The 71,222-nt window shown below is 37.0% G+C and overlaps 5 protein-coding genes across 5 annotated transcripts; all 5 read right to left on the bottom strand.

Moving 5' to 3' along the window:
* Positions 1-12,638: 12,638 nt before the first annotated feature.
* Positions 12,639-19,593, bottom strand: LOC110861143 (probable polyketide synthase 39). The gene is made up of 10 exons (XM_022110251.1): positions 19,451-19,593; positions 18,426-18,747; positions 17,264-18,361; positions 17,011-17,218; positions 16,747-16,938; positions 15,343-16,676; positions 14,872-15,266; positions 14,379-14,812; positions 13,145-14,302; positions 12,639-13,075 (listed from the first exon to the last, which is right to left on the bottom strand). Exons 1-10 carry the CDS (start codon positions 19,591-19,593, stop codon positions 12,639-12,641), a joined length of 5,721 nt encoding a protein of 1,906 aa, XP_021965943.1.
* A 7,541-nt stretch (positions 19,594-27,134) lies between these two features.
* LOC110861142 (mycocerosic acid synthase) lies at positions 27,135-31,171 on the bottom strand. The gene is made up of 6 exons (XM_022110250.1): positions 30,845-31,171; positions 29,446-30,618; positions 29,160-29,403; positions 27,742-29,087; positions 27,273-27,667; positions 27,135-27,216 (listed from the first exon to the last, which is right to left on the bottom strand). Exons 1-6 carry the CDS (start codon positions 31,169-31,171, stop codon positions 27,135-27,137), a joined length of 3,567 nt encoding a protein of 1,188 aa, XP_021965942.1.
* Positions 31,172-31,204: 33 nt separating this feature from the next.
* LOC110861141 (putative inactive phenolphthiocerol synthesis polyketide synthase type I Pks15) lies at positions 31,205-31,648 on the bottom strand. Its single transcript, XM_022110249.1, has one exon. It carries the CDS (start codon positions 31,646-31,648, stop codon positions 31,205-31,207), a length of 444 nt encoding a protein of 147 aa, XP_021965941.1.
* Positions 31,649-42,713: 11,065 nt separating this feature from the next.
* Positions 42,714-58,704, bottom strand: LOC110861139 (phenolphthiocerol synthesis polyketide synthase type I Pks15/1). The gene is made up of 14 exons (XM_035860938.1): positions 58,451-58,704; positions 58,226-58,373; positions 57,919-58,039; positions 54,680-54,788; positions 54,504-54,573; positions 52,746-54,434; positions 50,548-52,153; positions 49,547-50,485; positions 49,193-49,461; positions 47,874-49,118; positions 47,402-47,796; positions 46,898-47,328; positions 45,499-46,668; positions 42,714-45,404 (listed from the first exon to the last, which is right to left on the bottom strand). The coding sequence occupies exons 1-14, from the start codon at positions 58,594-58,596 to the stop codon at positions 44,158-44,160; spliced, it is 9,585 nt and encodes a 3,194-aa protein (XP_035716831.1). The 5' UTR covers positions 58,597-58,704; the 3' UTR covers positions 42,714-44,157.
* A 7,383-nt stretch (positions 58,705-66,087) lies between these two features.
* Positions 66,088-69,160, bottom strand: LOC118439534 (highly reducing polyketide synthase aurA-like). Its single transcript, XM_035860927.1, has 3 exons — positions 68,452-69,160; positions 68,104-68,372; positions 66,088-68,035 (listed from the first exon to the last, which is right to left on the bottom strand). Exons 1-3 carry the CDS (start codon positions 68,738-68,740, stop codon positions 67,703-67,705), a joined length of 891 nt encoding a protein of 296 aa, XP_035716820.1. The 5' UTR covers positions 68,741-69,160; the 3' UTR covers positions 66,088-67,702.
* Between the last annotated feature and the right edge of the window lie 2,062 nt (positions 69,161-71,222).

Here is a 71,222-nt window from a genome sequence, read left to right as displayed (position 1 = left end):
ATAAAACATCCTTGGAAGGTCTAAATCGTGGATGTTTGTCCCATCGAAAAATAAATATAAAAGCTAATCATGGCGTTCTTATAAGTTTTTTTTTGTAAACATACTTAAATCGTGATCACTATGTATTTATCTACCAGTACTTAATTATGGCAAATTAATTACACGTATTAGGGAGTAAAATGGTCCAAGTGTGTCACAGGGTTTCACGGAAATACTTGGGATTAAACTACACTCTTGGAAAACTGGCATTATGTAAATCATTACTAGTTGGAGTACATAAATACAAAATCAACTCTCATTGTAATGTAGCATTGCGGTTTAGCAACATGGTAGAATTGAAATACTTAACACCGACAAGACAAACTACTACTATTAAAAAATCACATAGTCATTTAATAATCCGATAGGAAGTTAAATACTACAAAATCAATACTCGCATAAAGTATGTATATATTGGCTCTGCCGGAGTTTGCAAAAATATTGACATTTTAATGTTACTGGGGTTAAATTAGTTTGATAAAACGTTTTTATTATAAACTACGAGTTCCCACAATTAGTATTCATCATGGTGGTCACACCATTAATGTGGCGGTCTTTAGATCGCTTTACATCTTTGTTCGGCTTCATGGTTACCAATCCGATCGAGTATGACACAAAAAAGAGGAGATTTCAGTTTAATCGCGTCTCCATGAAAATGTGGCCGTATATTTGTTCAGTTGCTATTGTATTTCTATCCATATTCATGCCTTGTCTGGTTCTCGGAATTTTTAAATTATTCGGCCTGCTGCAAATTCCTCTTGCTAACGTCATGGTGGTTCTTACACTTACACTGATTAGCGGGGTTTGCTTCGTGACAGAACTCATCTCTTCGAAAATTGGATACAAATTACTCGGATTAATAAACTCTACAATCGAGTGGGACAAAAATCTGGAAAACTCAGGTAAGCTGGATATACTCTAAATCCATGCAAAATTGAACTTTTAAAGAAATTGAGAATTCTGATAAACTACGCCACTGCCGTTGCAGTCTTCTGTCCGAATAACTTGAGGCAATTTGAGATTATGGGAGTGGCATAGTTTCTCATTCTCCATTTCTGTAAAAATTCAATTATGAGTGAATGGAGAGTACGTGCGTATATTTACGTCAAATTTTCATCAAACCAGCAGGGCCTCGAAACTATTGTTTTGATTTACCCTAGTGGTGAAAAAACTGGTGAAAAAAATTCTGATTGTAAAGTGGTGTATTAACTCTGATTGTAAAGTGAAAAAATTCTGATTCTATCACCACCAAACCTGTTAAGATTCATTGATGTAGAGTGAATAAATTATTTATTCATTAATTAAATTTAATAAAGTCATGAATAATTAGGGTTTAATTTTTTCAAACATTTCATGAGGAATGCATGCATAATTTTTTCATTTTTCACTCTGTCATTAATGCATGGGGTGTATTACCGAATACGACGATTTGGGATCAAATGAATACAAAATTAAGAATGAATAAATATTTTTTCCCAATTGTAAATTGAATGAATTTTGAATAAAAAACCTACTCCAAGCAACTTTGCGGGGCATTTTAAGATGGCATTAATACCATCTTGGTAGTTAATGGCAACACATTTGGGTGGAAAAGACCCCCACCGGCCAACTAGTTGGCCGATCATGCCCATCTCCGAACTCATCCTTACTTTTGACCCGAAGATGAAGTGTGCAAAATTTCAAGTCGATAGCTTGTGTTTAAAGAGAGTTATCGTGCGCACAGACGGACGCACAGACGGACGGACAGACAGACATCTTGGTAAATCTATAAGGCCATCTTAAAAGGCCTAAAAAAACGATTTCTTAATGCAAAATAACTTTTTCCATTAAAATGTCCGTAGCTCCGAAAGGCACTGACATTATGGGCCACGCGCTACTCACTGCAGCCACAACGCTCGGCTTCTACCCGTATATTATCACCGGTTTTCTCCTGCATGCCGAACTCGACCCGCTCTTCCAATTTCAACAATTACTTGCACAATACTGGACACCGATGGCTGATTTTCCCATCTCAAAATTTATCGTGATGTCCCTCCTTCGTCCGTTCTTAACGTTAATTGCATTCTTTCAAATTTGCCGCGTATTCACAATATTGCTATGCGGTGGGGCAGTAGGATGTGTCTCACTCCTGGATAACATCAAACACATGGAGCGTATTTCGTACAGATTTTGGATACGCAGCTATGCCCGGGAGATTTTGCGGTATCACGCCATGATTCAAATCTTGCTGCAATGGTCGTCCGACATGATGCACTCGCTTGTCGCCATTTTTCAGATGTCGGGATTTATATCGGTCCCCTTTAATTATATGACGCTTAAGGTGTACAATATAATGCCGTTTCGGACATACTTCGCTTTGCCCGTTGTGTGCATTGTTCTTCCGATGAGTCATCAGATGTTGTTACCAATATTGATTAGTGTGTGAAGGGGGACTAAATTTGCAGAGGAAGTGGAGGCGGTCGCTATGTTTTTGTGGGGATACGAGATATTTAGCGAGAAGGGTTAAGGCTACCAGAATTTTAAGGGTGTATTGTGGTGTGTTAGACTATAACTTTTATTTTATAAAAAAATCGACAAAGTTGAGATATCAGTATACCATTTTGAATTATACGATATCCGCTTTGTTATCTGGGAAGGATTAAGGCATGCATTTAAAGCCTCTCCAATTAAATGGGAAGTACCCTCCAAATATTTCAGAAGTACCCTTCATGGATATCTGCCTCCTAAAGTTATTTTTGAATTAGGGTTTTGGTGGCAAACTACCTCTTAAAATAATGTACATATCTACAACCCAAAATTTTAGGATTTTAAATAAAAAACGTATCATTTATATGCAATTAAAGTTGAGGCTTCCATAAAAGCATGCATTTTTTAAAACCACATGGTAATCAAAGCTGTTGTGGACTTAACAGGTCCTCCACGCTTCCGCTTGGTACAGGTTTTGTGTTCACATCGAAAAATTATTTTATAATTTAGACGAAGTTCATCTTTACAAACATACAGTACCCGTTCGTAAAAAAACGGATACACGTGCATGTAGATTTTTTCACATCAGCACAGCAAAATCGAACTAACTATAGGGTTGAGATTTCCAGAAAATGTCTTAAAAAGGTAAAATTCGGCCCAGTGAAATTGGCGATTAACACTTGCTTCACATGAAAGAATATGAAGTTACAAGTGAGCAAAGTGCAATCAGTGACCCTATACGGTGACCTATACCGTTTTTAAAAGTTATTATTTTCATCTTAAATTTAGTATAGATTGCAAAAACCACTAATGGATAGCACATACAGCTTTGGAATTTAGCTAAAATTCTGCATCTTTTGAAACACTCAAATAGGTTTTTTTTTACATATTTTAGCGCTTTTTCCAAAAAATATATTTTTTTAGTAAAATCGCAGAAATTCACAATACATAAATAATTTCGATCATTAATGTAATATGAAACCAAAGCATGTGGAAAGCTTGTTATTTGTCAGTGTGAAATATTAAAACAATTTTTGACATTTTTGCAGTCAAATAAATTAATTTTTAAGCAATTTAAAACGAATTAAAAAATGTTTTTCATAAATACATCTTTTGGGTATCTGATTTTACATAAACATTTTACATAAATATTTAGGATATTTAAGAACATAATCAACCGTACTCTGCACTCAAAATAAGGTAGTAATGAATCATTACCATGCGGAATGACTATGTGGCTCTACCACGTCGGTTACGATTTGTCGTAGAAGAAATGGTAATAATAATTTCAGGGAAATTCAAACTCATTACCAAATATTAAGGAAGTTAATACCATTATGTATTAAACTTGAATTTCCCTGAACTTATTATTACCATTTCTACTACAAATCGTAACCTACGTGGTAGAGCCACATAGTCGTTCCGCATGGTAATGATTCATTACTACCTTATTTTGAGTATGGTAGGTAGGCCCATCACTAATAAGAAATTTACACAGATTTGTGATATGCAAAATGAGAGGCTACTTCCATTTAACGGGAGGGAAAATTTAGAGCATTAAGAGGTTGTTTTCCATTTAGGTTACTTCTTAAATATTCGGAGGGTAATTTCCATTGTTTTGTAGAGACATTAAATTACTTCCTTGGCATGCATTTAAAGCCTCTCCAATTAAATGGGAAGTACCCTCCAAATATTTCAGAAGTACCCTTCATGGATATCTGCCTCCTAAAGTTATTTTTGAATTAGGGTTTTGGTGGCAAACTACCTCTTAAAATAATGTACATATCTACAACCCAAAATTTTAGGATTTTAAATAAAAAACGTATCATTTATATGCAATTAAAGTTGAGGCTTCCATAAAAGCATGCATTTTTTAAAACCACATGGTAATCAAAGCTAATTAATTACTTGGTGTTCGTTTAGTTCACACACGGCACTTCCGAAATTGGACAAATAGAAATAGAACATCAATAAGCTGAACACTTCAGCTGCTGTACTAGATACAGCAACAAACATAAAACGGATAAAAATATCTCTCGTTTTAGATACTGGTCATACATACATGGAATAGCCAAGACCAATTATGGAAAAGAGATTCTTACATATTTACTAAGATCAAGACAGACTTGTTGCACAAGTAAGTACACGTAAATAATTCGTACTTATAAAAGTGTGTATTTATGCATACATAAGATAACCTTCAACTGATGTAGGCACCCAAATACTGGACCACTATACATTTAATTAAGTAGCGTTGTTGCATCAAATTTGTCATTTTTCGTTACACAATGTTATTTACACACACATTTTGTAAACTAGCCAATCCATTAATTCCAAAATTTACACCGCTCTACTCCATAATTTTATTATGAAATGATGTAAAAGGAAATTTTTAAATCTTATTGAATATGGCAAATGTGTATGCATACAAATATGTAACGCTGCATCACTATAAAATTGTCTATTGTACATATATTTTACGTCATTATGTATATTTATGTGTACAATAAAAGAGAATTATGTTCCTTCTTAAATAAAATACAGTATTTGATCGAGATCTAAGACAATTAATTCCACGTGTCGAATAATACCAGCGCAATCCTAACAATTGAACTTTAAATAAATCAATGTTTATCTCATATGCCCTAGAGTGATTGCATGTCTCAAGAATTAAAGGCATTACCTCGAAAGGCATAACTTCGAAACATGCAACCTTTGAATTATCAAAAATTTATATGAAATCCTGTCCAGTCAAAACCAGTTAGAAGCGACGCTAGGTTTTATTGAATCGTGTTTCCATTTTTCTTCCATTCGGCATTCTTGCGAATCAGATGGATAAATCGAAGTATTTAAATTTAGGATGTAAAACTATTTTGAAATTCTTCAAACCACAGACTTCAAACCTGTTTATGTCGGCTACAATTCCCACCGGGATAGCGAATTTGATGCCATGGACAAATGTACAAATTTTTAATACATTTAAAATAATATTTTAATGAATCGCCACCTTACGGAGTCACTATGAGACTCAAACGAGTTCATAGTGGTCGGTTATACTTCAAATCGATAACAATAAATTCCGGGAAAGTTGAATTTACTGCTATGAGGTAGTGCCAATTTACTTACGAATGGTAATAAATCCAATTTTCCCGGAATTTGTCATTACCATTTTTGCATTAGATTATCAACAACTCGATACAGCCTCATCGTGACTCCGCACGGTATCGATTCATTGTAATATTATTTTGAGTGTACTTAACATCAAAATAATTAATGTATATGAAATTCTTGGTGCTGAATTTGCCAACAAGCACACATACCTGCACGCAGTCACGTAGGTATGTCCACCACGCGCCACATATAATATTTCGTCCTTGAATGGCAAGCTAGAATTTCTAGACACGCAATAGTATTTATGTATGTACATAGGTACATATGCATCTTTGTTACTGCGTCTTTCCCAATTCAATACATTGATCGTACAAGTAGAACAACACTGGTCTACCATTGGCGTCACACTGGTCATCTACCATATAACTATTCTATATTATTATTACTTTGCTAGGTTAGTAGTATAAAAACTGATTATTTCTCTTCTGGAGGATGATATTCATAACCTCTTTAAAGGCTGTAAAGATCAACTGGGATACATTGAGTGATCTTGGCAAATTATTCCATGGTATTTTTGTTCTAGTCAATTGATTTCTTCTATATTTCAGCTTTTACACTCTGGCTGATCATTACAGGTTTACCATTTGTTATTGTTCTTTCAGATATAGGTAACTCATTATTTTCGTAGTTTTTATAAGCACCCTTTATCGTTACAAAGTCTCGTCTATCAGATACAGTGGGGAATTTACATAAAAAAAATTACTTTACTTTTTAACCCATTATCATCATCTAGCTTAAAAATGGACAAAACTATTTCAATATATTTCACTTTTCTACCCTTAATTTCTGGATTCCTTCCAGTTGACAAGAGATCTTTACCCGTAGCTTGCATTTTATTCCAAAACGACACAACCCTCTTTGATCCAGCCACATTTGCAATTGCACGATACACTACCACAATAAATAATCAAGTAGCAATATTTTCCGACATAATTCGGAAAAACAACAGTATAACAAACTTATCCATTAAATGTTCTACCGTTGCCATTTTATATCAAATCTATAATTCGGAACTTCTCCAAATTCCATATTTAGAATTAATCCTCATTACCTTCAAGGGTCACTGGAACCTACACATATATCCGGTAGGGACCCCTCGAAATATTATGAAAAACTTCGATCTTCCCTTGCCAAAAGCTTTTGCCAGAAGGGTAACCTCCGAAATTACAATTATCCTCGACGATCACGAAACCCATAAAATCGACACTTTATCCACACAAGGTACCACTGTCATCGGCATATTTGTCGCACCAGCCGACACCCTGTTTAAATATGAACTACAACCCTCTAAACTCCCCTTATGCCTGTCTCCCATGTGGTCCCTTAGCCCCGACAGGTATTGCACTTATCTCATCTCAAATATAGAAATCCTCTCGAAGAAAGTCAACTTTACGGCAAAATACACTTTCGACGCTGAACATGTTCCTAGCGGATTTATCCTGCACCACCGATTTGTAACGAATCCATACGAATTCGACGCCAATATCCTCCTCCTTATTAAAGCTTCAGGATATCAAGTAATATTTTGCGAGAAGCGACACGGCTTTTCTCCACAGATGGATGGATTTCTGTACAAATTAAGAAGTTGGGTGGTCCCGATGCAAGCAAGGGTGTGGGCTTTGTATATAATTTCGTGTATTTCGGTTGGTTTTCTGCAATATTTCCTATTCGCGAAAAATCTGTGGGAAACACTTTTCTCAAGTTTTGGCATAACTTTGCGACAAGAAACGTCAACCAGGGGAAAACTATTGGTTACCATGAGCCTGGCAAGTTTTTTTATTTTGTTAGGATACGAAGCGGAATTTACGAGTACGATTCTAGTTCCAGCGCCACGTTATGTGGCCAAGTCTTTACGTAAGGGTTTTGAAATTATAATTTTCGTATTTTACAAATTTGTGTAATTTACAAATTATGCATACTTTAAAAATGTTCCATAATTTGAAATTCTTAAAAGTTTGTGCACAATTTTAAACCCTGCAAAATTTTTAATTTACATAATTTTTTAAATTTTACAAACATTTTAGTTTCGCAAATTTGTAGATTATTAAAATGTTTGAATCATGCACAATTTTGCATAGTTAAAACGTTTTGCCTGATTTACAAAATTTTCATAATCTAAAATTTTGCAGACTTTGACATAATTTAAAAATTTGGTATAATCGCATTATATTTTTAGCCGAACTAATGGACCTCGGCTATACCGTGGCCGTACCAAAGGATGCAAATCCTGTGCAGCATCGTTTACCAGAACTCAAAACACTTTTTCCGCACACCGAAATAACTAAATTAACCACTTTTTTCCGCGTCGTCTCAAACTTGGACGAAGCGGAAGACGCATTTCTTCACGACCCTGAAAACGTAGGTTTTACCGGAGTTTTCCTAAAAGGACTGGGAACAAGTAAGAAGGGGGCGGTGAAGGCGTATATTCAAAGATTACAGAAAATTACATCGAAAAATTGTTACGAATTTGAAGAAACGTTTTCCCAAACAATGATTTTCTGGGTGGTTCAGAATCCCCTAAGGGCCCCCATTATTAGGGGAATTAATGCTTTGGAAGCTGCCGGAATTTCAACCTTGTTGGAGAAATATTACGCCTATTGGGGTGAGATGAGGGTGAGGGAGGAAACCGGGAAACGGTTGGAGGTTAATGCTAGTGGCAGTTTGTATGTCAGGTTGACACACTTGGTCCCAATTTTTTGGACGTGTGGCTGTATGTATGTTTTAATAGGGTTGGGAATATTGCTCCTGGAAAGGAAGGTTAAGTGTAAAATTTTTGCTGTAAAAATGCAAAATATCTTAAAAATTGTAAGAAAATCTGCCCAACAATTACGAACTACACTGGGAAACCCATGTCTTTGCAGAATGAAATATGACGGACCTGGGGGATGCAAAAAATGCTTATCATGGAACGAGAAAAGTTTGTGTTTCACCCGGAAAAATGTGTACAAGAGAACAAAAGTTAATCAAACTTTGGAGTCTATAAATACATGATATTTACATATCGATTTTCAATGTAAAAGTGAATAATAAATATGTTTTTTCAAGAACATGGTTCTATCGTACCATTCCCCTGCATGGGACATAAGTGGAGGGAAGTTTTTGTGGAGAGAAAGCCGGAATTAGTGTTTTTGCATACTTCCTTCAATTTCCACGTTTCTACGGTTGTCTTCGACATAACTGGAGGCTCGTTCCATTGTACGTTTTAATCCACTGGAAAATTGTGAAACAGTCCGGCACTACAGCTTTGCAAGAGTTTTACAAAAAAGGTTGTCGATTTTATGTATGATTTTATCTGCAAATTTTTATCTTTTTTATGAGTACATTTGTGTATTTATTTGTATTGTAGAGTTTTTATAAAATATATTCTGGACGTAGTAACCATACAATCTTCGTATATCTATCAAATTTACTTGAAACATATTTAGCTCGCGAAACTTTGCGAACTTTCAAAAAAAAGTTTTCCGGCAGAGTGTCTCTAAATAATATAGAGGCACAGTTCTAAATTTGTAGGTAATGGTTACGGAGACATTTTTCACCAACGGATAGTATAAGTCCAAAATTCATATAACGAACAGGAGTAAACCCTTTATTAAAAAATTTGTACTTTATAAATCTTAAAAAAATCTGACTGCAGATTTTAATTCTTATTTTAAATCTATTCGTTAATGTCCATTTTTAAGGATACGTCAAACTAGGTAGCACAAATGTTCTTAATGCTTTAGGAAATTTTCAAAATCATATTCCGCCAACCTTCTCAGGGTACAAGTTTTTAGAGCTTGACAAATTTGCTAAATTACTAAGATACTGTCGTTGGTACGTCTAATCTTATTGAATTTTCGAAAGCATTCCCAATTATAGCTCGATCGTTTCTAGTGTATAATAATGAATCCTCCATATCCAGGGAGAGTAATGCGTAACGATCTTTAAGTTTCGCCACCGATAAGCTAAAACATTTCCACATTGAACAGATTAAAGCTTAAGGAAGATACACGGGAAGAATTATTAGCCATAATAACAGGCCTAAAATAAGATCGAAATCCAAACTAATGATTCGATCGATATTATCGATCGAATCATCTCAGCGAATAAATTAAACAAAATACTGTAGTATTTTTTAATTTATAAAGTTTTTTAAAATGTTTCAAGGCGATCTTAATTATCACCTCTGGAAAAATCGAGTACTTATGGACAGCGAAGTACTTTATTATGAGCAAAAGAAGTGTGTCTGTAAAAAGCACTTATTATATTCTCGATCATAATACATACGTACTTTCATTGCTCATAAGTACTCGATTTTTTCCAGAATTTTATAATACACGTTAAGATCGCATTGAAATATTAAATTTTAAAAACTTTTAAACAACTTGGATTTCATTATGATGAGAGGAAGTATTCGAGAAAAAGGTAATATATATTCTCATAAAGTATTAAACTATGATCAGTTAAACAGGACTATTTCGAAACGGATACAAATTCTAACATGGACAAGTAGGATTTGCATATTAATTGAAATTGGATTGCAATAGTAGTGAAAATTGTTGTTCAATGTATTACTTATGTAAAACCTAATAAAACCCAATAAAACCCACAAAACCCATTAAAACCCAAAAAACCCATTAAAACCCATTAAAACCCCTGGGTCGTTACTTTTTGATTAAAACCCTGGGTTTTTCCGAACCCTGATCGATATCGATAAATATGTATTTAAACGCAAATAACGATGGTGCATATATGTAATTTGTCCATAATTAATAGACGATCGGTAAAATGTGATGGCATGCAAATATTTAAAACTCAAGATAACAAATTTTCCAAATACAAAAAATCATTACTTACTAAGCAGTTTATAAACAATAATAAATGACAAAGTTTGGTGAATAAGTAAGTATATATGTACAAATTATGTTGTATTACTACGTATATATATACATATTTACCTGGTTCGAACTACAAATCTGTTACGCCCAGGCCCAAGGCCTATTTACGTATTCATGAAAGTGTTTTCAAATCTCTGCTTACTCAGTTCCTGAATGAGTACTACTTTGAGTTGGCCAGTGCATGTACATATGTATTTATGGTGGACACTTTTCGTTTGTCTCATCTTTAAACTACAACCCCATAAGACTGCAATTTTCGGGCGAATTAACATACATATATCCCGGAATCATTATTTATTATTGAAACACCTTCCTCAAATTTTGTGCCTAGTCTTAAAATAATTAACTCGCCTCGTGTACATACATAATTATGTGTGCAGCAGGGTTTCCTAAAACTGGAAATTTTACATATGGTCTTGCTTAGAAGCACGTGGTCTGTATGAAATGTAATGTATTTATGAAAGCATCATATAATTAAAATTATACGATGCTTTTATGAATACATTCCTATAGAAACGAAGGAATTGATGGTGTTCCAGTTTCATGCGCTACTCATCTTCGTCTGGGTGGCTGAAAACTAGCAATTATCCTATTTATATGTATGTAATTAACTACATAGATACCTAAATGTGTGCATAGGTGTACAAGGAAAAGTTTTTATGCAAAATACGTAACCATTGTAACAGGAATTTTCGGTTTAATGCTTTTGCTTTATTTAGTTGAAATCCCATTGTAATTAAATTGGGCAGGCTTAAGAAAATCTTAGTTTAAGCATTTAGGAATTACTTTGCAGAGGTTACTCATTAGCTTTTACACTAGCTATACAACAATTGGGACAGGATTTTTGCACGGGCAAGTTAACAAGTCAAATAGTTTCTACCCAAAACGTATACCAGGATAATTATTACATTAATAATACGAGAGGAAAACCATACAGAATGCGGACACCTGGTCTAATTAAGTTGTATTTTGCTTCACTTTAAATTTAATTTTTGAATTTAAAGATATTTACATGTTAATGAAATCCAAAAAGTAAGGCAATTAGAATTACTGTATCTATGCATACGCATGTATGTATGTATTGCTGCCTAATTCGTAATGTATATTCTGCAATAAATTCTTTAAAAGGAATTGATTACATAATTCTAATTCACTGATACAAGGATTCCACAGTTTAGTTGATTGAGTAATAAAACAAAGGGTGAACATGTTAATGTGTCACATGATAGTAGAAGTTAATAATTTGATGTTACACATTCAACAATTTTTGTTCCCAATTCTTACCTATTGAGGAAATAATTCTCTAGCATTTTTTAGAACATAGTTTAAGTCGTTTCGAATATATTTCAACGGATTGCTTAGTCTTTCTTTTAAGTGTGGAATATACTTCACAATTTTACCCTCCTGTAGAGCTCCAATCCCAAATTTTTCCGTAACATTTTTATAATTTTGTGCCAATTGCTCGTAAGTGCCCCCTTCCGCATAAAAGTCAGCGAAAGGTCGTAAGACAGACATCTCACTTGTTTTTAACAACTCTATGATATCATGTAGTGATCCAATTTTGCCCTCACATTCAAGTTCCAGAAGATAATCGGCGATGCGTTCGTTGTCAAATATTTTACTCGGATCAGAAACAAATTCATGCATTATTTCTTCGAAATTTTCCAAGTTTATTCCATGTTGCTTGCAAACATTTATCCAGCAGGAAACAATAGTGTCCTTCCCGTTTCTCTTAGCTTGTTTAAGAGCAACTCCGTACAATTGTATAATAACCAACTTTGCTCGAAACTCAGGAACCAATTCGGACAATCCAATCTCCAAAGTGTGATGTGGGTTAATTACATTATAAATACCTGTTGGCGCTTCTGTGTTAAAGAATATTGAAATGCAAATTTCTGCACACACATCAGGTGGTAGTTGGATTAATAATGCGTCCGTTTCCGGTATGAGTCCTGTACTTAGTAAATGAATAACCCACTTCAACGCATGTGTGGTTCCACCGTTCAAATCTTGTTTTCCTGTTTCACTTGCACCACTAACTGTTGGAAATCTGAACGCTTTACATGGAATTCCCCTCTCCACTCCTTATGAGAGTAATCGGTCTCCAATAAATTTTGAAATCCCATAGCCAAACTGGCATGAGTAGTTGCCTTTTGCGGGCCACTCCTCCAAACCCTGGAGTTTGTCAGTCACGCCGAAATTTGGCGAATAGGCTGCAATGGACGAAGCCGCATTGATCCACTTAATTTTGTATGTTGCCGCGAATTCTATAATTCGTTGAGTCCCTTCTACATTAATGCTTTTAATTAAAGACGAGCTTTCATAAGACCAGAGATGATCCCCATATATTGCAAAGTGAACTACAGCATCGATTTCATGGGCGAGTGCGACATACGCCGATTCAACCAATCCGAACATGATCAAAGCGACATCCCCTTCTACAACGTGAATTTTGTTAACACATGTCCTATCCAACAGGTTGAAGAACGCTAATCTGGAGTTAATCCGAAACATTGACGACTCTATGCAAAAACCAATTTTTAGATATAATATTCCAAATGTTTGGTAATTAAATTTAAAATGCAACACACCGTCTTTATTGATTCTAGGTCGTACCAGACAAACAATTTTCTCAACTTGATGTAATAAGGATATCTGTTGAAGCATGTAAGGTCCAAGTGTTCCGGTAGCGCCAGTAAGAAAAATGGTTTTCACCTGACCAAGCCGCACGAGTTGTACACATTTTGGCGAAATCTGAATGTGATCCCATAATTTGGAGTCTTGATTAATTAGTTTAGAAATATCTTCGCTTTGTTTTAGTGAGTCATTAGTGTTTATCAGGTTGGATATATGTTTCACAAGATTTTCGAGGTCCTCGCTATCGGCAAAGTCGTTAATACTCAACTGCACCTTTCCACCAAGCAAGTTGGATGTTTTATTCTTAATCTCAATCATCATTAATGAATCCAACCCTAGTTCAGAGAATTTACGATTGATCCCACTATTTTGCTCCAGCTGAAGAACTGAAGATACAAGTCTCCCCATATGGTATAGAATGACTGAATTTCTATCGGTTTCGTTTTCACAGGCATCAAATTCCGCATAAAACTTTTCAGAGCTGAGGAAATCAAGTTTGTTGGTCCCAGCAAATTTTCTGTGGTGGCCCCTCTCAGATTTTAAGATATTTACTAAAAAGCTGTCAGTCCAAGGAATCCGTTGAACTAATTTGGTAACATTCATGGAACTTGTGCATAGTTGAGCATGCTTGGAGTTTAAAGCAAGTTCTAATGCAGCAAGAGCTTGTTTTGTGGACATGGGATGCAGGCCGGAAATACGTTGTCCCGCTGCTAGTCCAACTTCACCCCACTGGCCAAAGTTCAAAGAAATAGCTGGAAGACCTAGAGCATGTCGATAATGCGCGAGGGCATCAAAGAACGCATTTGCGGCCGCATAATTTCCCTGCCCTGGGTTCCCAATTAATGAACTAATCGAGGAGAAGAGCACAAGATGCTGCAGGGTAAATGTTTTAGAAAGTTCGTGAAGATTCCATCCACCTTGGAATTTTGGGCATAGAACTTTGTCTAATGTTTCACTGGTTTGGTTAAGGAAGACGGCGTCAGATAGAACTCCGGCACAATGAAATATCCCCCGGAGCGGTGATTGAGGGAATTGCTCTCTTATCCAGCAAAATATAGATTCACAGTCAAACAACTTACTTACGTCGCCACATTTCCAGATTACGTGGAATCCTATTTAATTATTTTTGACAACACTGTTAAAAATTTGTTATTACTTCACAGGCTCATGACCATGACTAGAACTTACCACGATTATTAAGGTCACTAATTTCTTTCTGGCGGTCAGAGCTTGGTATTTGTCTACCCATCAGGAAAATCAGCTTGGCACCATTCTTCAACATCCATTTGATTAATTCCCATTCAATGCCTCCACATCCACCAGTGATGAGATAGCTATTTTTGCAACTGAATAGCTTATTTTGCTTATCAGGCATGCTGACAACTACTTTCCCAATATGTTTCGCCTTTTCTAGGAATGACAAAGCATCTCGTATTTCTTGGGCTTGGAAGTGAACATAAGGCAAAGGCTGCCAAAACCCCGTTGCTATGTTTTCAAGCTGAGATAAAGGTGCTGAACTGTCCTCTGATAAGCTTAAATCTTCAATAGAATATGTCACATCAGGCCGAAGCGCCATGCAGTCCTCTTTGGTCCAAACGTTGATTTTACTCATTTCGATAAATCTTCAAAACACCATGCAAATGTTAAGTTGGGCATGAATCACAGCTAAAAATATGTATACCTGCCCCCCTTCCTTAGACAATTGAGAGAAGCTTCCTTGAATCCACGACCTGTTAAAGAGTTAAGAACTATGTCGACCCCAGCTCCATCAGTGGCAGCACTTATGTCAGTCTCGAAAGACAAGTTCCTCGAGTCAAAGACGTGCTTTATTCCCATTATATTCCTTAGGTACGCCCGTTTTCTCGAACTTCCCGCCGTGGCTATGACATTTGCCCCAACTGTATTTGCCAATTGCACGGCGGCTAATCCGACACCTCCCGAAGCTGCATGAATCAGTATTGTATCGCCTTTCTTCAATTTAGCAACAGTGCACAGGCATTGATAAGCAGTCAATGCTACAGTTGGAAGGGTCGACGCTTCTTCATGGGTTAAAAAATTTGGAAGCTTGCAAACCCTCTAATTTTAATTAAGCCGACAAGAAATTAATTACCTAAAGATTAAAAAGACTCGTATTTCTAACTCAACTGCTTACATTCTCAGAAGTACTAATATGTGAAGATAGTGCCACATTTTGGTGATGACAGCCAAACACCGTGTCCCCAACTTGAAACTTATATACCGAACTTCCAATTCGGCTAATAACTCCTGAGAAATCGCTTCCAATAATATTGATTTTAGCAAACGCTTCAGTTTGTTTAAGTACGGCGAAGATGTCACGAAAGTTTAACGAATAAGCATTGACTTTGATTTCTAGTCCTTTCTCTTCCAACTCAGTAACCGAGGACATATCCATCAATTTTAAATCTGAAATGATATTTGATGCTGGAAGCCGTAGACAAAATCTGGATGCTTTTGGCAATTGAAGAAAGGCGGGACGTTTTAGCTTCACCAGTTTTTGAGTCAGTCGATCACCTTCTTGATAGAAAATGCCACCCCCAGTTTCGACGCTTGGATTTTGAAAAAGTTCTTGCATAATATTTACGGCATTCCTGTGGCTTAGGGAATCCAGATCAATTAATTTACAATTTAGCGCAGAATTTTCGGCCTTAAATGAACGCAACATTCCTATAAGTAAAGCAGCGACTGGTTTTTGCGCAAACTTTTCTGCATTGATAGACATGCAATGTACCCCTTGCGTTAGAAGAAGTAATTTAGACAACCTCTCTGAGTAAACGACGATTGCCTGGAGTAGGTGAAGCCACCTTTCAATTATCGCATCATCCAATGCAGACGTCAATCCCCGTCCAAAGATTATTCCCTCGATTTCAGAAAAGTGAGATAATATTTGCATGAACTCCTTTTGGCTGCGACCCATCGTTTCAATATAATTGGTTGACATTTTGTTCTGCTGTCCAAATGTAATTAGCGAAACTGATTTTTCCAACGTGTTTAGTTGTCCCATTAAATCGTTTGTGAAGGTGTCATGCAATCCGAAAATCAACCAGTTTCTGTCCTTTTCACAAACTGACGAGGTTGGGACCTGCTTAGAGACTTGTTGTATTGAATCTTTACTCCACTCGAATTCAAATATTGGACACTGCTTTGCCTGATTTAGGATGAAATGCATATGGTCGTCGAAACTTAACAAGTCTATTGGAAGAAAGTCAATTCCATCCATGGATATTAATTTTTTGCCGAGACAATTGTATAAGCTTATTGTTCTTGTGTTATGGCATTTCTTGACGTAGAACTTTGTAGTTGAATCAGTCTGCTCTTGAGTTTGACTCATGTTGTAAACCTTTAGACACCGGATCGCCACAGGAAGTTTTATGGTATTTTCGATGGGTGCTTCCAAGTCTTCCACACACATTATAACAAGCTGTAGCATACTGTCTATTAAGATTGGATGGAGTATGAGTTTATCATCTGGAATATCAATAGGTGACTTAGTAAACGGGCTAATCAAGAAATATAAATTTATTTGTCATTTCTTTACCAACATCGCAGAGATCAAGTTTGACTTCAGCATACTTGTTTAACATATGGTCCTCCCATAGGGACTTGATGCATCGAAAGGATGGTCCAAAATAATATCCTTTGACGGTTAATCGTACATACATAGCTTCGGCGGAGACTTTTGCTGCTGAGTAATGGTCTTGAATTGGTGGAAATACATCTAGACTGCAGTCTAATTATTTCAACAAGGATTCATTAAATGCTCCTTCTGAATGTAGAATCCATTCATCTGTATCAAAACTACGACTGTAAATCTTAACCAGGTTCCCCTCCAGCAGAGTATGATAAGATGATCCAGTTTGCGTAAGATGGCCAGGTGTTTGAACACTGAAATTGTCAATTGCCAAATGATTCACATTTCGATCTAGTGTCAGGTAACGTGACGCCAAACTCAACTCTGCGAACCCTGCGGCTGGCATCAATGGCCACTGCCCGATGCGATGATCACCTATCTAATGGTTCGATTTAAGAGTTATAATATTTTCAAATCTATTTGCCTTCACATCTCCAGATCCAGGTTGTTCTATCTGTTTCCCTAGAAGGGGATGGACCGTATCCTTCATTGAAGAAGTGGAATAGCCCTTGGGTTGAAAAGGGAACCAAAATGGATTTCTTTGGAAGGGGTAAAACGGGAGGGAAACCTTTTTCTTATTATGAACTGCATGGAACTTTTCAAAGTTTATTGAAACCCCTTGTACAAACAAATTGCCAACAGCTCCAAGAAACTCTTCCAGCTCATTACCACCTTTCCTCATTGATTTGATACATTGAGGCATAAATGTCAAGCTAGATTGAATTAACGCTGAAAGTACTGGGTGTGGCCCGACTTCTAGGAAGATATATGTTTCACCCGAATTATCCTCCTCAATATGCTTTCCGATAGTCTTGCTTGTTTTAATAAATTGTACAGGGTCTCGCAAATTAGAAACCCAATATTCTGAAGATAAAGACGATTTTTGAGTACCATCAACGCTTGATATGTATTTACAGGTTGCTGGTATGACTTCTTTTCGAAGGGAGCTTAAAACGTCTCTGTATTCATTTAATATTGGATCCAAACCTCTAGAGTGGAATGCATGTGAGGCATCTAGGATTGTAGCTCTTACGCCATTGTTTCGACAAAATTCTGCAAATTCATCTACTAGAGAAGGTGGGCCAGACACTGTAGTTTGTTGTTCGGAATTGATTGCAGCAATATCCAGCCAGTCTGCGTTTGTACCAGTACGTGACTTCAAAAATCTGTCAATTAGTCGCGCACTTGTGTTTTTGTTTGCGCTGGCCAACATTTTTCCTCCAGGAAGTGTGTCAATTAGCATGCATCGTGCTCCAATCATCGTAAGTGCATCTTCAAGTGTTATGAGTGAGGCGGCAGTGGCTGCAGCATACTCACCTAAACTATGACCTACGACCATATCTGGATGTACCCCAAGTGACGCCCAAAGTTTAAGCAGACAATACTCAATGACCAAAATTGAACACGATGAGTAAAACGATTGGTTTAGATAATTCTTAGATATCTTATCTCCCCAGAGAGAAGTTTTGATGTCAAGTCCATACATTTTGAAAATTAATTGCGAGCAGAGGTCAAAATGTTCCTACAAATATATATTTAAAATTAAAATCACCATGAAGGTAAAATCTCCAAACAAGTAAACTCACTTTGAAAACTGGGAAGGTGTCATAAAGTTGGCTGCCCATTCCACTACGTTGCGTTCCTGGAAAAAGGAAGCAGATCTTTGGTTCCCTTTGTGAAATTCCAGATAACCAATTTTTCGTATCCAGTTTTTGTGAGAATTCTTCATTGTGTCTAGCAGTGATTGCTATTCTATTTGCAAATTTTGCTCGTCCAACATTAGCAGTATATGCTATATCATCTAATCTCATGTCTTTGTTATATGACAAGAAGGTCTTGTAATTGTCAATCAGTTCCAATAAGGCTTCCTCAGATTTTGCCGAGAACGTTATTATATTAGCATTCATGCTTGAAGTATTATTATGCATATTAAATTTGGATATTGGGTATTCTTGTAAAATAATATGGGTGTTTGTCCCACTGAAGCCAAAGGAACTCACTCCCGCTACTTTTGGTGTCCCAAGTGGCGACCGCCAAGGCATATTGCCAATTTTATACATTATTCATTTTTTCTCCAATTCAAAATACATTGGGCATATTGACAAGTCTATCTATATGGTGCGATCAGCGTACGGCGAATTTGGAAGAAAATGACTAAATGATGAATTATGAAGTGATTTTTATTTCAAAATTTGAACAAATGAATAATGGAAAAATAATTTTCAATATATTTTAAATTGAATACAATTTGAATGAGGAGTTATTTTTTGAACCTGTACGGTCCACCTATTTACATATTTACCAGATGATATACTGACTACCACCTAAATGGATAAAAATTTAATATGCGACGGCAGATTATTATAAAACAAGCCATATGTACATCCATATATGTACAAATCATTTATTCTGTCTGAGTTTTACTTATTAGCCATCCATATATTATGCTATCAAAAATTCTCGATTTTAGAACGCACAAACGAATACGGTAAGAGGGAATTTTAACACGGAAAAGTTAAGAAAACCAAACCCACCCACCCAGTAAAATACGATGATACGGACGTTCCCTAAAGACAGCACTAAAATATTTAATTTATTTAATCGCACTTACCAAGAGCTGACTCCAATTCTAGAATCGTACAGTATCAAAACTTTTTTAAAAGTTTTCGCCTCCTTTATGGATTTCAGCAAAATTAAGGCGTCTTCTACTTCGGTATCGTTGCAGGCAAATGTTGCGTACGCATCTTTCCCCATTTTTATAGCAAGTTGATTATCTTTTTGTGAAAGAGATTTTTAACACAAAAAAGTTTTTTAGCAGGACTTGAAGTTACAAAGGAAACAAAATTATGCAAGACTGGCCTGGTGTATTGAGCTGCCCATCTATTTATCGACAATCCCAAGGTCCACCTGCTGCACAGGAACTTGCAAGGCGAAACTTAACAATGTAAGACTCAGATTTTCGCAAAAAATCGAACATCTGCTTCTTCAGAATGGCTCACTCAATTTATAAAAATCCGACTTATTTTATTTTGCAACTTTAAAAATTTGCAGAGATTAGTCTTTCTTTAAGATTTTGAAAGCTGGAGTAAAATTACGAAATTCGAATTTCGCCGTAATTGGGTTTCCATAATTCGGGGAAATCCATTTGATGAAAAATGTTCTCGAAGTTTTTAATGATTAGTTAATTTTTTTCTAAAAGCTTTAGGATTTTGAAAATCCGTCGTTTGGCTGAAAACCGGTTTAAATTTCGATGCTCGAAGTCTTTAAGGCATTACGAAAAATAAAAAAATATCTAAATACCTAAATTACCTACACTCTTAGGCAACTGGTATTGAATTATTACGAATCATTACCGGATGGACTACATATATGACTCTACCGGCATCGGTAATATCGATCATTACTGCGTAGTAATGACGTGGTAATGAAATCTATACCACTCAGAATCAAACTATAACCAATCCGGTAAGGAATTATTACGAAATCAATACCAGCACGGGGTACATATATGACTCTACCGGATGCTTTACATATATGTAAATAACATACCTATTCTTATTCCCTGTTGTTGATAAAATGGTCCCATATTAATCTGAGATTTACAAGTGAAAGACTTGCATTATAAGTGAAAACTAATTATGGTTTGGGTAGGTTGTACCGTATATTGTAAGTGTTCCACACACCTGGTTATTTGTTTTTATAAGTTTTATTACCATCATCCTGTTCATGAGATTTTGATTGTGAGTTTATTAATTCATATTTAAGTAAGCATCTATGTACATACTTGAGTAAAATGAAACTTGCAAATTTAATAGTCCCATTGTTAATGTCTGGAATTTCCCAGCAAAGTAGAAGTCTCAACATGTCGCAATAAATGAAGAGCGTGACCCCGAAAAAATCCAACAATTCATGGACTCCCTGCCTGAGAAACCGTACACCAAAGACGTCCCGTTATGGGAATGCATATCCTTGCCAAATTATTGCAACAGTAAATATCGCACAAAATCTGCCATAATCTGGCGGCTTCATCACAGTTATGCCGACGGTTTGGGATTGTTGTCACTTCTGAACGATTTTTTTGACAATCATGATTCCGAAAAGGGGACAGAATATAAGGACAATTTTAAAAAGCTGAAACCCTTGAAATTGAAGTGGAACATTTGGAATATACTCAAATTGATACTCGTCACTCCGACGAAAGGCATTTTCCGTTTTTTGAAAGGGATAGATTCCAATCCTCTCACAATCGGGGAGCAAATGCGGACTGGAGAAATGGTCCGGTTTCAAAATCTGGAAGCCCTCGATATGTCCGACCTCAAACGCATTTCCCGCCGCACTGGGTCAAATATCACGTCCGTCTTGTTCGCCGGTGTGGCTGATGCGATGATGAGAGTCTTGAAGGGCAGGGGAGCGCCTTTTGGTCAATATGCGACAGCAATTTATATGCTCCCCAGTGTCTTTGGTACTCATCCTGGGACCCTGATGAATAACTTGTAAGTAGAAAGGCTGAGAGTATGTATGGCGGGAGAAACGGAGGGACTAAAATCTGTGATTTCGAGTTTATCTGTATTACGCATCGCTCTCTACTTAATCTAATTTGTTATTATTAGTGATGTATCGTGTCAAGTCTGATGTCACAATGTCATACAACCAAGCAAATGTCAAATGCATCGCTTGACAATGTACAACTTTTCAAGTTAAGGCAGGTCCAACCACTCCGACCTCTGTTTGAGTTCTGCGCTATGCACATCTATGGTATCACATTTCTATGTAAATGTGATCTATTTTTGTCAAATGTCGTATTTCTGAGACCATTTACAACCGACATCTGCCAAATACTAAATAGCATGATACATATTTGCGACACATTCTATAGAGTAAGAATTATAGGATTCGACAAAGGAATCCGCCAAGTATTTCAAAAGTGAAAATTATCTCTTACATTATGTTCCCCCATATGAAAATACTATGGTTTGACCAAAATTTAGGGGGTCAAAATTTTCCCCGGGGGTGGGGGCATTATTGGATTTGAAAATTATGGAAAGTCGGCGCAAGATATCTGTGGAACGGGTGGATGAAAATTCAAAATTATTTTTTTGTTACACTCTTTGGATCAATACCCCCAGGTATTTTTCGAATTACGTGAAAATTCCAACTTTCAGGGGTTTTCCGCAACGACGCAAAAATGACGTGAAAATTGCTATTTGTAGATCACTCAAAAAGTATGACGAAATGATCGTTGGTTAGATTTGCTTCAATCTTTGATATTGTGTAGACTTTTTGCAGACAAACAAAAGTTAAATTACCCAAAAAGTCGAAACTGGCCTGCGTGACCTTTTTTCGGGGCCCGAAAGGTCACAATGTCAAAGGTCACGGAGCCACATAAATGGGGTATCGTTGGAAAGGTCTAGACGAGTGGATTCAGAATATATATACTTTATGGGGTCTGGGACCACCCCCTGCAAGTCTAGTGAGGAAAGAACCAAAATCTGCAGTTGTCCAGAATTTAACACAGTAGTGGATTGGGAGCTAACACGGAAGCACAAATGGGAAAAACTCAAAAGTATTCTCCCGGCTCTATATTTGCATGGAGTGGTCCTATAGCACAGTAGTCCTGTAGCTACGGTCCTGTAGCTCCCACTGGCACATTGGATTGTCATTGACGCAAATCGAACATATCTGTACATATGGTAAGCATTGGCACATTAGTTTGGAGACAAATCTCATATGAAATGAGACAATGTTCGTAATAACGCTGCACATGTATGTACTTAATAAACACCTCTCAATTACAGAATTTGAGCATATGCATATGTATGTAAGTAATTATTTATAAAATATCCAACTGTTACTTTAAAGGTTAATTGCCAATCAAATACTTAAGTAATCCTTGAAAGTACTACTCTATACCGGTTCAGTTCTTTCGGCCTCTACCCGTACATTTTTACATGTATTTATGGGTACACGCAGAAAGTCTTAAAACAGAGATAAGCTCGGATCCTAAAAGATCAAGGGTTTTAGCTACTAAATTAAAAATTTAGTCCCACGCTCCATTGACTGTGACGGTATACAGTTATTAACACATACGAGGAGGATGAGCATTGTTTCGATTTAGTGTAAATATTTTAGCTTTCCTGCCATCAATTTCAATCATTTCCTACCATCAGTAAACTAATTGATGAAATACATTTTATTTTCTGATACAAGTTTCATAGCTATACTTACAATGGAGGTCTCCCAACGTATGCTCACAGATTTGGACGAAATTAGTGTCAATCGATCACAAATATAATTAATATGAAATTTGCAAATAGAACTATCTGCCAATGCGCAGGTTTGGCGGAGATATTTGCATAAAAAGAGGAGAAAACGCACCAAACGGCTGGCATATTTTTCATTTTCCAAATTTCCTGTGCATTTTTTCTGCCTTGAATGCAAATATCTCCGCCAAACCTGCGCATTGGCAGATAGTTCCATTTGCAAATTTCATACTAATTTTATTTGTGATCGATTGACGCTAGTGTGGTCCAAATCTGTGAGCATACGTTGGGAGACCTCCATTGTTAGTATCGGTTATTGTGTCACAAAATAAACATGTGGGTAAACTTAATGTTATCTATTATAGCATTCAAAAATGAACTTTAGTCCTACGTAATTTGATTGATGATTTATTGTACCACTGTTTTAGGCCTTCTGCCCGTATGGCACCACAATAAAACTATGGAAGTAATTTAATGTCTCTCCAAAACAATGGAAATTACCCTCCGAATATTTAAGAAGTAACCTAAATGGAAAGCAACCTCTTAATGCTCTAAATTTTCCCTCCCGTTAAATGGAAGTAGCCTCTCATTTTGCATATCACAAATCTGTGTAAATTTCTTATTAGTGATGGGCCTACCTACCATACTCAAAATAAGGTAGTAATGAATCATTACCATGCGGAACGACTATGTGGCTCTACCACGTAGGTTACGATTTGTAGTAGAAATGGTAATAATAAGTTCAGGGAAATTCAAGTTTAATACATAATGGTATTAACTTCCTTAATATTTGGTAATGAGTTTGAATTTCCCTGAAATTATTATTACCATTTCTTCTACGACAAATCGTAACCGACGTGGTAGAGCCACATAGTCATTCCGCATGGTAATGATTCATTACTACCTTATTTTGAGTGCAGAGTACGGTTGATTGTGTTCTTAAATATCCTAAATATTTATGTAACTTCATATTCTTTCATGTGAAGCAAGTGTTAATCGCCAATTTCACTGGGCCGAATTTTACCTTTTTAAGACATTTTCTGGAAATCTCAACCCTATAGTTAGTTCGATTTTGCTGTGCTGATGTGAAAAAATCTACATGCACGTGTATCCGTTTTTTTACGAACGGGTACTGTATGTTTGTAAAGATGAACTTCGTCTAAATTATAAAATAATTTTTCGATGTGAACACAAAACCTGTACCAAGCGGAAGCGTGGAGGACCTGTTAAGTCCACAACAGCTTTGATTACCATGTGGTTTTAAAAAATGCATGCTTTTATGGAAGCCTCAACTTTAATTGCATATAAATGATACGTTTTTTATTTAAAATCCTAAAATTTTGGGTTGTAGATATGTACATTATTTTAAGAGGTAGTTTGCCACCAAAACCCTAATTCAAAAATAACTTTAGGAGGCAGATATCCATGAAGGGTACTTCTGAAATATTTGGAGGGTACTTCCCATTTAATTGGAGAGGCTTTAAATGCATGCCTAAAACTATGTATTCATTAGGTAGTATTGACGTGTTACATATCAAGACTCCTGTTTTTCGAATATTACGAATTTCGATGAATGAGATTAACAAACAGGGTTTCATTTTTCCCGTCAAAAACGAGTTTTTACCACGGCAGTGGGAAAAAGTGGTAAAAACCGGGAAAAACGGTTTTTACCGTCCAAAATGGGAAAATATGGCTGCCCATGTATTAAGTTATGGGGAAAGCTAACTTCTTTAATAATCAATATTTTCGGAATTGGACTTTATATTCGTCATCTCCACGAATTTCTGAAAATTTTGATATGTAGTACGGGCAATTTTGATAAGGTTTAATTATTTTTCCAATTTTCCCATATGAACACATGTTAATTTTAGAGATTGTTTGAGTTGAACCGTATTACCAACTAATTTTCTCAGAATTTGAAGGAGAATACGAATATGAGGTCAAATTTTGAAAATCTTAGGTTTTAAAGAAGTGGTTTCGGATTGCCCTAAAACTGAGTTTTTCCCATTTCTTCCATTTCCCATCTATTTTATGTGGGTGGTAAAAAGTTCCTTTTTCCCACTTTTTACCACTCCACTGGTCAATTTGGTTTTTATCAATCGAAACCCTGTTAACAAACCAATTTTACAATTTCAATCAAGACCAGATAACAACAAGATGATTAATATAATGGTTTGCAGGACAAAGTTTCATCAAGCTACAAAAGCATTAGGACGTTATATGTAACAAAGTAACCGGAGATGTGTGCTTTAAAATACCTAAGGCGAAGTTTTGTTGGTGGTGAGAAGGTTCTCATAATGTCAGTACAAATCATATTTAAAAATATATGACCAAATATCCAGCTGTGGGCCATAGTTTTAGTTCTTAGCAACTAGTTTGGAGATTTGCGTTACAAGACTTTCGAGGTCTTCTGAGTCAGCAAAGTCGTTAATGCTCATCTGCACCTTTCCTTTAAACAAGGTGGATGTTTTGTTCTTAATCTCAATCATCATTAACGAATCCAATCCTAGTTCAGAGAATTTACGATTGATCCCATTGTTGTGCTCCAGTTGTAGAACCGAGGATACAATTTTCCCCACATGATTTAAAATGACGGAATTTCGATCGGTTTCATTTTTGCATGCATTAAACTCCACATAAAACTTCTCAGAACTGACGACGTCAAATTTCTTCACCACAGCTTTAGCACTGTGGTTTACCTCAGATTTTAGTATATCTGCTAAAAAGTTTGCAGTCCAAGGAATCCGTTGAACTAAACTGGTAACATTCATAGAACTTGGGCAAAGTTGAACATTTTTTGAGTGTAGAGCAAGTTCCAAAGCAATCAGAGCTTGTTTCGTGGACATGGGGAGAAGTCCAGAAATATGTTGTCTCAGTCCGACTTCACCCCATTGGCCAAAGTTCAAAGAAATAGCCGGAAGACCTAGAGCATGTCGATAATGGGCAAGTGCATCCAAGAACGCATTTGCAGCTGCATAATTTCCCTGCCCTGGGTTCCCAATTAATGAACTAATGGAAGAGAACAGCACAAAATGCTGCAGATGTAATGTTTTAGAAAGTTCGTGAAGATTCCATCCTCCCTGGAATTTTGGGCGCAGAACTTTCTGTAACGTTTCCTTGGTTTGGTAATGTTAAAATATGCATGTTAACAAAGTTTTCCATATTTATCAATTTTTAAGTTTGTCGACTTTTATGAGGGCTGAGCATTTTCCAACCTTTTTCCCAGGACAAGGGATTAAAAGGGTCCTTTTGTTTTTATGCCTCATTAGAAGGGACACTTCGTTTGAGCATAACTCTGCGTAGTTTGTATGGTCACTTCTGACCACATATTATTACATATGTATGAATGTCTCCTATGTACTGTCAAAACCTTAAAACCAAGTTGTTTAATAAAAATCACCATCAGTCTAAAAATATCTTCCAGCGAGATCATTTTTACTTTGAGGTAAAGGAAAGCGGCGTCAGATAGAACTCCAGAACAATGAAATATGCCTCGAAGTGGTGATTCAGGGAATTTCTCTTTTGTGAAAGAAAACATAGATTCACAGTCAGACAGCTTGCTTACGTCACCACGTCTCCAAATTAAGTGAAATCCTGTACAAAATAAATTAAACTCTATTGGCAACACTGCTAAAAATTCTTCACCCTGCACTTAACGGTTTACAACCTCAATTATAACTTACCGCGATCAGTAAGGGAATTAATTTCACTCTGACGCTCCAGCGATGGAATTCGTCTGCCCATTAGAAAAATCCGCTTCGCACCATTATGCAACATCCAATTCATCAACTCCCAGCCGATGCCTCCACAGCCACCAGTTATGAGATAGCTACTTTTGTAATTGAAAAGTTTATTTTCCTTGTCAGGCATGCTAACAACTACTTTTCCAATATGTTTCGCCTTTTCAAGGAATGATAGTGCATCTCGTATTTCTTGGGATTTGAAGTGGACATAAGGCAAAGGCTGCCATAAGCCCATTGTTATGTTATCAAGCTGGGACGGGATGGCGGAATTTTCTTCTGATAAGCTCAAATTTTAGACGGAATATTTGACATCGGGCCGAAGCGACATGCAGTCCTCCGCTGTCCAAACGTTGATTTTACTCATTTCGATGAATCTACAAAATTCCATGCAAATTTTAACTAGGGCACATTTTTTAGCTACAAATTATACCTGCCCCCCTTCCTTAGACAATTGAGGGAGGCTTCCTTGAATCCACGACCAGTTAAGGAGTTAAGAACAATGTCGACTCCAGCTCCATCAGTGGCAGCACTTACGTCAGACTCGAATGACAAGTTCCTCGAGTTGAAGACATGCTTTATTCCAACTATATTCCTTAGGTACGCTCTTTTCTTTGAAGTTCCCGCCGTGGCTATGACATTTGCCCCAACTGTATTTGCCAATTGCACGGCGGCTAACCCTATACCACCGGAGGCGGCATGAATTAGTACAGTGTCGCTCTTTTTAATCTTAGCCACAGTACATAGGCATTGATAAGCGGTCAATGAAACAGTTGGCAGTGTCGACGCTTCTTCATGTGTGAGAAAATTGGGAAGCTTGCAAACCATCTGTTTTGGTTTAAGCAGACAACAAATGAAGTATTTGCAAGATTTAGAAAAACAAATATAACTCGACTACTTACATTTTCAGAAGTGATAATATGTGAAGATAGTGCCACATTTTGGTGATGACATCCAAAGACCATGTCTCCAACTTGATACTTATATACGGAGCTTCCAATTCGGCTTATAACTCCTGAAAAATCACTTCCAATAATATTGATTTTAGCAAAAGCATCAATGGGTTTAAGTACGGCGAAGATGTCATGAAAGTTTAACGAATAAGCATTGACTTTGATTTCTAGTTCGTGCTCCTCCAACTCAGCAACCGGAGACAATTCCATGAACGTGAGATCTGAAATGATATTCGAAGCGGGAAGCCGTAGACTAAATCTGGATGCTTTTGGCATTTGAAGAAGGGTGGGACGTTTCAGCTTCACCAGTTTTTGAGTCAGTCGAACTCCTTCTCTGTAGCAAATACTGTTACCCCCAGTTTCAACGGTCGGATCTTCATAAATTTCTTGAATAATATTTTCAATGTTCGTGTGATTCAGGGAATCCAGATCAATTAGTTTGCAAGTGAGCATAGGATTCTCGGATTTAAATGAACGAAGCATTCCTATAAGTAAAGAACCGACTGGTTTTTGTTCAAAAGTTGCTGCATTAGGAGATATGGCATGTACCCCTTTGGTTAGAAGAAACAATTTTGATAACCTCCCTGAATAAATGGTTATTGCCTGAAGTAGGAAAAGCCAATTATAAATTATCGCGTCATCCAACGCCGACTTTAATCCCCATCCAAAGATGATTCCCTCGATTTCAGAAAACTGAGATAAAACCTTCATGAATTCCTCTTGGCTGTCACCCATCGTTTCAAAATATTCGATGGACATTCTTTTCTGCAGGCCAATTGATATTAGGGTAACATTGTCTCCCGATACGCTGAGTTGTCGCATTAAGTCCTTTGTAAAGGTGTCGTGTAATCCGAAAATCAACCACTTTTTGTTTTTCCCACAGACCGAAGATATTTGGCTTGGACTTGAGATTGGGGCTGACATTGAACCTTTTGTCCACTCCAACTCAAATATTGGACACTGAATACCCTGATTAAGGATTGAATACATATTATCGTCCAAACTGGTGAAGACGGTTCCAAGAAAATCAATTCCATCCATGGATGCTAGAATTTTTCCTAAGTAATTGTATAAGTATATTGTCCTTTTGTTATGACATTGCTTTAGATAGAATTGTAAAGTTGAATCGGATTGTTGTTGTTCTTGGTTCATGTTGTGAACTTTTAGACGGCGAATTGCGACAGGAAGCATGATAGTGCCTGCAGGGTCTTCGGACGGTGTTGGGTTTTCCATGCACATTATAGCAAACTGTAGCATGCTGTCTAACACCAAAGGATGCAATATGAACTTCTCATCTGAAAAATCATTAATTTACTTATTTAGAAGTGAGCCAATCAGAAATTTAGCTACAATTGCTATTGATTTACCAACGTCCTTGAGGTCAAGTTTCACTTCGGCATACTTATTGAGCATCTGATCCTCCCATATGGACTTAATGCATCGAAATGACTGTCCAAAATTATACCCTTTGGTTGCTAATCGTTCATATATGGTTCCGGCAGAGACTTTTCCCGTGGCGTGATTGTGTGAAAATATATCGTCAGAGCTGTCTAGATCCTTCGACAAGGTTTCTAGAAATGTTCCTTGTGAATGAAGAATCCATGTGTCCTTCTAAACCGAGCTATAAATCTTAACCACGTTTTCCTCCAATACAGCATGGTACGTTGATCGTTTTTGCGTAAGGTAGGCAGGGGTTTGAATACTAAAATTGTCAATTATCAACTGATTCAGAATTCGACTTTGCGTCAGGCAACCTGACGCCAAACTCATCTCAATGAACCCTGCGGCTGGCATCAAGGGCCACTGCCCGATACGATGATCTCCGATCCAAGGGTTGGACTTCAATGTTATTATATTTTCAAATCTATGGGCCTTCACATCCCCAGATCCTGGTTGTTCTACCTGTTTCCCTAGAAGTGGATGCACTGTATCCTTCGTTAAAGAAGGGGAATAGTCCGCGGGTTGAAAAGGGAACCAATACGGCTTTCTTTGGAACGGGTAAAACGGGAGGGAAACCTTCTTCTTGTAATGGACTTCATGAAAATTTTCAAATTTTATTGGAACACCTTGCACAAACAAGGAACCAAGAGCTTCTTGAAATACTTCCAGTTCGTTGCAACACCTCCGCATAGATTTGATACATTGAGGCATCAATGATATGTTTGAGTGAACTAAAGCTGAAAGAACGGGATGTGCCCCGACTTCAAGAAAGATGTATTGTCGACCAGAATTATCTTGTCGGATGTGGTTTTCGATAGTTTTGGTGGCTTCAATAAATTGAACATGGTCTCTCATGTTAGATATCCAATATTCAGTAGATAAACTGAATTTTAGGGTACCATCAACGCTTGAAATGTATTTACAAGTTGGCTGTACGAATTCTTGTCGTAGGGTGTTTAAAATATCCTTGTATTCATTTAATATTGGGTCTAAACCTCTTGAGTGAAATGGGTGTGAGGCATCTAAGATTTTCGCTCGCACTCCATTCTGTTGACAAAATTCTGCAAACTCATCAATTACAAGAGGTAAGCCGGACACTGTAGTTTGTTGTTCGGAGTTGATTGCGGCAATATCCAGCCAGTCTGCGTTTGTAGCAGTTCGTGACTTTCGTGACAAAAATGTATCAAGAAGTCCCGTACAGGTGTAATTGTCCGCCCTGACAGCTAACATTTTTCCTCCAGGGAGTTTGGCGATTAGCTTGCATCGTGTGCCAACCATCGTAAGTGCATCCTCAAGTGTTAATAGTGAGGCGGCAGTGACTGCAGCTATTTCTCCTAAGCTATGGCCAACCACAATTGTGGGATGCACTCCTAATGACGCATATAACTTAAACAGACAAAATTCAATAACAAAAATAGAACACGAACAGTACAGCGATTGGCTAAGGCAATTCGGAGATATTCCCTCTCCCCAGAGTGCATTTTTGATGTCAAGGTCAAACATTTTGAAAATCAATTGCACGCAGAAGTCAAAATGTTCCTATAAATAAATTAAAAAAAGTTTCTTCATGCAACGTATGCAAGATGATGAGTATCAAATAAAATCTACTTACTCTAAAAACTGGGAAGGTGTCATAAAGTTGACTACCCATTCCCTTATATTGGGTTCCCTGGCCTGGAAAAAGGAAGCAAATCTTTGGTTCCTTCTCTACAACTCCGTAGGACCAGTTTTTCGTGTCCAGTTTTTGTATCAATTCTGCATTGCTTCTAGCCGTGATTGCAACTCTATTTGTAAATTTTGCTCGCCCAACATTGGCCGTGTAGGCGATGTCATCCAACTTCACTTTCGCGTTTTCAGACAAATGCGTCCTGTAAGTGGCAATAAGTTCAAACAAAGCTTCTTTTGATTTCGCCGATAGTGTTACAATATTACTCTTCATATCCGTACTAAGAGTATCTGCATTATATATTGATTAAGGAGCTTCTTGTACAATAATGTGCGTGTTCGTCCCAGTAAAGCCGAACGAGCTTATTCCCGCAACTTTTGGTGTGCCCATTAACGTTCGCCATGGCCAATGACCCTCTAGGGGTATAGTGGCAGGAATAGTTGTCAAATCAATTTCTGGATTTAAAGTTTGAATTTTGATTTGCATAGGAATCAGATCGTTCTTCATAGCCAATGTTATCTTTATTAGTCCAGAAATGCCACTTGCGCTTTCGGTGTGACCGATATTTGCTTTCCCCGCGGTTATAATTAATGGGTCTGCCCTCTCCGAAGTGGAGTATGCCTTTGATATAGCCTTTATTTCTAGCGGATCCCCTTTAGCGGTTCCAGTTCCATGTGCCTCAACAACTTGGATTTGTGTCGGCTTCATTCCAGCATCACGCATGGCAAGTTCCATTGCTAATGCTTCCATTTCTATTGTTGGTGTTCCTACACTTTTGGTTTCGCCCTCTTAAGTTGCACCGTACCCCATAATGAGGGAATGAATTCGGTCACCGTCTCTAACTGCGTCACTCAATCTCTTCAAAATGATGGCGCCAATACCTTCTGACCTCGCAAATCCGTTAGCAGCAGAATCAAACGTTTTACATCTGAAGTCCTTGGACAAGATGACGTCATTCTGGAAGGTGGGCTTGATTATGAGATTTGCAGTAGCCGCAATTGCAAGATTGGAAGCCCTGCGTCTTAGATCTTGTACAGCTTGACCGACCGCAACAAAAGAAGATGAACAGGCAACTTCAGTTGCAAGGTTTGGACCTTGTACCTTGTAAGTGTGTGCCAACCTTGCCGATCCTGCTGCATAGCTGTTTCCCATATACCATCTTAGCTCACCGGTAGATGGAGGTGCAAATTGTTTTATTAAATCGCCATAGTCTGTTGTCCAGCATCCTGAATATATGCCGGTCATACTACCAGCGAGAGTTTGTGGATTTATCCCAGCATCCTCAAGCGCTTCCCATGAAACCTCAAGTAGAAATCATTGTTGTGGGTCGGTGAAATTACATTCTGCGGGACTCATTTCAAAAAACTCGCCGTCAAATTCCTCTATAGGGCAAGTTAGAAACCCGCACTCCATTTGACTATTTTCCATTGTGCCAATTTGATCAGTAGACGAACGCCCATCAGGGTGGGGCCGAATGACACATTTGGCATCCAAATATGTCTTCCAGTACTCTTCCACGCCGTTAGAATCCGGCATTCGACATGACATTCCAATAACGGCAATAGGCTCAGTACCAAATTGCGATTTAGAGTAGCGCACTTGTTTAATTTTATGTCGAAAATCAAACAAGGCCTAGGTAATTACATATATTGATATATCACAAATTTAGACAATATAAATATGGAAAGTTTTACCCTTGATTTATCCTGTAACTGGTTGATAGGGTTTCCAAGAATAACTATTTTTGTGGATGGCTCGAGGTCGCTAATTATATATGTAATTAAAACTAATAAGTGATTCGCGACTTCCTAAATATATACAACTCACAATTCCTCGTTTTTTAAATCAGCCACAAATCGTTTATCCAAGTATATCCCTCGCGACTCATTAACCAACATATCTTTCAGATTAGGAAATATGCGTTCAGGTTCCAGCACTACAATTATGTTTGCACTTTAGTCCACGAATTCGTTAGACAGTTGAAATATAAGTTACCGTTCTTCAGAGAATCAATCAGGTGCCCAGTAACATCTGTGCCAGGTTGCAAAATAAACAATCCACTCCCAAAAACAATCTTGGCAGGATCCAATGAGAATAACGAATCGCTATGTTTCAAAACCTGCAAACGTAAAGATTTAATAAATAATAAGCACATCGCTATAAATTTATTTGTAATTTGTTCATGTATATTTTCAAGCTTCCTGATTTAAAAGAATTGGCGCATTCAGATAATATTTCATCGAAATTACCAGGGCAGAAGGATCAATCAAACAAATACGGTCAAAGTCCAAAAGTGTTGAGCAAGTGAGCAAAAGTTGACTCCAAAAATCCACTTTTAGTTCTGGAAAACTTATCAATTGAACCGCATCATCGAACAAGTTGGCCAACTTTGTCCTAAAATTAAGTTCAGGAAATGTTAAAAATACGACGCAGGAATTACAGCACATATCCGATAAAAATATATTTTCAACTAGAATGCTAGCATTGCATTTTAAAAATTAGACCATTTCTGTACGCATTTGTTATGAAGAATAGGGTCTACTTGTAAAGTATAAACCATAATGATACAAAATGAGCCAAAAGTGCAAGTCTTTTTCGCATCGATTTCACCAAATTGCACATAAAAAATTACAAATTCAGTTTTGGGTGGGGGGATTAATATAGCATAGCTGTTTTTGAATTATATTCAACCACACCCCCTTCAAAAATTGGGGAAGAAAATTGGGAAAAATGAGAAGGTCAATGTACACTCGGTACAGAAAGAAGTAGATACCAACTTGCATTTGACATTTGACTTCCCTCATGAATATGAACATTTTGATGCATCAAGACTTTCAAAATTCGAAAATTGGCGGTTTTTCGACCTACATATAAATCGTTAAAAAAGTGACCTTAGCGGTCATTTCGCGGCTGACAACCTGATGCCAGATTTTTCTTCGTCAGAAGTGCCACATTTTCCGCTTTTGTTGTCCGCTGCGAAATGACCGCTACCATGACTTTTTTGGGGTCAAAGTTTCTGAGGGAGGGGCTTATACGGCAGGAGCCGTAACAATGTATAGGTATTTATGATATACATAAAGGTAATTACATAGAAGCTATTAAAACAGCCTCAAATCGCCCCAAATTTAAAACTTAAGCTTTTCTGAATTTATAATGATGATATGCATTCGAAAATTAACGCTATGAGGCTTATCAACGAAGTTATCAATTTTTCAGATAAGCAAATTTAGTTTATCCAAATCGCCCCAAACTTAAAACTTAAGCTTTTCTGAATTTATAATGATGATATGCATTCGAAAAGTCGAAATTGGGGGTGGTGGTGGTGGCAGGGGCGAAATTGGGGGTGGTGGTGCAGGTCGCTGCTGCGTGGGGGTGGAGTGAGCCTCCATGTTGCACTTTTTTTAAATATTTTATTAAAAAAACTTCCACGTTTTTTAAATTATTTTTATTAAAAATTCGGAGAATTTTATCAACTGAACCAACTCGTGTAAGAGATGAAAAGCATCTCAACACGAGTTGGTTCATAATCCCGGTAAACAATTTGAAGAGAGTGAGAAGTGAGACGGACCACCATACGGCACTGGCAACGACAGTCAGCGGTGGTGGTGGATACCCACCAGAATCCGGGTCTCACTCTGCCTTTCGCTAAATAATGGAAACTGCGTTTGTGAAACGGTTGGGCTGGTTCAGCTCTAATATGTCTAGTCCACTTGTATACAAAATCTAGTAGTTAATTGCTTCTTACGTTCTTATTAGATCTCAGCATGTGTTCATATCATAATTGTTTGCATTGTTTTGTTCAATAGAGAATGAACTAATTATACATTCATAAATCAATAAGGTCATAAAAACGGAGTGAATTTTTTTTTCTAAATTTCATAGTAACTGAATAATTTTGTCTATCGATTATTCATTATTTACATTATGATTACATCATGGGGAACATTGAGGAATCAATCGAATAAGGCGAATTTGAGATAGAACGCATCAACGAATTTAAAATAAATATTTATTTTCAAATTTTGAATAAATGAATGATGACTACCTTAAATAATTTCTCTCTTTTTTAAATAGAATGTATTTTGGGTGAGGAACTATTTTTCGAATATTTACAGTGCACCCATCTTTATATTTAACGATCCATTTAACTACCATCCTATACGGTAAACATTTACAACACAACGAAAGATCACATTGAAACAAGTAACAAATAAACCAATAATACTTCCTGTTACATTATTCAAAGTAATAAAATTAAGAGCACTACGATTATTTATTAATATAGATATACCACTTACCACGAGCTGATTCCAATTGTAGGATCATACAAAATCACAACTTTTTTAAATGTTTTTGTTTCTTTTATGGATTTCAGTAAAATTACGGCGTCTTCTACTTCACTGGCGCTGCAGGCAAAAGTTGCGTACGCTTCTTTCCCCATTTGTATAACAATTTGATTATTTTTTTGTGAAAGAGATTTTTAACACAAAAAAGTTGGTTATATTTTGTGAAAAATGCAAACACAAAAAAATGTTGATTTGAAGTGAAGTGAAGTGAAGGTATGCAAGATTATATACGAATAGCCTTGTTTTTGAGCTTCTCCTCTATTTATTGAAGATTCCAAGGTCTCAGGTCTAGAGGGTTGGCAGTTTAATCCGGTAGATGGAGGATTCGATGTATTAATTAACCGGAATTTACATAAGACTTCTTATAATGTTCCAGACGCGTGGTTTTTATTTTTATTCATTCGTGTGAATGATGCATGCAAATAAATACATAAAAGAAGCAATTGCTTGTGTTGGTGCAAAAATTGAATGTTACTTGATGTGCATGAAAGGAATTAAAAGTAATTTCATGCTCACGTAACCCTGTCGACTACCTTAATTTTTACTTTTTTATGGCCTTGTAGATCAAATCTGTAATTGCTGATGTCTATGGCCATATGTATACATATGCAAGTACATGCATTCTCACTGCGTAATATGAAATTTAATGTTTAGCTGATAAAGTCTGGAATTTCCAACCAAAATTAGAAGTCATCAGACGTTGGTTTAGGTAAATAGAAATTAGAAGCTGTTAAAAAAATTTGTCACAATGCAGGTTTTTTACATGTAAAAGTCAGATTTTACTGGGACCATTTTTACCTTGTCCACCATACTCGGATTTTGGCATATTTGCATCTATCATAATGCGTTAATTTTAGTTCGAGGCGCGAATTTTAAACTTTGTACAGCCAAAATCTCGGGTATTCAAAACTCGGAAATTTTCGAATTTTAACAGGAATTCAGAAATTCGAAAACATGTTTCATTAGTACGATGCAGGTACCTGACTTATTATAACTCCATTTTTCGCGAAATTATAATGTCAAAATGTTTACAAGTTTTTGAAATCCATGTAATAACGAACTCTTTAAAAATTTTAAATTTTCAAAAACTATTACAGGAAGATTTATAATAAGTCAAGTAACTCATTCTGAACTGAGATGTGTTCGAATTTTTGAATTCGCAGCATAATTCGAAAATTTCCAGGATTAGGTATATAAACCAAAGGTTTTGGCTGGAATATATTTCACTCCTTGTGGTTAAGTTAGTACATTATGAAAAATGCAAAAACACGGACATGCTTATTTTCTGTGGTGGACAAAATAAAAATGGTCCCATGGAAATCTGAGTTTTACATGTGAAAGACATGCATTGTTATCAACAATTTGTTAGTCAGGATGCAGATACAGATCTGACCGTGTCTGCATTGTTAAACAAGTGATTATTTTATGAACCGCAAATATGCGTTGCAACTTTACTTCATTATGCATATAAGTTAATCTACATTGCAGAATTCTGTATTAAACAATGGTCTATGTTATTGCACAAGCAAGCAGATTATGCGATTAAACTGCTTGAATGCAATTAGATTATTCTAGATGTCTTATTTTTAATTAAGTTGGTAACTATGTATCCACATGTTGTGGTAGGTTTGTATAACTGTCTTGAATTAATAAACTGCACCAAATGCAAAGAAGAAGCCTGAGCTAACTAACGTTAAATTTAGTTGAGCAGAATGTATTAACTAATTTGCTTTATATATGAACATTTAAATTATACGAAAATATCAACGCAGCCATCAACCTTGTTTTATCTTATTTCATCCCAGCCACCCTCAGGACCGGACGGGAATACTTAATTTCACTGTACATATATTCATCTACACAAAGAATTTCAGTAAAAAAGCTTATTTTGTTTCGACTATGCGCCCTGGCGCCAAGTGGAGTGGTCCGGTTGACCCGAAAAATAGATCAGATCCTACCCCCTTGGGGTCATATGTATAATTCCGCAAACAGATCTCGATACGTTTTTCAGGCATAATGCTGACAGACAGACGGACGGACAAAGTCTTCGCATGAAGTAGCTGAAACTACTCGTATCTAAATATAAAAGTACAGCCTAAATAACAAGCCAAAATTTTACTACCCGAAGGATGTATGTATCTGATACATGAATCACTGTCAAAATTCCCCATTTACAATGTATGAATCCAGACAATCCGCACCAGACCATAGCTCCCCGTCCTTGAACTAATCTCGTGAGGGTAACAAATTTACATGAATTTTATTCATCCGTGCATGAATTTAATTACATTGAAAAAAAAATTAGAATACCGGTCTCCTAACGTATAAAAAAGGTTTCTGCTACACCATTAGTTGAGATTTCATACCTTTGCAACTAACTTGTCCGTCTTACAGTAAAAATTTAGTAAAACAAAATGAAGAAAGCATTCAGAAACTTTTTGTTATTTGTTGCTTCCATTTTCAACCTGATTTTCATTATACCCCTTCTTTTGCTATTAATAATATTTCCACTAATTTTGTACCGGAAATTTGTCATATTTCTGGCCTCGTGTAAAAAAGATATTTATCTTGCCCTGAACATCTGCAGTAGCCCGTTTGGCTGGGATGATATGTACCGAAAACCAGTTTTCATCCTCTGTGCCGTAATCTATTTGAAGACTGGGCACGACATAAACCACATAATTTGCAAGCTGGAGACCGTTCTGAAAATTGTATGCAATTTTTTTTACTATTGCGAAATATGTAGGCTTAAGATACGAAGTATTGTATAAGTTACTTATGATAACTCATCGTCAAAATCATAAAAACCAGCACATTGTTAATAATTTCTACGGTCTGGGTATTTATTTTAAAATTCTGGATGACGAATTTATAGAGCAGGTCGTTGCCAATTTTTAAAAAATTCACATTCCAGATTTTCGTACTTTTTGAAGTAAGAAATCTCTAGTTTTAGATGCCTTCAGAAACATTTAAATAAATTACCGCCATTCTGTTAATTAAGTACAAAATTGTCGGCCGCGATTTTTAAACAGGTTCCTACATAGAGCTGAGAAGCCATTCTAAAATGTGCTAATTTTGATGATGCTTATATTTATGTATATGTAAGTGTAATTTATAGGCTTAAATTGAATTTAATGAAATTACTGTAATTCTTAGCATACAGAACTAACATGCACTTTATATTCTTGGATGTTAATCCTATTTGGGAGGAAATCCCCAACTTTCCAAGTTTCTCAACATGTCACAATAAATTAAGAATCCGACCCTGAAAAAATCCAGCAATTCATGGACTCTCTGCCTGAGAAACCGTACCCCGAAGACGTCCCGTTATGGGAGTGCATATCCTTGCCAAATTATTCAAACGCTAAATACCCCACAAAATCTGCCATACTTTGCAGACTTCATCAAAGTTATTCCGACGGTTTGGGATTGTTTTCCCTTTTGAACGATTTTTTTTGACAGTCATGATTCCGAAAAGGGGACAGAACATAAGGACAATTTTAAAAAGCTGAAACCCTTGAAATTGAAGTGGAATTTTCGTAAATCCGACGAAAAGAATATTTCGTTTCTTGAAAGGGTTTGATTCCAATCCGCTTACAATCGGGGTACGCGAACTGAGCGGGGAAATGGTAAGGTTTCAGATCTGGAAGTCCTCGACATGTCCGAACTCAAAAAGATTTCCCGCCGCACCGGGACAAATATGACGTCCGTCTTGTTTCCCGGGGTGGCTGGAGCTATGATGAAAGTTATGAAGGAAAGGGGGGCCAGTTCGGGGCAAGATGCGACATCAATATATATGCTGCCCAGTGTTTTCAGCAGTCATACTGGGTCCTTGATGAATAATTTGTAAGTATTTTCGGACACTGATACTTACAATGCAAGTCTTTCACGTGTACAACTCAGATCTCAATGGGACCAATTTTATTTTGTTCACCACAAAAAATAAGCATACCCGTATTTTTTCATTTTTCATAATGCGCTAATTTGAGCGCGTGGCGCGAATTTTAAAACATTTTTCAGCCGAAACCTCGGTTTTTAAAGATTCTGTAAATTTTCGAATTTTGGCGCGAATCCAAAAATTCGAAAACAGGTCTCTTCAGAATGGCTTACTTGACTTGTAAAAAATTAAATTGTATCGAAATTTGATTTTCAAAATTTTTTGCCAGTTTTTGAAATTCATTAAAATTATAAACTCTTTCAAATTTTTAATTTTTCAAAAAATAATGCATGGGGATTTTTTACGAGTCAAGTAAGTCATTCTGAAGAGACATGTTTTCCAATTTTTGGATTCGCGCCAAAATTCGAAAATTGACAGAATTTTTAAAAACTGAGGTTTTGACTAAAAATGTTTTAAAATTCGCGCCACGCGCTCAAATTAGCGCATTAGGAAAAATTAAAAAATACGGGTATGCTTATTTTTTGTGGTGAACAAAATAAAATTGGTCCCATGCAGATCTGAGTTGTACACGTAAAAGACTTGCATTGTTAGGCGAGAAGATCTGAAGAATGAGCATTTTTAGGAGGGAACGAAATGAGGCACATTTTCTATTCAAATTTTTGGGCGTATTTTTGGGCGCCTGAACATGAACTAATTGGACCCAATTGAAATTTTAAAGTAATTAAGAAACTATGCCACTGCCAGTCTCAAATTCCCGCGTTGTCAAGCTAAGGGAATTTGAGATTGGAAGTGGCAAAGTTTTTCATAAAAGTTCAACTGTTCATGAATCGAGTATTATTAACAACGCAAAGTAATGTGTTTGTGAATCATATTGATGAAACGTTTCGGACGTATTCAAGATTTTCAGTTCTAAGCATCTCAATCTCGTTAAAGTTTTGTTATGTGACATGCATTATGTACATAACATGTCGATTCATTGGACCTTTTAGAATCGTAGCCCCACTGCAAATGCCACCGTCCGACGGGAAAATTGAGCCAAGACTTGTCCGAATTTCTGACCAATTTCGTCACATATCCACCTTCATCGTGGGCATGGCTGCAATTCAGAGAGGAATTGCACTAATTAGCGGCTCTTTACAGAGGAATTTCAACCTTCCACACATTGGAACCTTGCTTCTTTCCAACATCTCTTCCTTTAAAGAAAATCGGTGGAAACTGTTTGGAAATCCGGTGGAACGAATTAGTCCAATCACTGGTCTCTACCAGAAATTTTGCTCAATATTCATCCTGACAGTCAGTTATAATGGGAAAATTGGGATTGCAATTACGGCTAACAAAGCACTATTCTCTGGAGCGGACGAATTAAAAAGAGTAACGATGTAATACGTGAGATTAGTGAAATTGGGGATATTCGTTTACAGAAAGAAGCAGTCGAAATGTGTCTGGTTTAGAAAAAGCTATGGTAATATTGTAATAAAGTTATGAGAAAATTTTATTCACGAATTAAATTTTTTGCACAAAATGTTTGTATGTATGCATATGTTCATTATTTTAGTGACAATACCTACATTTTAAGATGCACAAAATGTATGTAGGTGTATAAGAGAAAAGTAGATATGAAACTTATTTGTTCTAACGACGATAACTGATGGAGTTTAACATGTGAAAGACCTCCAATGTTAGTCAGGATGCGGCTAACTGACTCTGTCGGCATTGTTAAATAGGTACATACACTGATGCGATCTATTGTTCGTCAAAGGGAACGCCATTTGGTAAATCGAGGTTCTACGAAAAACAACAAGTTATATTCTTATTATTATTTTGGCAATTAGTAGATAAATTAACTCGGAATATCGTGACCTAAATTCATTTTCCACAAAAAATTATGTATGGGGTAAATAAAGATTTTTCCGAGGTAACTTAAAATCAACCTGGAAACAATTGTTCGTCATTTGTATTAAATTTCAAATTTTTATATAAATCATAACAATTTAATACAACAAGTGATATTTAATAACGAGTTGGTCCTCCCCGAGCAGATATAACCGCCTGACAGCGTCGCCCCATCGATTCCACAAGTTTGCGGGTCACTTCCGGGGTCACGGTTTGAAATGCGTCAGAAATTGCGGTTTTCAGGCTCTGCTTGCTAGAAATTTCACTTTTTCGAATCGTTCTCTCAATGTGGTCCCACAAATGTTCGATGGGATTAAGATCCGGGCTTTGAGGAGGCCATTCTAGGACTTTTATTTTGTTTTTTTTAAAGAATTCCCAAGTTGTTTTGGCGGTATGTTTGGGATCACGGTCTTGTTGGAAGATATACCGGCGACCTAGACAAAGTTTCGTCGCAGATTGTTTAATATTTCGGTCTAGGATACCTTGGTACATGTGCTGATTCATAATTCCATCAACAAATTCGTGATTTCCGGTTCCGGCAGAGCTGAAGCACCCCCAAATCATTACGCTTCCACCTCCGTGTTTGACTGTGGGGTTCAAATTTCTCATTTGAAGAGCTTCCCCAGACTTCCTCCACACCCTGGCACGCCCGTCTGACCCAAAAATGTTGTACTTACTCTCGTCGGACCATAGAATTGAATCCCAAAAATTTTGATTTTTGTTGACATGCTCTTTAGCAAACGCAAGTCGTTTCTTAAGGTTTGCTTTGGATATGAGAGGCTTCTTCCTAGCTCTGCAACTCTTGAATCCTCTAGATTTCAGCACGTTCGCTATGGTCTTCCGATTGGCTGTCTTTCCTGTTTCATTTTCAACCTGAACTTTGATTTTCGAAATCGTCAGTTTGGGGTTGGCGGCCACTTTCCTGACAATGGCGCGCTTCTCCTTCACGGAAAATATTGGCTTTCGACCTCTACCTTGCTTGTTTATAATTAATCCAGATGATTTATATTTTTTAATTATATACTGAACCGTCGTGCGAGGAATTTTTAGCAATGCTGCTATTTGCTGCTGAGTTTTCTGGCCATTATCGTCTCCCTCGTGATATTTAATGACCAGGTTCCGAATATCAAAAGACGTCTCTTTCCTACTCCTCGGCATGATCTATTTACACCAGAATTCATGCTAAATGAAGGAAAGTAATAATTTTAAATATTAAAAAAATATAAAAAATACGCACCAGCAAAAACGAGGTTGTTTTCAAGGAAAGCACCAAAATGACGAACAATTGTTTCCAGGTTGATTTTAAGTTACCTCGGAAAAATCTTTATTTACCCCATACACAATTTTTTGTGGAAAATGAATTTAGGTCACGATATTCCGAGTTAATTTGTCTACTAATTGCCAAAATAATCATAAGAATATAACTTGTTGTTTTTCGTAGAACCTCGATTTACCAAATGGCGTTCCCTTTGACGAACAATAGATCGCATCAGTGTACATGATTATTTTGTGGACCGCAAGTATGTGCTGTAAATTTACTGAATTATACAGATTAGTCCACATAGTGGCCATCTTTGAAAAATTATCGGAGTCAGGCTAAACATGTTCTTAAAAACCACGAAATATGTATATACTTATGTAAAACCGTTAATCAAATGTTAATCAAACGTTAATCAAATATGCATATAAAAAAATTTTTTATTGCTTAAAAATTTATTAATCTGACTGCAAAAATGCCAAAAAAGCTTTCGCCATTAAAAGTCACAAACTAACAAGATTTCCACATGCTCTGGTATCATTTCTACGATGATCGGAATTATACATGTATGGGAACTTTTCGGGAATCCCGTGGAACGAATTAGCCCTGGTCTCTGCCAGAAATTTTGCTCTATATTCATACTAACAATCAGTTATAATGGGAAAATTTGGATTGCAATGAGGGCGGGTAAAGCCGTATGCTCTGGAGCGGACGAATTAAAAAGAGTGCTTGATAATGTTACAGGTTAAAGATTAGTGAAATTTCCAATCTTCGTTTCCGGAAATAAGCATTCGAAATGAGTTTGGTTTAGCAAAATCTGAGAGACCCACATACTGCGCCATCGAAAAAGGAGGTTTGTAGTTTTATGTTACTCGTGAAAAGCTTGATATGTGTAGGATAAGGATAATTTTTGGTATGTATGTACATATGCAACAATTAAGGTTATCTTGGTATACATACATACCTTTCCCGAGATGTAATATCCTTACCCGAGGGAGACATAATTGGTTACAGTGTAACTTACACTTCTTCAACTTGAATTATTCTGTAAGCGACATTACTCCAATTTCTGCATGCATTCTGTTCAATTTATTTCAGGAAGTATAAATGATAGAACTCACCCTTATTCACATGTATATTTACGTGCGTATGTACATATGTACACATATACATCAACATATAAATACATACATAAATCCGCGAATGGTTCACCTAAATGTACAAGAATGCACCTACATACATACATATGTACTTATCTTACTAATAAATATTTGAGTTTACGTATATAACAAAAACCATATTTAAATTTATCCCTTATTCGACAAATTGTTGTAGTTATTTTAAAACATAGCAGCCTCTCTCATAATTTTCCAATCAATCTTCACTAATCCCTAGTTTTAGTTACACACACTCTAAGAAATCCGGTTACGATTGTACCATTATAGTAAACGTATATGACTCTGCCGTCGTGATGAGAAATTTGTCACCGAAGAGTTATAACTTTTTGCCAATTTTGATAAGTTTCTCACCGACTGGTGATAAATTTATAACCAATCGATGACAAATTATCATCACGGCGGTAGAGTCATATACGTTTACTTTCCGGTTATAATCGCAACGGATATCTAAGAGTGCAGACAATATCCATACTTATGTACATTATTCCGATCCTAACCTAAGTACCCTGCATTTAAATGCCTGTGTACATATATATTCCTGTACCTTCTTTGGCTCGTAAGCGGAGTCCATGATTACAAATAAATTCATTAATTTAATTATTTATTCAATAGGTGTCGCATTCAACGTTAGCACATTTGAAATCTAGTTAGATTTGAACATTTACATACTTATTAACGTGGTATACTTATTTTCTTGTTTGAAACAAATGTGCACCATTTATTATAGCATAGTTGATGTCGTTCCTAATGCATTCAATCCCGTTTGGTACAATTTCTTTTAGATTAGGGAAATACTTTGACACTTTTCCCTCATCCACAATTCTGTCTCCTACGGTCTCGAGGATGCTTGAACTAATCTGTGCAAAATTGTAAATTGTCCCGCCTTGCTTATACATATCAACGTAAGGTCGGAGCAGCGACATTTCACAGGATTTCAAGGAGTCCAAGAAATCGTCATATGAACCTATGTCTCCTTCGAATTCCTGACTCTTCAAATATTCTGCGACACCTTCATTATCAAATATTCTTCCAGGGTCATCTATAAATTCGAGTAAAATTTCCTTAAAATATTCCAAGTTTATGCCATTTTCTTTGCAAGTTGTTATCCAGTGTGAAACAAAAAGTTCCTTATCGTGAAAGCCAGCTTTTTTAAGTGCAAATCCGTACAACTGTATAATGATTAGTTTTGTTCCAAGCTCGGGTACTAATTGCAATAGCTCAATTTCCAGACTTGTGTGTGGGTTAACAACATTATACATGCTTGATGGCGCTTCTTCGTTAAAAAATATCGAAATGCAGATTTTGGCACAAATATCTGCCGGAAGGTGAATTAGGGGTGTAGTTGTTTCCGGTATGATTCCGGTACTCAGTAAGTGAATTAGCCTTTTTAATGCGTGGCTACTGCCTCCACCCAAGTCTTGTTTACCTGTCAAACTCGCACCAGAAACAACAGGAAATCTAAACGATTTGCAGGGAATACCAATTTCAACAGCTTGTGCAAGTAAACGCTCCCCAATAAATTTTGAAATCCCATAGCCAAAACTTGTGTTCGTGTCATAGTCATCATTTTTTGGCCAAGCTTCCAAGTCCATTTGTTTCAGCCTTTCCAAATTTTGTGGAAAACATGTCAAGGATGAAGCGTTATTGATCCATTTGATCCTGTGTTCTGCGGATAATTGAATAATACGCTGAGTTCCTTCCACGTTAACACTTTTAAAGGAGGGCAAACTCTCATAACCATGGAGATGATCTGTATAAATTGCAAAATGCACTATGGCATCCACCTCTTGAGCAAGAATCTCATACATCGATAAATCCAATCCAAAGTTCTCAAGTGATATATCTCCTTCAACGACGGTTACTTTTGATTGATCTGTACTGTCCCATAGGTCAAGGAATTTTAGGCGTGACTGTAGTCGAGCCATGGTTGACTCTGATCAAAACATAAAAACAGAAACTACGATAACCAATCATGTAACATGACTTCCGACATTACATTCTTGCTTACCCAATAGTTAATATCATACCTGTGCTGTTGGGGCGGGACCGAACGAGACAATATATTTTCTCAATTTGTGGGCATAATGACAATTGCTGAACCATGTAAGGTCCAACTGACCCAGTTGCTCCAGTCAAGAAAATGGTCTTTATTTCACGAAGAGGTGTACATGGTTTGGTTGTCGAGTTAACTTTAATATGTTTCCATAACTTTGAGTCTTGAGTAATTAGATCATTGGCACCGTCTTTAGCATAAGATCCTTCATCATCCTTTGGGGACAACAGCTCAGAAATCTTATTAGCGAGGCGTTCCAGGGTGTCACAATCGGTGAGGTCATTAATGCTTAACACCACTTTGTCCCCAAGTAGAGTTGATATCCTGTTTTTAATCTCAATCATCATCAACGAATCCAAACCCAGTTCAGAAAAGTTTTGATTTTTTGGAATATTCTTTCCATCCATTTGGAGGACGAAAGAAATTAAGTTTTCCACGTGACTTAGAACGACCGCATTCTGCTGGATTTTATCACGACAACCGTTAACCTCCGACCAAAACTGCTCAGAGCTTATAACACTCTCCTTATAGTGCCATCTATTTATTTTGTTTCGATTTGTGTCTTCGGATTTTAGTATGCTTTGCAGTAAACTCTTGGTCCAAGGAATGAGCTTGACCAGATTTCCAGCATCCATATGGATAGGGCAAAGTTGAACACTGTTTGACTTTAAAGCAATATTTAGCGAATTTAAACCTTCTTTCGTTGATATTGGTTTTACGAATGAAATATTCTGCCCAGCAGCCAAACCCACTTCACCCCAGTGCCCCCAGTTTAACGCGATTGCCGGAAGTCCGACAGACTGGCGGTGATGGGCAAGAGCATCAAGAAATGCATTTCCGGCAGCATAATTACTCTGACCGGGAGTTCCAACAAGGGATGATGCAGAAGAAAATAGAACGAAATATTGAAGATTTAAGTGTTTTGAGAGTTCATGTAGATTCCATCCCCCCTGAAACTTCGGGTGCAAGGCAGTTTCGTAACTTTGCTTGGTTTGATTAACAAATGAGGCGTCGGATAAGCAACCAGCACAATGGAATATGCCTCTCAGAGGCTTTTTGTCGATTTGCTGTTTGATCCAAGAAAATACTGACACACAATCGTTTATGTTCCCTACGTCTCCTTGTCGCCAAATCACGTAAAAATCTATTAAACAAGTTTAATATAGGTAAAGCTAATGTTTTGCATAGCTCAAAGTAACAGGGTGGAGACCGCAGAAAGCATGTGATCGATTTAAGGGGGATGCGGGTCAAGTAATCCTGTCCACTCCGTGTTAATTATGATACTGGGCGTATAGGTTACACCGGGGGGATTGGGGTCAAAATACCTCGAAAATCGATCACCTGCTTTATATACGGCGCCTATCGATGCTTACCGGATTCCTTTAGTTTACCAATCTTAACCAACAGTTCAGCATTTGGAGGATTTCTGCTCATCAGTATGATATATTTTGCACCATTTTGCAACATCCATTCAACAATTTCCCATCCAATTCCGCCACAACCACCAGTTACAAGATAGCTGCTTCTGTCGTTGAAGGGTTTCTTGTTGGACATGTCAACAACTACCTTCCCAATATGCTTAGCTTTCTCAAGAAATGAAAGTGCATCTTTCACTTCGTCAGCTTGAAATCTAGTATATGGCAGTGGTTCTAAAAGTGTATTTGTCAATTGTAAAAATAAGCGTTTGAATTTGTCAAGATCATCCATAATCGGGCTAATGTCTTCGATTGAGTATTTCACGTCTGGTCGTAACTTGTGGCAATCTTCTGATGTCCAAACATTGATTTTGCTCATTTCTATGAATCTATGAGTTACAATAAACAAGATTTTGCTAGAGACATATGCATAAGTAACACTTGTTATACTCATTTACATACTTGCCCTCATATTTCAAACAACCCAGACTTGCTTCCTTGAAGCCTTTGCCTGTTAAGGAGTTGAGGACAATGTCCACTCCCAGTCCCTCCGTAGCAGCTTTCACACCAGCCTCAAACGACAAATCTCTGGAATTGAATACGTACTGTATTCCCATAATATGTTTCAGATATGCCCGTTTTCTATTATTTCCCGCCGTTGCTATTATTTTTGCTCCAAACTTCTTGGCCAACTGGACGGCGGCTAGTCCAACTCCTCCAGACGCTGTGTGAATCAGGACCCAATGATTTTCCCTGATTTGTGCAACTGTGCAAAGGCAATGATAAGCTGTCATTCCAACCAGTGGAATTGTACAGGCGTCCTCATGTGTTAAGTTGTTAGGTAGATTTACAACAAGCTAAAAAAAGTCCCAGAACGTAATAGAACTTAGCAATGTATTTAAAAAATTGTCGCTTGTTGAACAGGCCGAATTACCTTCTCTGAAGTGGTGACATGTGACGCCAATGCCAAATTTTGGCTATGGGACCCAAAGACGAGGTCCCCGGGCTTAAACTTGGAGACAGAATTCCCAATGCGGGAAACAACTCCTGAAAAATCTGCCCCAACACAATTAATTTTATCAAAGGCTTCAGTTGGTTTTAATATCGCAAAAATGTCACGAAAGTTCAATGAATAAGCTTTAACTTGCACTTCTAACTCGTCACCATCCAACTCACTCGTCCACAATTCTTTTAGCTCTAAATTGAAAATCGATTTCGAGACTGGAAGTTGAAGTTGTGTACGGTTTGTATATTTTGGTAGAGACAATGGTTGGTACATAGTTTGCGGTTTGTAATCAAAAATTTGCTGTGTGTATCGAACCCCGTTATGGTAGCAAACGTTAATGTCACTGCTCGCATCCTTCATGTCTAGCCACACTTCTTGAATAACGTTTTCAACATTAGCTGAATTTTGATGATCAAGATCAATTAATTTACACTCCAAGGTGGCGTTCTCCGATTGAAATGTTTTAGTCATTCCGACAAGCAAAGCAGAAGTAGGTTTTTTATAAGATTCTGCCGAAATCATATTAATTGATTGAATATTGTGCGTCACTATAAATAATTTCGCCAGTTTTCCCGAGTATCGTGAAATTGCTTGAAAAAGACACAAAAAATTAACAACCAAGATTGACTCGGTCTTAAAATAATTTGGTTTTAAACCCCACAAGACAATTATCCCATGTATTTCGGAAAACTTTGATAAAATTCGTGCATATTCAGATTCATCGTTCTCGTCTGTATCGATGTTGTCTTCGAATGTCTTCATGGAATTTCGTACAGTAATTAGAGTGACAGCTTCCCCAGAAATTTGTAGATTGTTAATTAAATCCTGGGTGAACTCATCGTTAAACCCAAAAATAAGCCAATTCCTCCTCTTGGCACATATGTTTACGTATTTAATTATTGCTGTCTGTTTACTTGCGACAATTAATCCAGACCTATCATCCCAACTTGAGAGGCATGTTAAACCTTGGAATCCACACGTTCTCAAGAGGTTTTCCCATTCACGGGAATCAATGACACAATAATTTGGCCTTAGGTCAAAGTCTTGAAATTCCCAAAATCCACTGCCGAAATTAATGTCCAAAAGTCGTTGTGGTTTGAACATCTCGATAAGTAAGAGGTGACCACCAGGCTTTAGTAAATGAGCCACATTTCGAGTCGTTTGTGCTAGATCCTTAATTTCAAGAAAAAGATAATGCTAATGCAGTTTTACATGAAACAACAATTAGCTCATAAGTTTGCACTCACCCTAGTTCTATGAAGTGCATTAGCTACAAGGACTACGTCGTATTTGTGGGGAACAAACCCTTGAGATTTCGGATCGTTCTCGATATTCAACACTGAGTATTGCATTTTGCCCTCAAACTGTGAAAAATGAGCCTTAGATTTTTTAAAAAATTTTGATGAAACATCGGTGTAGGTGTAGGAAAAGTCTAGGCCTTTTTCTTCTAGGACTGAAATCAGACATTGGGTCGCCCAACCAGTTCCGGCCCCAACTTCTAAAATGTTTAGTGGACCTGAAATATATTTTATTCCAAATTCTGAATTCTGAAGATTTCACTTATTTCCATGTATTAATTATAACACGGGTGTTCTATTTACCGCAAACAATTTTTTCGACAACCTTCCTCAAATTATTGTAAGCAATTTTTTGGAAAGCATGTTCCGTGTAAAGTGTCTCAGCAGAAGATAGAAGTTCATCTTTCAAATCATCAGGCAAAGCAAGTAACGCCTTCTCTCCTCGCAGTGTTGGTAAGACATTACCTACAGCAGCTTGTATTTCTAGCAGCAGTGAATCATGTTGGTCTTCACTTAAATGGTTCCCCACAGATTTATTAACACTCTGTAAACTTTCATAATGTCTGCCTTCTGTAAAATAATAATTGCCTAGCCTGGAAATGTATTCGTCTTCAACAAAAATTTGAAGATATCGCGTGGCCAGCTTTTGAAATTGTGGAAGAATGCGAAAATGAGACATAAAATGTGCAAGTTTGAATTGTGGCTGTAAACCTTCGAAGCTGGCACGCACAAATTCCCTCCATAAAAGTAATCCAATAAGTTGGTCCGATCTTAGCAAGTTTTTGATATCCACCTCGGATTGCTTAATAATCACGGAATCTAGGCGAAGTTTCACAGACCTCAGTTCGCTTGAGTTTGCAATAAATTTCCTACAAGTTGTATCAACGGTCCACTGGAGTTCGTATACTGGGCAATGTGCATTTTCATTCAGCATGGAATGAATTGCTCTATCCAACACGGATACGTTTGTTGGCATGAACTCAACTCCAGTCATGCATGCGAGAAATTCCCCTGATGACGAGAACAACGATACCGTTTCAAGGCCTGGAGGCATTTTAAGGTAGAATGTCGAGTACGATTCAGTTGTGCGTTCTTTTTTTGTTGAACTGTTGACAATTAGACGTCCTATGGCAATAGGAAGTTTAAACGAAGCTTGCGACTTGGCCTTCGCTGATAGAATCATGGCCAACTGAATCATGCTGTCCGCTAAAATCGGATGTAGGACGTCCCGCTCACCTGCGTCTACAAGAAGGCAGAACATGTTATAAGCTGCAGTTATAACAGCATTTGATCTATTAGTTTACCCAAGTGATTGTTTGGAATATAGATTTTTGCCATTTGGCTCAAACCGTCATCTTCCCAAATTGATTGGATGCTTTGGAACGTTGGTCCGAAGTGATATCCCAACTTTGCTAGTTCTGCATACATATCACGAGTCTCAGTAGTGGATTTTGGATGGTTTGCCACAAGAGATTGGGCAAATTTGGATACTGGGAATAGCTCCCGTGATATCGAAGTTGTACAATTAAGGGTCCATTTTCCTTTCTCCACTTGGCTGTAAATTTTTATTATGTTTCCATCGTCTAGCATAGTGTGGTAGGTTGTGCCACCAGCCTCCGTAATAACGGAGGGAGATTGGATCTTCATATTTTCAAGTATTAAAGGATACGGATTTTCGCCTTGCCGCAAATTTTGAGCAGCTAATGCAATTTCTAGAAACCCTGCAGCCGGCATTAATGTCCAGTTTCCAACGCGATGATCCAGAGTCCATGTGTGTGACTCAGTTGATATTACGTTTTCATACCGCGTGATATTAGACTCTTCTGAAGATGGATGTGGAATGATTTTTCTTCCAAGAAGTGGATGGAGTATATCCTTGCAGCGGGCGGTATCTACTGACCATGATTTGAAGGGAAACCAAAATGGATGCCTTTGGAATGGATAGAACGGGATCGATACCTTCTGACGGGATCCAGAAGATTGGTAGAAATTATGCCAATTTATTGTAACACCCTCTACAAATAAACCTCCTAGGGCAGAAAGAATAATGTGCACTTCATCCGCCGCATCTCTTCTCATGGACGGAATACATTTTGGCGTGTAGGACACGTTCGAATGTAACAGGGCAGAGAGGACTGGATGTGGGCCGACTTCAAGAAATACGTAAGGTTCATCAGCAATACATTCTTGCAAGGTTTTCATTGCTGCCATAAATTGGACAGGATTTCTGGCATGGGAAATCCAATATTGCAGGCTTAGCTGGGACTTGATAGCCCCATCCAAGGAAGATATGAATTGGCACTTATCATCTCCCCGTATTTCCTGATTCGTTATATTTTTTGCAACATGTGCGTAGTCCTTCAATATCGGATCCAGTCCTCTTGAGTGAAATGGATGAGTAGCCCCAAGTTTGGTTGATTTAATCCTATTATTTTCACAAAACTCCGCAAAATCGTGAATAACAGTGGTTGGACCGGATACGATAGTCTGATTGGTTGTGTTCATTCCAGCAATGTCGATCCAGTCATCTGATCTTGATCGTGCTTCCAGAAATGTAGATATTATTTCTTTACAGGTTTTCTGATCTACGCCGACTGCTAGCATTCTTCCTGGTGGTAGCTTATTAATTAGTCGGCATCTTGCACATACGAGCAACAAAGCATCTTCAAGGGTGATAAGATCAGCAGCTGTGGCGGCGGCAAATTCTCCTAAACTGTGGCCTACGACGACGGAAGGAACGACACCGAATGAAACCCACAGTTTAAAGAGACAATACTCTACCACAAAGATTGAACTTTGGGAGTACATTGATTTGCTGAGATGAGGTTTACTAGAATCTCCCCATATTGCATCCGAGATATTAAGCCCAATCAGTTTCAGAATAATTTTTGAGCATAAGTCAAAATTTTCCTATAAAAAGATAAAGGTAGCAGTTTAACCGCTTGTTGCCAACGATGGTTTCCGGCTACCAACTGTCTTCAGAGAATGTTTCTTACGGTTTTCCATGGTAGTGAATGAAAGATTAACTTCGATTTGCTTGTAAAACTAATATTTCCGTTACTTAAGCAAGCTTAATTACCTAGAATTTAAATCTCAATTGTCAAGTTTCTGCATGATTTTCACAATTATACGATAAAATTTATCACAAAATCAACCCTATCTGGAGTAAATATAAAATGAGATTCTTACTTTAATATTAAGCTATTCTATGAAAACTTGAAAGGAAAGTGTTTCTCGAAAAGGAATTAAGGTATTTTTACCCTATATAAAATAAGCATACCTTTAAAAATGTTAAATTTAATCAAGCATTTTAGAAATTTATGTTTTTCACAATAAAACAAACGAAGTTTTACGCCTAAATACGGTTGTTTCACCAATGGCCTGGGTAGATTTACACAAAAGAATATTCAAGAAACAGAGGGTATCTCAAACCCTATATGTAGTCGGAAACCATCCATTATTTGTTGATAGTAATCAATAAGTTGTTAACTGAGTAGCTCACTCTAAAAACTGGAAAATGTATGTACAGTTGTTTTCCCATTCCCCAAAATTGAGACCCTTGGCCTGTAAAGAGAAAGCAGAGCTTTGGCAATTTTCCAGCTATTCCTCGTGACCAATTTTCTTTGTCGAGTTTGTTCACCAAGTCATCTCTGTTTTTGGCAAGAACTGCAACCCGGTGTGAAAACTTAGCTCGTCCAACATTAGCCGTGTATGAAACATCTCTAATTGTAACGTCATGATGTAACGATAAAAATATCTTATAGTTCTCTATTAATTCGAGTAAAGCTTGCTCCGATTTTGCAGAGATTGTTAAGAGATTTTCTTGTTCGGTTTGTTTTGACTGAATGCTTTCATTGAATGCCTGACTAGTCCATTCTTGCACAATTATGTGGGTATTGGTTCCTGAGAACCCAAAGGAACTAATCCCAGCAATTCTTAACACGCCATTCGCCTTAGGCCAAGGAATGTTGCAATCTCTTGGTATAATGGCGGGAATGTTTTCTAAATTAATTTTTGGATTTAATTTGCTTATGCCGATTTGTTCCGGAATGACGCCATGTTTCATGGCCATCGTCATTTTGATAACTCCCGCAATGCCAGACGTACTCTCCGTGTGACCAATGTTCGCTTTGCCCGCCGTAATAATTAGTGGTGCAGCCCTCTCCTTAGTGGAATATGCCTTTGAAATGGCGCCAATTTCCAGGGGATCTCCCAAAGCCGTTCCGGTGCCATGCGCTTCAACAACTTGAACTTGCTCAGGCTTAATTCCTGCATCTTTCAGAGCAAGTTCCATTGCGAGGGCTTCCATTTCCATCGTTGGGGTTCCTATGCTTTTGCTCGCACCCTCCTGTACCATTCCGAATCCTAGTATTACGGAATAAATCCTATCCCCATCCCTCACCGCGTCGCTGAGCTTTTTTAAAATTAGAGATGCGACACCTTCCGCTCTTACAAAGCCGTTAGCATTGGTGCAAAATGTTTTACATCGGAAATCCTTCGACAGAACGACATCATTTTGGAAATACGGCTGAAGCAAGAGATTTGTACCCGAGGCAATAGCAAGGTTACATGCGCCAAGGCGAAGGTCCTGTACTGCTTGACCGATAGCCAAGGAGGATGACGAACATGCCGCTTCAGCCGCAATAGTGGGACCTTTGGTTTTGTAAATATGGGCTTGTCGTGCAGCTGCAGCGGCTAGGGCGGTACCCATATACCATCGTAGCCCGCCGGTAGAAGGGGGAGCAAGTTTTTGAAGTAGCTCCCTATAGTCTTGCCCATAGGATCCGACGTAGATTCCGGTACTTGTGCCATGGATGGTTTGCGGGTTGATGCCGGCGTCCTCTAAAGCTTCCCAGGATACTTCAAGACTTAGAAGTTGTTGTGGATCGGTGAAATTGCATTCAGCTGGACTCATTTCGAAAAAGGAGCTGTCAAATTGATCAATTGGGCAGGGTAGGAAACCACATTCGGCTTTCCCTCGGTCCTGGTCACCGATGTGAGCCTGAGTCCAGCGCCAGTCAGGAGGGGGAGTTATGACGCATTTCTTGTCCACAAGGGTTTTCCAGTATTCTGACACATTGTTGGAGCCGGGTAGGCGACAAGACATACCGATTATTGCGACTGGTTCGTTAGCGTTTTTGGGCTTGGAGTATTCCAAGTGTTTCAGTTTATTTCGATACTGTAAAATATCCTGAAAAAATATTTTTTGTGATTTTGTAGAAGCAGAAATCTTTGAAGAAACAAAATTATTGTTGATTACGTTAAAGGGTTTCAACTCCGATGTGTCATGGCCTCCTTGATATGTTATTTTTGGTGCTTGAATGGTGTCACTAAATTTTAATGTCAAACAAGAATACATCAGAATGAGATTTTATTATATGGAAGTATGTATATACTCATATTTATACTAATTGCTGCTCACGCGAATTAGCTTACTTTTCATCCTTATCGAAGCAAATGATAAATTTTTTGTCCAACAGCGTAGCCTTAGAATCGGCTAGTAGCATAAGTTTTAATTGATCCAATGTTTTTTCGCTTCCCGTACCTGCAAAATTACACATTTCAGTCACCTAAGTGTTTTCATACACATGCATTAGCTCTTCAACTTATTAGTTGGAACAAATTTGAACCAGCCCCCAAACTCTCAAAATGTCGCTAATTTTTTCCAACTAACTGCATAACACGAAATTAAATATCTGTACAAACTCCAAAATCTGGTTGTATTATCATCAGTAATGTCTCCTCTAACGGATAAATTAATAAACATGAAAAAATTTCAACTATTGCAATTTATAAAATTCCATTTAACACACAAAAATACGTTACTCACGCTTTTTCTGTACAAATCCACCTGGTATGGGATAAGTTAACAAACTTTTAGGAGATTTTGAGTTGTTTATGAAAGCCACATAGATGCCAAAAATTTTGATACCACCCACATAAAATTCTATGAACAATTCACAATTCTAGAGTGTTTTAAAAATATTCTGAAATTAAACAAAATGCAGTTTTGGAAACGCTTTGGAACAGAAACATTTTTTCGTATGCATATATCTCTGGTGCCATTTGCACTAGCGAAACTAGGGGTAGGCAGGGTAGGCATTGCCTAGGGGTCCCCACGGAGTGGGGGCCCCGTAGCTGCCCCGAATTTGTAAAAAAATTTACATGTCGAGCAGTGGCGAAGCTAGGGGCAAGCGTTGCAGAAGATCTAAACTAGTTCAAATTATGTTAAGAAATTCTGCCAAATTTTATTTCATACTTTTCAGTTTAAAATGCTGAGATGGGAGTCACCTCTATGACATTAGCTAGTTATTTTTCTACAGGCTTTGCGCGCATCTCCCAACTTTATCAATAGTTTTAAATATTTTAAATGTAGCACATTGAACCCGATGAGACGAGGAAATGACACAAATCTTATCGGGATGATCCTGGCGTTGATTATAGTTTGTTTAAAAATGATAAATTTATTTTATTCATTTAACTCAATTAGTCGTATAGCAACTGCAAAAACTGAAACTCAATGCAATCACACCAGGGGCCTCGCTCCGATTTTGAAGACACAATGATAATTAGACAATCTCTGATAAATAATTAAACACGTGTTTAGGGATTTTTCATAGTGCTCAGTTTAAACGAAATTATGACAGAATGTGTGCGTGAGAATTTCCATGTTTGCCGTGTTATTAAGTAGCTGACGCTACTAATAACATCGTTAACATTGTGATCGTTTTGTCCGTCCGTCCGTCTGTCCGTCTGTAAGCAGGATATCTCTAGAACGAGTCGACATAATCAAACCCCGTTTTCGCCATTGTGCTTCTAATTTTTAGTTCTCGGTCGAGTTCAAAAATGGGGTCAGTCGGACCACACCCCACTGCGCCAGGGGGTGTGGTCCAAATTAAATTTAACTTTAATTTTCATGTGGGGTGTCATTTTAAAGGAAATTTCGCCGCGAATTCGAAGATGTTAATATTTTTGACCTTATGACTTTGGCGACGAGGTTAGAGGTCAAAATATGCATAATTGTCATATGGGGTGTCATTTTTAAGGACATTTGACCGTGATTTTGGAGACGCTGATATTTTTGACCTCATGACCTTGCGGACGAGGTCAAGGGTCAACATAATATATAATTGTCATATGGGGTGTCATTTTAAAGGAAATTTGACAACGATTTTGGGGACGTTAATATTTTTGACCTCATGACCTTGAGGACGGGGTCAAGGGTCACAAATAAATAATTGTCGGATACGGTGACACTATAAAGGAAATTTCGATCGGTCTGACGCTACTTTTTTATATTCGTTTGTAAGGGTTTATTTTTCTCTCGAGGGACAAAAATACAGATTCTCGCTTATGTAATCCATCATAATCTCGCTTAAACTCAAAATGCATGGTGTTTTTTCGTGTAACCTAACATGAAATGTTTTTTTTTCGATTTTGACCAGACAAATTTCAAATTGTTCACACAAGGAAATACGCCGTATTTTTCCATTTTCCTCAAGCCACGCATTATCACCCTGTTTTCACGTGGCGGAATTTAAAGTATTTGTATACTTATGGAAGTAATTTTGAGTTATTGGAAGCATCATGGAAGTTTTATAGAATCATTTTTATGTTCTTTCGCATTTAAAATAGCATCAAAACTACAAAATTTAGAACGTTATGAGAAATCCTAATTTTGACTGAAAATGTATTAAAAATTCAGAAAATACGCGCCTTTATGAAAAGGCTAAAGAACGCTAGTTTCAGTGTGCGAGCAAATTTATTTGTAAAACCGGAAAAAACGATTCATGTCCACTTATTTATGATGGACTCTGTAAGCGAGAATCTGTGTTTTTGTCCCTCGCGAGAAAAAATTCGGGATAAAAACGGAAATTCTCGCTCTTGGATTCCGTCAATTGAGCATTATGAAAAATCCTGAAACACGTATTTAATTATTTACCCAGGGTTACCTAATTATCAAGGTTTCGCCAAAATTGAAGCGAGACCGCTTGAATCTTCTCATTGTGAGTGTAATCTGCCAGATCCACATTCAATTGTTAAAATCGTGATATTATTGAAACGATATTTTAATTAAGCCCTTGTCGTTTAACCAGACAGCACACAATTACCTTGCACCGAATCAAATTTATGGTTGCCAGAAAACCACAAAATTTTCCTAATTTCATAAGTTTCGTCAAATCTGTCAGGGACAGGGGCCCCCAGCCAACCTTTACCTACCGGCCCCAAATTTGTAGTTCCGCTAGTGGCCATTCGCACTAGCGAATTGAAAGTTTGCACCCATAATGTTCACTATAAGGTCAGCAAATTTCAAAAATTTCAATTCAAAATTATTAATAGCGCCAAAGATATTAATGGTCAAAATCATTATCAGGGAGACGCCCTCCCTTTGGTATAAGACGCTAAAATTTTAAAGACGAGCTAGGGTACCAATGAAAAAATAGAACTGCCAAGGATAAATATCATAGTGCACATGGAAAATGAGATTGGTTAAAAATATGACCCATAAGTTCAAAAAAATACAATCTTCCTTGGTATTTGCAAAATTTAAAAGGCATATATCCGCCAATTTGCAAAATAGATGTTTCAAAGAGTAGATTGACCTTTTCCAACAGCATGTTGTAACCACACAGCTTTACAAATTATACCCTCATTATATAAAAAATCAGACTAACCGTTAAGATAGTTCAGTAAATCTTGATGAGCTGTCACGCCCGGTGTCAATACAATTATGCCATTCCCGAATATCGATTTAGTAGAATCGAGAGCAAAAATGTCATCCACATTTTTAAGAACCTGCATTCAAAAAAAATGTAATTGTGACAAAACAAATTAAACAAAAGCTTTGAAAACGAGGATATTTTTTTAGTAAAAATTTAAAATTAGAATCTCTCAGCATTAAATGACAATCAAGCCCAAAAATGTTATGCAGATACACATGTAGTGTTATTTGCAACAATATTTAAATCCCAGGTAATTTACCACTGCGTCTGGATCTACTAAGCAGATCCGATCAAAGTCCACAAGCGTGGTGCAGGTTAGAAAGAGTTGACATCTAAAGTCATCAACGTCGTAGTCGCCATTAATCCTGAACTTAACAACTCTGTCAAATGCGATAGCCAATTTGTTCCTATGATTTATAGAAATTATGAAATTTTAGTTCCAACAATACCCAAATTTGCAGCTATGAAAATATATTTGAATTACCAAGAATCATGTCCACAATTTTCAGAGTCCAGCAGAATCATCACCGGTTTAAAGCTCTTCGTTCCTTTAATAGATTTCAAGAGAATTAAAGCGTCCTCTACGTCTTTGGAATTGCGTGCATACGTAACGTATGCGTGCTTCTCCATTTTTTGGAAGTTTGTTTACGACTTTCTGAAAGGTGAGAAAATTTAGATAAGTATTTAGATTTCCGGTTTTGTTAGTTGTAATGGTTCTTAAAGTTCTAAAACTTGAATGCAACCCTGGATTCATTTGTGCAGGCCTTTAAATAGACTTTTCATGGCCCCAAACTTTAAGAGGTAGGAAAATATACCATGTATATCTAGATACATCGATATTACTTTTTAGTAGACAATTATTCATGCAAAAAGGTCTTCAGGTACTTTGTCATGGATGTTGCTTGATAAGAATATACATACATACATATGTGCATATATGATGTACATTTATGCGATCTGCAAAATTGTCTGCATACATACATACAAACATAAATGTGTGTACACATAAATGTGGATTTATAGTGTTCGGCACGAGACGAGACCTTATTGAAAATCTCGACACGAAACGAAATACGAAATGAGACGAGACAAACTTTTTAGTCTAAAATTTTTCGCAGATTTGATCTACAAATGTATTAATGAGACGAGATTAAGCGTAAGAAACTTGAGATAAATAAAATGAAATTGATTAAAAATTTGTACAGTTATGATGGGATTAGGTATTCATGATTTGTAAAGTAGGCGGGAAGTGTACGAAGGGGCAGCCAAACTCCAAAAAATGCCTGGTTTAGATCATATTTCGGTTTGTACTGGTAGATTTCTGTATCAACATGAAATAGGGATAAAGCTATGGTACAACTATAATTGGATTAACTTGGGCTCAATTTGGAACTAAAATCTGTGCCTGACACCCCAAAAATGTTCCTCATACAAACTGACCGATATTTTAAGTCAGTCAAGTCAAAGCTTTTTGGGGAAACGATACAGATTTGTTCCTTTGTTAATACATACCTACCTACATACATATATGTATATACATAGTATCTGTAGTAATGCATATGTGTATAGACAGTTATTTATTATCTGTTGCCAAACATTTTACATACACGTATCAGTATGTATGTAAGTTATAACTTAGTTCTGCATTGAGCAAAAGCATAAAGTACCTGGACTGTGCAGTCATAAAGCAGAAATCCGGTCTCCAGTTATCCTAGCATCTTAATTGTTTGATCCTCTTGTTGTACTAAATGCAGTGTCGCAGCCAGTGGCCGCGGAAGAGTGGGGACATAGGAACAATGTCCACAAGATTATTTGATGTCTCCATCATCTGTCCATGTTATATAAACCCACTACTCCCCTACCTAAATCCCCTACCTCCCTACCTACCCTTATCTAAATCATGAAACCGACATTTATTAAGAAGATTGCTTACCTTGCATACAAATTTTGGACGGAAGTTTTGGAAGTTTTTTTTACATAAATACATATATGGGATTTTCACCTTTGAATAAATATTGAGATTGGCTTTTCGTAGGATAAATACATAGATGTGTGAATACATATTAATGTAAGAGCTCATTGTCAGAATACCTAAAATCTACTTCGTGTGGAAATTCCTGCATTTTCGGGGGTAACCCAAAGTTCAAACTACAAGATAAATATATTACCTATATACATAATTTTCACGGTGCGTACATATTGGTCAAGCCAAGTTGGGTTTACCTAGTATTTCTTAGTAGTAGTTTAGTACTAAGAAAGTAGTTTATAACAAAGCATGTTATTGCATAACTACATACTCACTCACACTCACCTATTTACCTACATATTATCACTTGTTCGTGTTGGAGACTATGGAAATGAATGTAAATAAATAAATTCTTACAAAAAAGCTTAGGTGAGGCTTGCTTAAAAGAGGAAAACAAGTTGTTATCATCGTGTACTAAAATTATTTGATACATCAGTGTTTATGTAACGATTTGAAATTCTCAGTAAATATTCCAGTAAACAATATGCATCACGGACCATTTGCCTCACCGTGGGCCGTTTTGTGATACAAAAAATTGAAATATGTTTTAAATTTTATTAGTGTTCACTGCAGAGAAAACACGGGGTAAATAATTCATATAAAACGATTCTGGATTTAGTTTACCGAGATTTTCCATTCTTTTGCCAAGTTCACAACTTATATGACGACAAGTTTAGGAGATTTATGGATTTAGGAGGTCTTCAGAAAACCTCACTTATAATTTTGAGTAATTTGTTCTTATCATTGATAAAAAGTCATCTAATTCCGTTATTCATAATCGATGGATGATCCAATTGATTATGTATGTATTTTGGGAGGAGGGCTCCTCTTGTTGGAGGAGCCCAATGCTCAGATCATCCATCAGATCTATTGCATATCCTCTTACTTACACCGTATGACAGTGGCTATCTAGTTGCTCAGGTATAATCCCCATATCTATTGATGAGATATGGGGATCGAGAAACCATTTAAGGATAGTAAGACAGGAAGAGACGCCCCAAACTCAAAAGTCGATTTGTTGGCGTTAGTTACAATTTTTCTTTGAATATTAAAAACCCCAAACTCCAAAAATGAAAATATTGAAAGCCCCAAACTCAAAATTAAAATTTCCTGCTGTCGGCACTTGGTTGAATTTAAAAATTGGCTATTTCTTGAGCATTAATTTAATCATGTCTGTGCAATTTCGGATCACAGTTAATGAATTGTGTCACATTAACGACGGGAAGAAGCGAAAGATAAACTTCGACGACTGGCAAAATAAAAAAAATAAAATGAGCAAAGATCGAGGAGAGGAGTATGTTGGAGGACGTGGAATTGTCAAGCAAGCCAAGATTCCTCCTCCACAGGTAAAATCATTATTATTTGACTGCATAGCATTTTTTAGTAGTCTTTTTTTCTTCCAAAGGTCCAAGCCTGTCCACCACGATGCTCAAAGCCCGGGTGTAGGCTCCCTTTTCCACGACGCCAACAGATTTTCCAAGAATTCTGGGGGACAGGGAGTTACAACCGTCAGACGGACATCTTGGCAGGAATGATTGACGTGATCAATGTTAACCAACGAACCACCACTCATGCTCAAAGCAGGCGCCAGCACTCATACGCTTATTATTTAAGCAATGACCAAGGATTGAAGGTTCCAGTGTGTGTTTCCACTTTTCTATCGACCTTTGGAATAACCCCCGATCGACTCCGCACGGTAAAAGAAAAACTTGCTTCGGGAACTGTTGACTTGGCTGATAAACGTGGGACGAATACTTTACATGAGAGAGTGGATCCAACTCATGCAGATCGGATCTTAGCGCACATCAATTCCTTCCCGAGGAGATTGTCCCATTACTCTCGAGAAGTAATTTAAATAGTACGATATTAATAATTTAGTAATTCTGGAACTAATTTTACTTACTATTAGGCCGGTAACCCGTTGCGAGAGTACCTGGACCCGACCTTGACCGTGTCAAAAATGTTCACGCTTTTCCGGATCCAAGAAGGAGAACATATCAACCGCTTGGAGTGGCTGTACCGTCAAGTGTTTCGTGAGCAACCTCTCAAAATAGGAATTCCGAGGAGCGACACATGCGACTTATGCGACAAGCTGTTTATTCAACTCTCGGGGATTGATGTAAACGACCCAGCTCAAAACGCCAGACGTCGTGAAATTGAGATGAAAAGTCAAGCGCACCACTTACAAGCAGAAACCAGTTATGAAGAACTGCAATTAGATAATTCTTTGGCCAATGAAGATTATGTTGTGATAGCGGTCGACTTACAAGCTGTGAGTTAAAGTTTTAAAGTTAAAATACCACTAATAATTGTAGATTTACTAGTTTGTTGGGGATGTTGGCTCCCCAACGAGCAATTGTGTGAAAGTTAGTGTTTCGAAATTTGTGGATGGTTTGTGAAGGTAGAAACTGAACGGCAGAGTTTCTGTGCGGATGGCGAGACTGCACAGAAGTGTGTATGTGGAGTTTCTGTGCAGTGTAATGATGCGGCACAGAAATGGATCTGTCCAAAATGTAAGAATGGACAGATTGTGAATGAGGCAACTTGAGACGATAGGAGATTACTAATGTCACTTAATTATTGTATTGTCATAAAAATGTGTAAGTTACAAAAAGGGGCAAATTAAGACTATGGTGACCAAATGGACAGAGTGACAGTACAGGTAACTGCAGAATAACAAAGAGGATGGAAAATGCACCCGTATTTATAGAGTACGTGTGAGTGACCGAGCATTTACGGAAGATATTACGGAAAAGTACTGACTTGAGAAAAGGTACAAACTTAAAGAGACTTCCGAGAATTGAACAAGGAAACAATGATAAAATGGTCAACTCACATTCAAATAAAGGTTACATACATAATTGAATTAGTCTAATGAGGTTAAAAATCAAAGATTATCTTGAAGTAAGCAAAATAGATAAAACTGAGAATAAGCATAATTGAACTTCAAAGCGAAGACAATGACATGGTCATAATTATAAAACACGCTAAATTGAAATACATTTACATTTCTGAACATAGTTTGTCCCTCCTTATAGGCCATTCACATACCTGAACTAACGCACGGACAGCATTATTACAGAAGGAAGTATGTGGTCTACAATCTTGGGATTTACAACGCAGGGACAAAGATGACAACAATGTGCCTATGGACAATGCAGGAAGGAAGTCGTGGTGCTTGTGAGATTGCAAATTGCATTAAGAAGTATTGCACAGAAAATTTTCCACCTTTGAACCAAGGTCAAGTACGGCACTTAATTGTGTTCTCGGACCGATGTGGTGGGCAAAATAACAACTTTGAGACCTTGTGCATGTATCGCTGGCTAATTAGTAAGCAGATTTTTTCTTCGGTGGGTATTATTATTATTAAACTTTAATTTACGAGCAATTAGCTAACTGTAATATTTTTGCCTAAACCCGCAGGTAAATCAAAAGTTTCTCGTTTCCGGGCACTCATTTCTACCGTGTGATCGTCAGTTTGCAATCCTAGAAAATGCTAGAAAGAAAACAACTCTCATTGAATTTTCGGATATCGAAAATATGATTCGAAATGCCTGCCATGTTCGTCCATTCCTAATTCAAAGAATGGAACTTAAGGATTTCCTCAACTTGCAACCTCTGGTCCTAGCTTGCCCATGGCCAAGAACGCTCAAGGTTTCGCAGGTCCTATCAATTCGAATGGTCAACCAAGCCCCAAATGTTATAGAAGTAAAATCCGACCACGATAGTGTCGCTTGGACTCAGCATCATTCTGTGCTCCATAACAATTTTGCCAACATTCATCTTCGCCCATTGAGACCACACAAAATACCCATTCCACCAGCCCTGCTTGCTGATTTGAAGAACACCTACGAATTCATTCTAATAGAATCACGAAACTTCTGGCGTTTCCTAGAATAATCTAAAGATGCTTTCCTATTTTGTTAAATTGAAGTGTCATTATTGCCGTTTCTGTAGTTCCAAATTATAATTACATTTAAATTGTTTTTTTGAGTTTGGGGCTTATTAAAAATAACAAAATTTCCAACGAAATTAATTTTGACTTTGAGTTTGGGGCTTTTATTGCTCAGGTCTTCATATTATAATTAAATAATGGACGAAGTTTAATTATTGTAAATTTTTCATATTGAAGTATGACCATCAAGAAGGTATATCTGTATCAAACAATTGATCATGGCCCACGGTGAGGCAAATGGTCCGTGATGCATATTGTTTACTGGAATATTTACTGAGAATTTCAAATCGTTACATAAACACTGATGTATCAAATAATTTTAGTACACGATGATAACAACTTGTTTTCCTCTTTTAAGCAAGCCTCACCTAAGCTTTTTTGTAAGAATTTATTTATTTTTTGTTTTTAAGCCTAAAAATAAGAGTCCCTAATTCACTTCACAATCCCTCAAGGATGTAGATGCATTGCATTGTATACCAAATTTATTATAACATGTGGGTGCGGATGCGTTGCATATCAGATTAATTACCCTATATGCAAGTGTAAATGCACCGTAGAAATCTGGTATAGCCAGGCAGGTATTGTTTTTTTAGTATTAAAGTTGCTGCTGCATGATATTAAAATTCTACCGGTCCGTAAAAATTTGCTACCGATATGGCAAAACCTTGGTACTGAGCTATTACACTCTTAAAAATCCGGTGTTAATCGTCACCAAACGGTGTATGTATGTGCCTTCACCGTACGGTAATAATGTGTCTCACCTAATGGTGGTAAACTTGACACTGGCCAGTGACAATTTGTCCCCATGCGGGCAAGATTTATCACCAAGCGGTGAAAAACATATCACCTTTTGGTTAAGTGGCATATGTACACCGTTTGGTTACGATTAGCACCGGGTTTTAAGAGTGTACATTCTTAACTTCAGTTAAGAGTGTGCATAAATATTAGATATATACATAATATATGTAGATGTACATATTTCCATACGCCAGGACAGGTCTCAATTGTTTCTCTTATGCTGGTTACTAATGGAAACCTCGTAGTTAGGTATGCATGATAAGTAATGGAGGACTGTTATAAGTAACGTAACTGGTTGCAGATGCTACCAAGAAAAGTTTTTCATTTCTTATCCGATTTCGCTCGGGTTTGTTTTAAATGACGCATTATAGATTTCTGCACATGAAAATCAGGGTCTCGCACTATCATTGCATGGTAAAAGTGAATTTGCCAGTCGTTTGAAAGTTTGAAATCGATTTTAAATGCATTAAAATAAGATTGTCATCTATCTCGAATTGACGGGCATCATCTACCCAGCAAGGTCTGCACGATTGCCTTTTACACCATTTTGATACGATTAGCCGCTTTGCCACAAACTTGAGCGGAATATTTGGAGGGGGGGTCTGTTCGCATACTAAGGCTTCGCCGTAACCATGCACTTTTTCATGTGGTCATGGTTACTATGCCTCACCTAAGAATAAGCAACTGCATAAATAAATAGATCTCAGGGTTAAATGAATCATATTATCATACATATGTACACTGCTAGAAATCTGGTATAGTCATGCAGGTATTGATTTTTCGTTATTATCTAAACTTGCTACCTCTTGGTATTAAAAGTATACCGGTCTGTAAAAATTTTCTACCGAAATGATAAAACTTTAATACTGAACTAATACTACCCGGTATTTCTTGTGAATACCGCTTTGGTAGAGTCATATAGGAATACGCCTTGGTATTATTTGAATACTGGATTTCTAAGAGTGCACTTATGTAAAACCAGGTGCAATTACAATACATACTTATTTGTGGTTTATGTAAGAAGAGCAGTTTTTCTTTTTGTGTATAAATACAATATTATTTATATAAAAATAATATGGTATACATTTGTTGTATACTACAGTGCATGTATACATGAAAATGTGCATAAAATGCATATAAATGCATACATACAATGCACAAAATGTAAAACATATGAAGGGAATTTAATAATTAAAAATAATTAAATAATTGATTACAATTGTGCATATATAGCATATATTATATACTAATAAATTATTAGTAATAATTAAATTTAATGATTGAGAATGTATTACCACAATTTCATTAAGTAATAGATAATTAAGACCACTGTCATTATTACTTTAAAATCTCTAGTGAAGTGAATCCCTCGTTGGTTCCGTGCTTTTTGCCTTCTGGTTTCCCAATTTTCGGTGGTGGGATCTCCTCAATTCCGTCCTCACCCTTTTCGCACCATTTGGACAACGTTAAATCCCGATGGCGATGGTTGACGACTTGAGATTGGTGAAATTAGCAATATTCGTCTACAGATAGAAGCAGAAGCAATGAGTCTGGTTTAGAAAAATCTGAGATAACCACATATTTATTGCGCCATCAAAAAAGTTGGTTGGCAGTTTTATGTGACTGGTTTATAGCTGCTGTGTAGAATATTGATAATTTTTGTATAATGTTTGTATAAATGCTGGATATGTATGCACGTATGAAACAATTGAGCTTGTCTACGTAAACAAGGTAAATATTTGTCATCTTTACTCGAGAGGGACAAAATTGTAACACTTCTTGAGCTTGAATTATTCTCCAAGAGAATCAATCACTCCAATTTGCATATTTTGTGCAGATTTTATTTCAGAAAATAAAAATGACACAATACAAACTGATCTATTTACGAGGGTACATACTGTAAATACATACATACGTGTATCGATCTATGTGCAGATGAACTGCGAATGGTTCACGTTAATACATATATATGAAAATGAGGATTCTTGCCTTGCTAATAGATATTGTATTTTCATATATACATATATATGTACGAAAAACCTTATCTTTATCGCATATTCGACATAGTATTATAGTTGCCCATATATCTTGCCCATTCCAACCAGTAAAGCAGTGTCAGACTTATGGCAAGAATCTCCAGCTATCATGTTCATTGATTGGGCGCAGTGCGTTACTATAAATAATCTTGTTAGTTTTTCCAAGTACCTCAAAATTAATATAAAAGGAATAAAAAATTAACAAACAACACTGACTCGCTGCTGAAATAAATTTATCTGACTTTAAACCCTACATGTAAATTATTAGATTTCACAAAACTTGGTTAATACTCGTGCATGCCCTTATTCATCATTCTGGTATATTTCAATGTTAACTTTGAATGTCTTGTATGAATTTCGTAAAGTAATTAGGGCGATAGCTTCTCCAGAAATTCTTAGGTCGTTATTTATGTCAATCTTCTGTAAGCTAATCATTAAATCCAAAATATGCCTATTCCTCTTCTTAGCATTCATGTCTACAAACACACGTATTCAATTTTTGCTGTCGGTCTAGTGGCAACAGTGTTTCTGCTGTTAAAAAACACCTGCACAAAATTAGTGCATAAAAATGTTTTTATGCGTTTAATAACACCCACCAAAAATCCGGAAAAGTGCACAAAATGCACAAAAATGCACAAAAATAATTTAGCTGATTACCATGCAGCAACGCTGAATATTTAAGATAATGGACGAATGCTAAGCTATTTTACGATGTTTTTCAACAATATTAGCACTGTAAAACAATTTTCTAATATTTGGAATTTAAAAATACTTTTCGTAATTTCCGACTTGATAAAATTTTGATTGTTAGAAAATGACAATGCTCAATTATTGTTGAGCGTATATAAAAGTGAAATGTGAAATTAGCGGCATTCTGCCTCGATATTTATTTTTATGCATTTTTGTGCATTTTTGTGCATTTTATGCATTTTTGTGCATTTTATGCACTATGCATGCACAAAAATAATTTTGTGCGCACAAAAAGAAACACTGAGTGGCAACAATTAATCCAGACCTATCATCCAAACTGGAATGGCATGTTAAACCTTGGAATCCACACGTTCTCAAGAGGGTTTCCCATGCATGTGAATCAATGACACAATGATTTGGCCTTCGGTCGAAGTCTTGAAATCCCCAAAATCCACTGACGAAAGAAATGTCCAAAAGTCGTTGTGGCTTGAATAGCTCAACAAGTAAAAGGAGACCTCCAGGTTTCAATAAATGAGCAACGTTTCGAGTGGTTTGAGCTAGATCCTTAATTTCAAGAAAGAAATAATGTAATTTTAAGAAAAACATCAATAGGCTCAAAAGTTTGTACTCACTTTTGTTCTATGAAGAACATTAGCTGCAAGGATTACGTCATACGTGTAGGGAACAAACCCTTGAGATTTCGTTTCGTTTTCGATATTCAATACTGAGTATTGCATTTTGCACTCAAAGTTTGAAAAATGGGCCTTAGCTTGTTCAACAAATTTTGATGAAACATCGGTGTAGGTGTAGGAAAAGTCTAGGTCTTTTTCTTCTAGGACTGAAATCAGACATTCGGTCGCCGACCCAGTTCCGGCCCCAACTTCCAAAATGTTTAGTGGACCTGAAATATATTATACTTTAAATTATGTCACAGCTAACTTATTACTTTGCATAAATTATAACACGCGTGTTCTATTTACCGCAAACATTTTTTTCAAAAGCCTCCCTTAAATTATTATAAGTCACTTTTAGAAAAGCAGGTTTCTTGTAAAATATCTCCGGAGATAAAATTTCATCGTTTAAATTATCAGGCAATGCCTCATCTCCACGGAGTATTGGCAAGATACGACGTACAGTGGAGATAGCAGTTTGCACTTCTAACAACAGTGATTCGCCTTGCACCTCTGCTACAAAGTTCTCCACTGATTTATTGACACTTGGTAAACTTTCATAATGTCTGCGTTCCGTGAAATAGTAGTTTCCTAGCATGGAAATGTATTCGTCTTCAACAAGAATTTGAACAAGTCACCTTTTGAAATTGTGGAAGGATGCGAAAATGAGACATAATATTTTGAAGGCTGAATTGTGGCTGCAAACCATCGAAGCTAGCATAGAGAAATTCCCTCCATAAAAGTAATCCAATAAGTTTATCCAATCTTTCTAAGTTGCGGATATGTATTTCGGAATCCATATTCATTACAGAATTCAAGTTAAAATTCACACAGGTAACTGCGCTTAAGTTTGGGACACATTTTTTAAAGTTGGTATCAATGTTCCTGTCCCCGAGTTCGTAGATTGAACAGGGTGCGTTTTCATCCCTTCGAAAGTCAATGTTAAATTTGTCGTCCAGGAGCATGGCCTTAGAATCGCCTAGTAGCATACGTTGCAGTTGGTTCAATGTTTTTTCGTTTCCAATACCTACAAAATCACACATTTCAGTCACCTATTATCACATAGTTACTCTTTTTTGCAATGAGAAAATTAATATTACAGAATGGAATAGCGACCCATAATAATAAGATACAGAAGTCACTATACTTTCTTGTTACTACACTATTTAGCACATTAATGAACACAACAATTTGCAATTTTACCGGGTCGTAGGCGAGAAAGATTGCGTCTGGATGTCGCTACTGTAACAGAGAAATGATTAGAGGTCCTTAAAAAATTTAAAACTTCAGTTATACTGCAAGTTCAAAACCTGTCTTATTCAAAAATTGATAGTATCTCTCAGAAAAATGGCCAATATATTTTATAACCGTACAAGATGTCACAAGCTTAATGAAAAGTTGGGGTATCAATGCAAAAACAGAACCACCAAGGACAGAAATCAGAGTTAAGACTGGAAAATGAGATTTTAAAAGCAAAGTATTACCCTTTAGAAAAACAGTATCACAATCTTCCGTCGGCCCCCAAAATTGAAAATTTATATTTGCAAAGCATCAAAGTTTTAATGGGATGGTTTAAAAACCAATTGCCAAGCGCTGTGTGTAACCATCCAGCTTTACAAATGATGTTATAAACCAATTACAAAAGTCTTCAAACTAACCGTTAAGATAATTCCGTAAATCTTGATCAGCTCTCACGCCAGGTGTCAATACGACTACGCCATTCCCGAATACAAATTTAATAGCATCGATTGCAAAAATGTCATCCACATTTTGAAGAACCTGAGACATACATAAAAAATGTATTTGTAATTAAACAAGTTAGACAAAAGTTTTGAAAACGTGGATCGTTTTTAGAGTCAAATTAATTAGAACCACTCGACATGACATTTATGTAATAATGACAAAGTCCAACAATTTTATGAAGAAATGTATATATACTTGCACACTCTAAATAATTTAGAGATAAATCGTCAATCGTTATTGGCGATAGTATTACCAAAAACCAATATGGTGTTCCATTTTTGAGTAATGATTAAGGAGATATTTTGTCACCAACGAGAAATAAGTTCATGTATCAAACACAAGTGAGGTCGTTATTTACAAAAAAAATAACATTGTTAATGTAGCTACAAAATTTTTTGTGCATCCAGCCATTGATTTACATATGTAATGTCGACGTCACGTATGATTGATACCAGAGGTCAACGCCGCCGATTATACGCCGCCGCGCCGCCAGACGCCGAACCGTTTTGACGCGCCACCGCCGCCGCGAAAATCTGGTCGGCGCGCCGGCGCCAATATTCGGCCGCCGGTTTACATTTAAATCTGATGATTTTTTTAATTTACTGAATTTTTCAATATTTTTTTAATTTTTTTTTATTTTAATATTTTTTAAATTATTAATTTTGTTTAATTTTGAAAATTGATATTTTACAAATTTTCGTTTTGAAATTTACCTGATTACATTTACGATACGATCAAATTAAAGTTGACTACTTGACGTTCCAAGAAATATTGCAAGTTTTAGATCATTAGCAATGCTAATTTAGCGTGTTTCAGATCCTTCCTATTTAGCGTATATAGGTTTAGTAATTTATGTAGGCGCCGCCGAAAATATTTGAGGACCGCGCCGCGGCGCGCCGCCGCCGCCGACCAATATACCTTTTCACGCCGCCGCCGCCGCGTAAACCGTCGGCGTTGACCTCTGATTGATACACGAATTTTTGATTTGTTTCCCGTTGGTGACAAAACATTGTCCAAAAAAGAGCATTATAGTACTTTCGCGGTTGAGGATTTATCTCCAAATTATTTAGATTATAGTGTCAACAGTATTTAATTCTTAGGTCATTTACCGGTAGTCGGTCAGTTTGGCGAAAACACTTTTGGCGAAAAACTTTCGCCAAAAAATAATCCCATTTGACGAAAAAAAAATTTCATGCATTTCATTGTACGTTAGTTTCATTTTATTTAAAATGCCTTTTGGCGAAAATAATGTCTTATTTGGCGAAAACGAGGATTTTGGGAAAATCGCAACTAATGAAGAGCGTTCAACCCATGGATGACTGATGTAGCTTCGCTTG

The sequence above is a fragment of the Folsomia candida genome, unplaced genomic scaffold (assembly GCF_002217175.1).
Source record: "Folsomia candida strain VU population unplaced genomic scaffold, ASM221717v1 Fcan01_Sc038, whole genome shotgun sequence".
Taxonomy (NCBI): Eukaryota; Metazoa; Arthropoda; class Collembola; order Entomobryomorpha; family Isotomidae; genus Folsomia; species Folsomia candida.
Note: the sequence above shows the minus strand (reverse complement) of the source record. Positions and strands in the feature narration are given on the sequence as shown.

Bases quoted from the DNA above. Each gene is read 5' to 3' on its own strand.
- LOC110861139 (XM_035860938.1), bottom strand. From the start codon at position 58,596: ATGGAGAAGCACGCATACGTTACGTATGCACGCAATTCCAAAGACGTA. The intron at 54,789-57,918 runs GTTAGTCTGATT...GTAATTTTGCAG, and splicing joins TTTACTGAACTATCTTAACG to GTACGGGAAGCGAAAAAACA. The intron at 46,669-46,897 runs GTAAGCATCGAT...CTTGTTTAATAG, and splicing joins TGGTAAACTAAAGGAATCCG to ATTTTTACGTGATTTGGCGA.
- LOC110861142 (XM_022110250.1), bottom strand. From the start codon at position 31,171: ATGAAGAGTAATATTGTAACACTATCGGCGAAATCAAAAGAAGCTTTG. The intron at 30,619-30,844 runs GTAAGTAGATTT...TGTCTGTTTAAG, and splicing joins ACACCTTCCCAGTTTTTAGA to TTATATGCGTCATTAGGAGT. The intron at 29,088-29,159 runs GTAAATCAATAG...ATGATTTTTCAG, and splicing joins ACTTGACCTCAAGGACGTTG to ATGAGAAGTTCATATTGCAT.
- LOC110861143 (XM_022110251.1), bottom strand. From the start codon at position 19,593: ATGGGGAAAGATGCGTACGCAACATTTGCCTGCAACGATACCGAAGTA. The intron at 16,939-17,010 runs GTAGTTTTGATA...TGAAATAATTAG, and splicing joins CCTGGTTAAGATTTACAGTC to ACTGCAGTCTAGATGTATTT. The intron at 15,267-15,342 runs GTAAGCAGTTGA...AATTAAAATTAG, and splicing joins ATATTAGTACTTCTGAGAAT to AGGGTTTGCAAGCTTCCAAA.
- LOC110861141 (XM_022110249.1), bottom strand. From the start codon at position 31,648: ATGGAAGCATTAGCAATGGAACTTGCCATGCGTGATGCTGGAATGAAG.
- LOC118439534 (XM_035860927.1), bottom strand. From the start codon at position 68,740: ATGCTAGGAAACTACTATTTCACGGAACGCAGACATTATGAAAGTTTA. The intron at 68,373-68,451 runs GTAAATAGAACA...AATATATTTCAG, and splicing joins TTTTGAAAAAAATGTTTGCG to GTCCACTAAACATTTTGGAA. The intron at 68,036-68,103 runs GTGAGTACAAAC...CTTGAAATTAAG, and splicing joins ATGTTCTTCATAGAACAAAA to GATCTAGCTCAAACCACTCG.